Source organism: Myxine glutinosa, chromosome 10 (assembly GCF_964187855.1).
Source record: "Myxine glutinosa chromosome 10, kmMyxGlut1.1, whole genome shotgun sequence".
NCBI classification, from domain to species: Eukaryota; Metazoa; Chordata; class Myxini; order Myxiniformes; family Myxinidae; genus Myxine; species Myxine glutinosa.
This window is the reverse complement of record NC_136270.1, coordinates 130,310,472-130,382,560: the sequence shown is the minus strand read 5'-3', so window position 1 is coordinate 130,382,560 and position 72,089 is coordinate 130,310,472. Positions and strand designations below refer to the sequence as shown.

Here is a 72,089-nt window from a genome sequence, read left to right as displayed (position 1 = left end):
TGGAGGCTTTGAGGGAATTGAAAGGGGATCTATCTTATGTAATTAAGTGCAATGGAGTATTATGTTAATGGAAGACAAGGCCTTACCCTAATACACATAATAAGGAAATAACTGTCAACAAAGATATATGGTGTCCTTCGTGTATGCTTTATGGAATTAACTACGGGAACGCCCTTTGACCTTTATACAACAACAAATGCAGGAAGGAGGGTGACATTTTACCACAATTCATTACACAACAATAAAAAAAAAAAACATTCTCATATCCACAACAATATATATATATATATATATATATATATATATATATATATATATATATATATATTATATATATATATATATATATATATATATATACTGTATATATATATATAGATATGTTGTTACGGTTCGCGGTTAAGGATGTTATGTTTGCCGAGCGGAGGCCCCGCGACTTAACAGTTTCCCCGATTCACCCAACGTTGGCCGTATCGCGCCACAGATACTCAATAGGGGAAAAGACAAAGACGACACGGATGTGAAGAAGAAGAAGACGAAGGCCAAAAAAGGTTTGAAATACAATTACTATTTATTACTATTTACAGGCTCAAAGTAACCAAGGAGAAGGAAAGATAATAAAATAATATACAGAAGCTTTTAGAGACACAGTGCAAATTCCTTATACAAGCTTAATTAAATACCCAGGACAGAACAAACAAAACAAACTCACGTACACAAGAGGATGGAAAGGCAGGAATGGCTGGAAGGAGAGGAAAGTCCAATGGGTCCGGCAGCACGATCGGCGCGTTTAGCAGCCGCCGTTCCTTCGCGGCCCTGCTCAAAACCGCCGTCCAGGCCCCAAACGGCTGTCGAGTGTTGTTGCTGCTGTGGATGCTGCTGCTGGCGAGCAAGGCGACGAATAGCAGGCTTTGTGCTTCCCTGGATGATCTTCTCTTGGACCTCACAACTCAGCTCTTGTCATAGCTCATCTCTCATCTCAGTAAAAGCTCATTCCCTGGGGAACGTCCCGCGGCGGGTTATATAGGCCCCGCCCCTCAACCTTCGCGAACCTCCTTGATGTTTCTCTCCACACCCTCTCCAAGTCCAACCCCTTGTTCGTGGTTGGTTGAGTGGGGCTGATTCACTCCTCCCCTCTATGACGAGGTGGGGACCCGCCTTTCTTCCCCAACCCTACCTCGTGGCCAATGGCGGCAATTGTTGGTTGGCAATGCGAATGGCAATTGACGAAAGGGGAAATGGAGGTTTTTGGGAATGGGAATGAAGGGAATCTATCTTTTTCACTTGGTGCAATGGAGTGTCATGTTAATGGAAGACAAGGCCTTACCCTAAAACACATAATAAAGATATAAACTACTGAACAAGGGTTTTATCGTGTCCTTCAATGGATGCTTTATGGAATTAACTACCGGAACGCCCTTTTAACCTTGTTGCCACCATTGTTGTATGGTTCTTCTTGTGTGCTTTTAATATATTATTTGTTCGTTGACAACGATTGGTGTGCTTTCCTTATTGATTTGATTGTTTCATTTGTGATTGATTTTGACACTGAATAACTATTCTTTCTGCCGTGACTCCTCTCGGGGTTCGGTGGTATACCGAGACCAGAAGGTCGGGGAGGAACACGTAACACGAGCTAAAAGTATTAGAAGCTCCTATATTTAATTTCTGCATAAGTATAAGAAGCTGCTATATAATTTCAGGGACTTCTTGCAACTTTAGTTGTCTTTCCTACTTTTCTTTGTTTTTATCAATAGTAGAACAGTAGCCTGTCAATAGAATAGTTTTAGCCTGGCATTGGCTTAGCGGTTAGGGTGCCGGCTTGGGATCCTAGGATCCTGGGTTCGAATCCCGGTCGATCGCTGAATTAACGCCAGGGGGGTTGACTCAGCCTGTCATCCTTCCGAGGTCGGCAAATTGAGTACCAGCTTGCTGGGATGAATGATCACGGTGTGTACCCCGATTCAGAATAGGCACACTGTATCCCTGCGCATCGTAAGAGCGTGACGAAGGGTTGGCGTCAGGAAGGGCATCAGGCCATAAAAACATTGCCTCAAACAGGGAACCATGATTGTCATGGGGCCCGCAAGGGTAACCCCCGCTCTAGCGGGGAAAAATGGCCTTAAGACGATCGTTCATTATCAACTTAGAGTAACCAATCACAAATGCAGATAATTATAGAATGCTGTTATTGGAGATGTCCATGCAGTTTGTAAGAAGTTGATGATCATGTACTGATATTATAACATTGTACTTGGGCTGCTAATTTGTAGAGTCTCAGTATGTGGCTACACTACAGGAGTAATCAAGTACTGTTGTAACCAGTGGAGTGTTTGTAGAAGCTTGAAGCAATAAATGATGAAGTGTAAATGAGGCAGTGATGTCCAGATTGTTATGTTATGGCAATACTATTAGCTACTCTCTAAACCAGAGGTTCCCAACCTGTGGGTCCCGACCCTGCCAGGGGGTCGCGGAGGGTGGGCTGAGGGGTCGAGAAGCCTTGGGAGAACTTGGTAGCCTTGGGAGAAGGGAACATTACCAAAACTTTCATTTCGCTGATACCTAGAACACACAACATAATGTTGTGCTGGTGGAGTTGGCTATAGTTTTCGCTCGCTCTTTTCAATGTGTTGCCGATATGAGATGAACATAGTCTATTCCGGGTTTTTGTATTTACAGATCTGAAGCAATGGCTAAAAGGCACAAATACTCGTAAGACTACCTCAACATTGGCTTAACCACAGTACTCGCCAACAACGGCGTCGAGAAACCACAATGCGTCTTGTGCCATGTTGTCCTGAGTGCGGAGTCGATGAAACCTTCGAAACTCAAGCGTCACCTAGAGACGAAGCATCCGGAACACGCAGAGAAGGATTTGGAGTTCTTCAAACGCCATGAGCTTCTTCTCAAATGTCAAAAGCTCGATGCTAGTGGGTTTCAGCAACATAGTGCAGCAGCAGTGGGGGCCTCATATGAAGTTGCGTTAGAAATTGCCAAACACAAAAAGCCTCACACCATTGGAGACACTTATCAAACCCTGCATGTTGAAGATGGTGAAGCTCATTCTCGGGGAAGCCAGCGCGAAGAAGATGCAGCAAGTATCTTTCTCGAATAATACTCTTCAGAGGCGTATTTCTCATATGTCTATGGATGTCAAAGAGCAGGTTTTGGATGAAATCAAAGATTCTCCGTTGTTCTCCTTTCAACTCGACGAATCAACGGATGTGAGTTCATGGTCTCAGTTGCTTGTCTTCGTGAGGTACATTCATTCAGATGACATCAAAGAAGAAATCCTCTTCTGTAGTGCGCTTCCACTTGAAACCACTACAAAAGCTGTTGACGTCATGGAAAAGACCTCTACCTTTTTTCATACCGAAGGTCTGCAATGGGGAAACGTGTGCGGGGTTTGTACGGACGGAGCACCAGCTATGCTAGGATCGAAGTCAGGATTCCAGACAAGAGTGAAGGAGCTGGCTCCCCAAACTAAGGTGCATCCACTGCATGATCCACCGATATGCTCTCACCAGTAAGACGCTTCCTGCACTCTGCGGGAAGTGCTCGATTCTGTGATCAAAATTGTGAATTACGTGAAGGCACTCAACTCAACACTCAACACTCGTCTATTCAAATAACTCTGCAAAGACATGGATGCTGATCATGAGGTCCTTATCTTCTACACAGATGTACACTGGTTGTCGCGAGGGAACGTTGTGAATCGTTCGAGCTGAAAGACGAAATCAGGTTCTTTCTGGAAGTGCAAGAAAAGAGAGATCTTATGGCTCCCTTCGAGGATGAAACGTGGAATAAACGGGTTGCGTTCTTGCGTACTTGGCGGACATTTTCGACCAGCTGAACAAGCTGAATTTGAAATTTCAGGGAAAGGAAACACACGTTCTCCTATTTCAAGACAATCTACGGGCCTTCATATCCAAACTGCAGAACTGGCGTCGGAAAGTCAATCTTGGGAACATCGCCATGTTTGAAAAACTGCGGAGTGATGGATGAGTCTGAGGGCGAACTAGATCAGTTCCTGAAGGATGAGATTACCGGACACCTTGAGTCCCTAGAAAAGGAATTCCAGCGATACTTCCCTGAGCTCACAGGAGAAGAGGTGGCACTGGTAAGAAACCCTTTCTCTGCTACACTTGACGTATCCAGACTCCCCGACGAAGTCCAAGATGAATTATTGGATCTACGGAACGACTCTCCGGCACGTGACCTGTTCCAGGAGAAATCGGTGACTCAATTCTGGTGCGCTATGCATCAATCATATTCCAAAGTCAGCATGCTGGCCTTAGGTGTTCTTCTTCCATTTGCCTCCACCTACCCCTGCGAGGCCGGATTTTCTACCCTCGTCCACATCAAAACGAAGACCAGGAACAGATTGGATGTCGAGGATGACATGAGATTGGCTCTGACAAACACCCCGCCACGAATTCCAAGACTCGCTGCTCAGATGCAACCCCAACCATCCCACTAGCTAGGTTGGAGAGATGACATGTTAGTGAAGACGATCATGGATTGTGACGATGGATGGCAGTGAGAAAAAATGATGAGCTTGGTTTGACTAACGAACTAAAATTACCCGAATTTTATAATGTGCAAGGAATATTGGAGTAAAATTTGTAAAAAATTGATGAATTAATGATTGTTTTCTCTTTCTTCCCTTTTCCTTCTCAGAAAAATTTGTAAAACTGAAACAGCTGATGGCAGGGGGGTTGCGTGTGTTTCGGGGTTTTGAGAAAGGGGTCGCGAGTACAAAAAGGTTGGGAACCACTGCTCTAAAGCAACATCATCCCTATCTTGTTTAGGACCTATTTTAGACTGTAGTTTGTCATCCCTACATTGCCTTTTAAATTTAGCATAAATTTTTTTATTCACTTGTAAAGTAATAAAACATACAGCCAGATGGTGGACATGAAGAAATTGCTTGACCTCGCTTTTCACTTTGCGTGCGAGGTGTAGTAAACTTTCCTAACAGCGCACTCGGATTAACTTCGCTGTGCAAAGGGATGACGACTGACCCCACCGTCCGTATATAGTCTCGGTAGCACCACAGGACAGTTACCAGATGTGAGGACCAGCTCACGACTCACCCAAGTGTAACACTTGCGTGAGTTAGCACCACGCCCATGGGAACATCAATCCCCGACATGTCACAAACCCCTTGATGTCACAATACCCAAAGGTTATTTCATGGTTGATGGACAAGCCGGCAGTGGCTGTCGTCCATACTTGTACTTATTTGACAAGTAAAATGCAGCACTCAAAAACAGCAATGTGCATGTAATGCAAGCAAGTAATGACTCGCTCCTCTTCTCCCATTCCTCAACCCTTTCACTCTGGTTTCCCATTTATACTCGTATCTACAGTATACTGGTATGTTCAGAGAGAGAACATTAACAGTGATAACCCTCTGCTACAACAACAACAACGGGCATTTTAAGGCCATTTTCCCTGCTGGAGCGGGGGTTAGCCTTGCGGTCCCCATGACAATGTTCTCCATTTTGCCCTATTTTCTGCATCTCTCCTTGTTAACCCCCTTGCCCGCATTTCTTCTTCCACTATCTTTAGCCAAGTCGTTCTCGGTCTTCCCCGTCCTCTACTTCCTTCCACATTCATTTCCATCATTCTTCTCAACCAGTCACTTTCATCCTTCCTCAACACATGATCAAACCATCTCAACCTGTTTCTCTTCACAGCATCCATCACAGGCTCTATTCCCATCATCTTTCGCAATTCATCATTTGTCTTCCTCTCTCTCAACGATACTCCACACATCGACCAAACCTATGATAACCCTCTGCTAGATTAACATATATCCAGAGGCAACCAGAAATCTCCCAAATTCTGGCGCAATTACTAGACAGCTTAAAGCCTAACTAAACTTGATGGTATTCATAGAATTTCAGAATTCATCATTTCAGAATCATTGGAATCTCCCGCGATGACGCTATCTCCGAGGGCCTTTCACTTACTCGCCGCAGGCAGGTTGGTGGTCTTTCCGTCTTCTACCGACTCCTCTATGGCCTTGCTCCCCCAGCTCTCTCTGGGCTCTGTCCCACAAATATTCCTACAGGTCGCACAAGATCTGCCTGCAACCCTCTTATGGTTAAACTGCCAAAATCAAGACTCTCTGCTCACCTTCACTCCTTCATTCCTCTTTTCTCCCACCTCTGGACCAAACTCCCTCAACAACAACAACATGCATTTTAAAGGCCATTTTCCCTGCTTGAGCGGGGGTTAGCCTTGCGGTCACCATGACAATCTTCTCCATTTTGCCCTATTTTCTGCATCTCTCCTTGTTAACCCCCTTGCCCGCATTTCTTCTTCCACCATCTTTAGCCAAGTCTTTCTCGGTCTTCCCCGTCTTCTACTTCCTTCAACATTCATTTCCATCACTCTTCTCAACCAGTCACTTTCATCCTTCCTCAACACATGACCAAACCATCTCAACCTGTTCCTCTTCACAGCATCAATCACAGGCTCTATTCCCATCATCTTTCGCAATTCATCATTTGTCTTCCTCTCTCTCAACGATACTCCGCACATCCGTCGAACCATTCGCATTTCCACCCTTTCCAACCTTCGTTGCTGCTCTACGTTCATTACCCATGTCTCGCTCCCATAAATCATAAAACTTCTCACACATGCAGCATACACCTTTCCCTTCAGCTTCAACGACACTCCCCTCATCATCAGCACGCCACTCAATTCCCGAAACTTCTTCCATGCACATCTCACTCGAGCAACCGTTGCCGAGTCTGATCCACCTTCTCCATTCAGCATGTCTCCGAGGTAGCAAAATGTTTTCACACCTTCCAGCTTCACACCGTCTCCAAGATCCAACTCAACATTTCCTCCATCTGCAGCTCCCTCTGTGCACACCTTACATTTGAATGTAGCTGCCACACTGGTTAATGACCCTCTCAGACCACTACATTTTTGATGAACCCACTCAGCGCACATTGTACACTGAATGGAGTTCACTCCGACACCCTTCCTACACACAGCACAGGGCCACTTCCCAGTTCTTTCCACCTCACCACATGCTTTACCACTTGCCATCACCTTCGTCTTTCCGATATTCACCTTCAGACCTTTTGTCTCCATACATTCCTTCCACGTGTTCATCTTTTCCTTCAGTCCATCCATACTTTCCGCAATCAACACCAGATCATCTGCATACAACAACTCCCACGGTAAACCCTCCTTTACGTTCTGAGCCAGCACCTCCATCACAGCTACAAATAGTAGTGGACTTAGTACCGACCCCTGATGCACTCCCACCTTCACCTCAAACTCACCACTGTTCCCGTCCTTCGTCCTTACAGCTGTGCGCGCTCTTTTGTACATTGCCATCACTACTCTGATCAACCATTCCTCCACTCCTAACTTCCTCAATGCCCATGTCAATACTTTGCGTGGAACCCGATCGAATGCTTTCTCCAGATCAACAAACCCAAGAAACAACTTCTTCCGGAAACTTCTGGAACAAACTCCCTCGCTCTCTTCAATCCCACTCCTCCCTCCAGGTCTTTAAAACGGCTGTTCACCACCATCTCTTATCTTCCCCAATCCAAAACCTTGATCTTTTCTACCCCTGCTAATTTCACCCCAAATCCACTTTTTGAGGTGCCGACTTCTTTCCTGGAAGTTATTGGTGTCCTTGCGTTTACCTATCCTGCCCCACCCCCCCCCCCCCAGGCCCTCTCCCTCCCACACATCTCCCGATGTCCCTGCTCTCAAATGTTGTGTTTGTGTGCTTCCTCCCCTTCTCTCCCCATCTTGTCGACCGCTCCCCTTTTTATATACTTTGTTTGCTTGTTTGTTTGATTTGTTTGTTTGATAAATGTTAGCTCTTTCACGAGCCTCGACTCTGTATTTATATAAAAAAAAACAAAAAAAAACAACAACTTACCCTGCACAGTCTTGAGAAGGCCTTGGTGCAAGCCAACTCTTCTGTTTTTTAAGGTTTTTTTTATTTATCCAATATGGATGCCAGACCAGTGACTGATGTCACTTTTATCAAACTATATTTCCAATGGGTAGTTGATCAATTAGTTAAAGATTTGCATTGATCGGTTAAGGAGTTTAAGAGGAGAATATTTTCAAAGATTTTTGCTGAGACCCATTATGGCTGCCAGACCACGTGACATATGATGTCATTTTTATCAACTTTTATTTCGGCTGTGACAGGAAATTTATCCTTCAGTTGATAGTCTTGACTGTGATGCAGACTATATAGGTAGGGAAACAGGTTGCAACATGATATCTTACACAAAAAATAATGATGTCATTGGTCACGTGTTTCGGCCGCCATCTTTGTTTTGACACAAAGCCTTAAAAAACACAAACACATTCTGGTGAGGATCAGCGATCTCTGATTGCTCTTTCTTGTTTTCCATGTAGAGGTTTCGGAGATATAGAGGTGCAAAGTTTTTCGTTTTTTCCAAGATGACACCGATACGACGTGACCTATACCACCGTTTACAGGCCATTTTTCCCCGCAAAGCGGGGGTTGGCCTTTTTCGGGAACCGTGGTTGTTGTTGTTTTTTGGTCCCCTTTTTGAAGCAATGTTTTACGGACGGATGCCCTTCCTGACGCCAACCCTTTTTGCCGCCAACCCTTTTTGCCGCCTTTAACGACAAACAGGGAATTACCAGTGAACTGGTACTCAATTAGCCGACCTCGGAAGGATGACAGGCTGAGTCAACCCCCCTGGCGTTAATTCAGCGATCGACCGAGATTCGAACCCAGGATCCTAGGATCCTAAGCCGGCACCCGAGCCGCTAGCCCAACACCAGGGACGTGACCTATGATGTCATAATTATCATTAAAAAATATATACGGGAGGAGGCGCTCCTATGGTGAAGATTTAGTGTCCATTGGACCAACAGTTGCTAAGAAAAATAAATAAATCGTTACTTATCGAATCAGTTGTTGTACTTGTCGAATTATGACGTCATAATGAAGGCACCGATGACCTTTTTTTTTTTTTTTTTGTATACAGAGTCCAGGCTCGTGAAAGAGCTAACATTTATCAAACAAACAATCAAGCAAACAAAGTATATAAAAAGGGGAGCGGTCGACAAGATGGGGAGAGAAGGGGAAGCACACAAACATAACATTTGAGAGCAGGGACATCGGGAGATGTGTGGGAGGGAAAGGGGAAAGGGCCTGGGTGGGGGTAGGGGGGGGCAGGATAGGTATAAAACGCAAGGACACCAAGGACTTCCAAGAAAGAAGTCGGCACCTCAAAAAGTGGATTTGGGGTGAAATTAGCGGGGGTAGAAAAGATCAAGGTTTTGGATTGGGGAAGATAAGAGATGGTGGTGAACAGCCGTTTTAAAGACCTGGAGGGAGGAGTGGGATTGAAGAGAGTGAGGGAGTTTGTTCCAGAGGCGGGAGAAAAGAGGAATGAAGGAGTGAAGGTGAGCAGAGAGTCTTGATTTTGGCAGTTTAACCATAAGAGGGTTGCAGGCAGATCTTGTGCGACCTGTAGGAATATTTGGGGGACAGAGCCCAGAGAGAGAGCTGGGGGAGCAAGGCCGGAGAGGAGTCGGTAGAAGACGGAAAGATCACCAACCTGCCTGCGGTGAGTAAGTGAAAGGCCCTCGGAGATAGCGTCATCGCGGGAGATTCCAATGATTCTGAAATGATGAATTCTGAAATTCTATGAATACCATCAAGTTTAGTTAGGCTTTAAGCTGTCTAGTAATTGCGCCAGAATTTGGGAGATTTCTGGTTGCCTCTGGATATATGTTAATCTAGCAGAGGGTTATCATAGGTTTGGTCGATGTGTGGAGTATCGTTGAGAGAGAGGAAGACAAATGATGAATTGCGAAAGATGATGGGAATAGAGCCTGTGATGGATGCTGTGAAGAGAAACAGGTTGAGATGGTTTGATCATGTGTTGAGGAAGGATGAAAGTGACTGGTTGAGAAGAATGATGGAAATGAATGTGGAAGGAAGTAGAGGACGGGGAAGACCGAGAACGACTTGGCTAAAGATAGTGGAAGAAGAAATGCGGGCATGGGGGTTAACAAGGAGAGATGCAGAAAATAGGGCAAAATGGAGAACATTGTCATGGGGACCGCAAGGCTAACCCCCGCTCCAGCAGGGAAAATGGCCTTAAAATGCCTGTTGTTGTTGTTGTAGCAGAGGGTTATCACTGTTAATGTTCTCTCTCTGAACATACCAGTATACTGTAGATACGAGTATAAATGGGAAACCAGAGTGAAAGGGTTGAGGAATGGGAGAAGAGGAGCGAGTCATTACTTGCTTGCATTACATGCACATTGCTGTTTTTGAGTGCTGCATTTTACTTGTCAAATAAGTACAAGTATGGACGACAGCCACTGCCGGCTTGTCCATCAACCATGAAATAACCTTTGGGTATTGTGACATCAAGGGGTTTGTGACATGTCGGGGATTGATGTTCCCATGGGCGTGGTGCTAACTCACGCAAGTGTTACACTTGGGTGAGTCGTGAGCTGGTCCTCACATCTGGTAACTGTCCTGTGGTGCTACCGAGACTATATACGGACGGTGGGGTCAGTCGTCATCCCTTTGCACAGCGAAGTTAATCCGAGTTTGCCCAGTCTGTGATTTTGTCCAGGTCTGCAGAGAGTGAGGAGGCTGCAGACTGCCGATCTGAGGGATGAGGAATGGAGCGGCAGAGAGTGGAGTCATCAGCAAAGCGATAGAGAGGATTTTCAAGAGAGTCAGAGAGATCATTGATGAAGACCAGAAAAAGCACAGGGCCCAGAACACTGCCTTGGGGAGCTCCAGCCTGAACAGGAAGAGGAGATGAGAGAAATCCATTCAGGGCCACACGTTGACTACGACTAGAGAGGAAGTCCACCAGCCATGCGTGGAGATTTCCATGGATACCAAAGGAGGAGAGTTTGGTGAGCAGAGCGGGGTGCCAGACCGTATCGAAGGCACGTGATATGTCAAGGGAGACAGCTATAATTTCCTGTTTGGCATTGAGGACCTCCATCCGTTGTTGAGACAGCAGAAGCAGCATGTCCATAGTAGAGTGACCTGGTCTGAAACCAAATTGATGATCAGAGATCAAACCATTGGAGAAGAGGAAAGATTTAATATCTGAAGCAATGATGGATTCCATGACTTTGCTGATAATTGGGAGAAGGCTGATTGGTCTGTAGTTGCTAGGATCTGTTTTTGCACCTTTTTGTGGTGATGTTGGCTGATTTCCAAGCAGATGGCAGTTGACCTTGAGCAAAAGAGGGTGAAGAGAACAGAGAGAGGGAGTGAAAGAGCAGAATAACAGGATTTTAGGACCCGTGGGCTGATGCCGTCAGGTCCAGTTGCAGAATCAGAGTCGAGGGTTGACAGAAACTTTTCCACCTTGTCAGGAGGAAAGGACACGGAGTCCAGGAGCAGCTGGGTACGGTGGGTACAGAGAGGGATGGGTTTGGGACACACGATTTAGAGGCAAACACAGAGTTGAGGCATTCAGCTTTTTCACGTGCGGAGTCAGCTGTGTAGCCGTTTGAGGTAAGGGAGGGGATGGAGGGGGAACAAACACCAGAAACAGATTTGACCTGACGCCACCAGGATTTGGAAGAGGGAGACAGATAAGAGAGTTCAGTCTTGAGAATGGAGAGATATTGTTTCCTGGCTCTCCTGAGGATGGACACACACTTGTTTCGGGCTTTGTGAAAGGAAATGAGATTTCCTTCCGTTGGATTTGCTTTCCAGGAGATGAAGGCAAGTTGTTTCTGGGCAACAGCCTCACCACAAGATTCCGTGTACCATGGACGGGAGGAAGGGTATGACAACTGAAGACGAGATGGGATAAATCTGTGCATGAGAGAGAGCAATTTACTTTGGAAGAATTCCCAGGATGAGTTGATGTCAGAGGTGGTAGAGATGGGAGACCAGTCCAGATGATTGATGGCTGCTTGAAGGCCGTGCCAGTTGGCCTGAGTGAAATGCCAGACTCGTCGACGCTGAGCAGGCTCCCTGAGAATGGTCAGAGAGATGTCCACTTTAACAAGCACATGATCAGATGAGCTGATTGGAGCAGACATAATCATTAACATATCTTATTCCCCATGGAGAGTACTTGACAATGAGCCATATTTCAATTTTTTCCATGGAGTGGTTTTGGAGATATAGAGGTGCAACTTTTTTCGATTTTTCCAAGATGGCGCCTGTACCACGTGACCAATGACGTCATAAATACCATTAGAACAATTCTACAGGAGGAGCCGCTCATATTCTGAAAATTTCGTGTTCATCAGACTAACACTTGCAGAGGATTTTTTATTTTTCATACTGATCAGATCAAGCATTGTACTTGTCGACTTATGACGTCATAATGGAGGCACCTATGACATCATCATTAACATATCTTATTCCCCATGGGGTGTATTGACAATGGGCCATGGTTCAATTTTTTCCATTAGGTGGTTTGGGGGATATAGAGGTGTAACGTTTTTCCAAGATGGCGTCCGTACCACGTGACTTGTGACGGCATAATTATCAGCAAAAAAAATTTCAGGCAGACGCGCTCCTACGATAAAATTTCATGTGAATCGGACCAAAGGTTGCCGAGAGATTTTTTTAAATGCAGACATGGGGACGGCACACGCATTTACCCGATTGGTTAACCCCGCTTTTCGCTTCGTGAACGCAGGGTAACCAAAACGGCATTCTGTCGAGCGCATACCTCCACCAGGTGCAGTGGCGTGTCGAGGAAAATAAACACTCAGGGCGAGATGTCAAATTGCTGCCCCCATTAACTCACATGCTGAAGAGACGTTATCCACCGACACATGCTGAGAGCCCCATGTGAGTCAGACGACGTAGTTGGAAACTCGCCGAGTGGCACCAACTTTGGTGGTCTGCAGCACCCCCGTGGAGGATCCCATGTACCCGCAAATGGGGGACGTCGTACGAGTAGATACCTCTGCGGTCTACGTGACCGTACTGAGAGGCCCAGGTGAGGCGATGTCAGCCGGCAGACTTTACAAACCCGTCGACCCTTTACAAAATGCAAATTCTTGCGTCCAAATGCCACACCTGTAACTTGGAACTGATGGCCGCGCCGTCGCTCGTAATGGTCCCAAAACAAAGTATGTCCCTCACGGGCCTCCGGAATGAATACCTTCTGTGACTGGTCTGGTCCATCTGCGACGTCTGAAACTGCCGCTGGTTCTCCGGACTGTCATGGCATCTCCCAGGACCGGAAAAACGCTCTGTGGTACAGAAACTCTTATGTGGTACAGAAACTCCTATGTGGTACAGAAACTCTTATGTGGTAGAAACTCCTATGTGGTATAGAAACTCCTATGTGGTATAGAAACTCCTCTGTGGTATAGAAACTCCTATGTGGTACAGAAACTCCGATGTGGTAGAAACTCCTATGTGGTATAGAAACTCCGATGTGGTACAGAAACTCCTATGTGGTACAGAAACTCCGATGTGGTATAGAAACTCATATGTGGTACAGAAACTCCTATGTGGTACAGAAACTCCTATGTGGTATAGAAACTCCTATGTGGTACAGAAACTCCGATGTGGTACAGAAACTCTTATGTGGTAGAAACTCCTATGTGGTATAGAAACTCCTATGTGGTACAGAAACTCCGATGTGGTACAGAAACTCCGATGTGGTATAGAAACTCCTATGTGGTAGAAACTCCTATGTGCTACAGAAACTCCTATGTGGTACAGAAACTCCTATGTGGTATAGAAACTCCTATGTGGTACAGAAACTCCTATGTGGTAGAAACTCCTATGTGGTACAGAAACTCCTATGTGGTATAGAAACTCCTATGTGGTACAGAAACTCCTATGTGGTATAGAAACTCCTATGTGGTACAGAAACTCCTATGTGGTATAGAAACTCCTATGTGGTACAGAAACTCCTATGTGGTAGAAACTCTATGTGGTACAGAAGCTCCTATGTGGTATAGAAACTCCTATGTGGTACAGAAACTCCTATGTGGTAGAAACTCCTATGTGGTACAGAAGCTCCTCTGTGGTATAGAAACTCCTATGTGGTATAGAAACTCCTATGTGGTATAGAAACTCCTATGTGGTATAGAAACTCCTATGTGGTATAGAAACTCCTATGTGGTACAGAAACTCCTATGTGGTACAGAAACTCCTATGTGGTAGAAACTCCTATGTGGTACAGAAGCTCCTATGTGGTATAGAAACTCCTATGTGGTACAGAAACTCCTATGTGGTCGAAACTCCTATGTGGTACAGAAGCTCCTCTGTGGTATAGAAACTCCTATGTGGTATATAAACTCCTATGTGGTATATAAACTCCTATGTGGTATAGAAACTCCTATGTGGTATAGAAACTCCTATGTGGTATAGAAACTCCTATGTGGTATAGAAACTCCTATGTGGTATAGAAACTCCTATGTGGTATAGAAACTCCTATGTGGTATAGAAACTCCTATGTGGTATAGAAACTCCTATGTGGTATAGAAACTCCTATGTGGTATAGAAACTCCTATGTGGTATAGAAACTCCTATGTGGTATAGAAACTCCTATGTGGTATAGAAACTCCTATGTGGTATAGAAACTCCTATGTGGTATAGAAACTCCTATGTGGTATAGAAACTCCTATGTGGTATAGAAACTCCTATGTGGTATAGAAACTCCTATGTGGTATAGAAACTCCTAAGTGGTATAGAAACTCCTATGTGGTATAGAAACTCCTATGTGGTATAGAAACTCCTATGTGGTATAGAAACTCCTATGTGGTATAGAAACTCCTATGTGGTATAGAAACTCCTATGTGGTATAGAAACTCCTATGTGGTATAGAAACTCGTTTGTGGTATAGAAACTCCTATGTGGTATTGAAACTCCTATGTGGTATAGAAACTCCTATGTGGTATAGAAACTCCTATGTGGTATAGAAACTCCTATGTGGTATTGAAACTCCTATGTGGTATAGAAACTCCTATGTGGTACAGAAACTCCTATGTGGTATAGAAACTCCTATGTGGTATAGAAACTCCTATGTGGTATTGAAACTCCTATGTGGTATAGAAACTCCTATGTGGTATAGAAACTCCTATGTGGTATAGAAACTCCTATGTGGTATAGAAACTCCTATGTGGTATAGAAACTCCTATGTGGTATAGAAACTCCTATGTGGTATAGAAACTCCTATGTGGTATAGAAACTCCTATGTGGTATAGAAACTCCTATGTGGTATAGAAACTCCTATGTGGTATAGAAACTCCTATGTGGTATAGAAACTCCTATGTGGTATAGAAACTCCTAAGTGGTATAGAAACTCCTATGTGGTATAGAAACTCCTATGTGGTATAGAAACTCCTATGTGGTATAGAAACTCCTATGTGGTATAGAAACTCCTATGTGGTATAGAAACTCCTATGTGGTATAGAAACTCGTTTGTGGTATAGAAACTCCTATGTGGTATTGAAACTCCTATGTGGTATAGAAACTCCTATGTGGTATAGAAACTCCTATGTGGTATAGAAACTCCTATGTGGTATTGAAACTCCTATGTGGTATAGAAACTCCTATGTGGTATAGAAACTCCTATGTGGTATAGAAACTCCTATGTGGTATAGAAACTCCTATGTGGTATTGAAACTCCGATGTGGTATAGAAACTCCTATGTGGTATAGAAACTCCTATGTGGTATAGAAACTCCTATGTGGTATGGAAACTCCTATGTGGTATTGAAACTCCTATGTGGTATAGAAACTCCTATGTGGTATAGAAACTCCTATGTGGTATAGAAACTCCTATGTGGTATAGAAACTCCTATGTGGTATAGAAACTCCTCTGTGGTATAGAAACTCCTATGTGGTATAGAAACTCCTATGTGGTATAGAAACTCCTATGTGGTATAGAAACTCCTAAGTGGTATAGAAACTCCTATGTGGTATAGAAACTCCTATGTGGTATAGAAACTCCTATGTGGTATAGAAACTCCTATGTGGTATAGAAACTCCTAAGTGGTATAGAAACTCCTATGTGGTATAGAAACTCCTATGTGGTATAGAAATTCCTATGTGGTATAGAAACTCCTATGTGGTATAGAAACTCCTATGTGATATGGAAACTCATATGTGGTATTGAAACTCCTATGTGGTATAGAAACTCCTATGTGGTATAGAAACTCCTATGTGGTATAGAAACTCCTATGTGGTACAGAAACTCATATGTGGTATAGAAACTCCTATGTGGTACGGAAACTCCTATGTGGTATAGAAACTCCTATGTGGTATAGAAACTCCTATGTGGTATTGAAACTCCTATGTGGTATAGAAACTCCTATGTGGTATAGAAACTCCTATGTGGTACGGAAACTCCGATGTGGTACAGAAACTCTTATGTGGTATAGAAACTCCTATGTGGTATAGAAACTCCTATGTGGTATGGAAACTCCTATGTGGTATAGAAACTCCTATGTGGTACAGAAACTCCTATGTGGTATAGAAACTCCTATGTGGTATAGAAACTCCTATGTGGTACAGAAACTCCTATGTGGTATAGAAACTCCTATGTGGTATTGAAACTCCTATGTGGTACAGAAACTCCTATGTGGTATAGAAACTCCTATGTGGTACAGAAACTCCTATGTGGTATAGAAACTCCTATGTGGTATTGAAACTCCTATGTGGTATTGAAACTCCTATGTGGTATAGAAACTCCTATGTGGTATAGAAACTCCTATGTGGTATAGAAACTCCTATGTGGTATTGAAACTCCTATGTGGTATAGAAACTCCTATGTGGTATAGAAACTCCTATGTGGTATAGAAACTCCTATGTGGTATAGAAACTCCTATGTGGTACAGAAACTCCTATGTGGTATAGAAACTCCTATGTGGTATAGAAACTCCTATGTGGTACAGAAACTCCTATGTGGTATAGAAACTCCTATGTGGTATTGAAACTCCTATGTGGTATTGAAACTCCTATGTGGTATAGAAACTCCTATGTGGTATAGAAACTCATATGTGGTATTGAAACTCATATGTGGTACAGAAACTCATATGTGGTATTGAAACTCCTATGTGGTATAGAAACTCATATGTGGTACAGAAACTCATATGTGGTATTGAAACTCATATGTGGTATTGAAACTCATATGTGGTATTGAAACTCATATGTGGTATAGAAACTCATATGTGGTACAGAAACTCATATGTGGTATTGAAACTCCTATGTGGTACAGAAACTCATATGTGGTACAGAAACTCATATGTGGTATAGAAACTCCTATGTGGTACAGAAACTCCTATGTGGTACAGAAACTCCTATGTGGTATAGAAACTCCTATGTGGTATAGAAACTCCTATGTGGTATAGAAACTCCTATGTGGTATAGAAACTCCTATGTGGTATAGAAACTCCTATGTGGTATAGAAACTCCTATGTGGTATAGAAACTCCTATGTGGTATAGAAACTCCTATGTGGTATAGAAACTCCTATGTGGTATAGAAACTCCTATGTGGTATAGAAACTCCTATGTGGTATAGAAACTCCTATGTGGTATAGAAACTCCTATGTGGTATAGAAACTCCTATGTGGTATAGAAACTCCTATGTGGTATAGAAACTCCTATGTGGTATAGAAACTCCTATGTGGTATAGAAACTCCTATGTGGTATAGAAACTCCTATGTGGTATAGAAACTCCTATGTGGTATAGAAACTCCTATGTGGTATAGAAACTCCTATGTGGTATAGAAACTCCTATGTGGTATAGAAACTCCTATGTGGTATAGAAACTCCTATGTGGTATAGAAACTCCTATGTGGTATAGAAACTCCTATGTGGTATAGAAACTCCTATGTGGTATAGAAACTCCTATGTGGTATAGAAACTCCTATGTGGTATAGAAACTCCTATGTGGTATAGAAACATTTTTTTTGATCAGATCCAAGATATGCACGTCCAAGATATGCAATATGCACGTCATTTTTTTCAAGATCAGATCCAAGATGGCCGACTGGCGGCCATTTTGTTACTTAAACGTGTCCCCAACCCTTTCTCGACATACAAGGACCGGTTTGTTCAAACTTGGCACAAAGACAATACATGAGAGTACACATATGCAGAAGATTTTGTTTCGTAATCCGACCAAACATGGCCGCCCGGTGGCCTTTAACTCCGTACATCAAAATTACTAAAATCATGGCGGGGGCTGTGACATTTTATGTCTTTTTCCCCTTGTCCTTTATCAAAAACAACATTTCATTGAATTGCAACAGAAGAGCTTTATTGAATTTTTGCAAATCACATCAGAGAACCATCAATTGTTATCCCAGTAATGCCAAGCACAGCAAAGAGGCAAGGAGAGTAAATCATTGGCTATGTAATGAAAATCAAACAAAGAAAGGCAGCATAACCCCCAACATTCTCAGATCGGACAATAACACCTGGTCTGAGACCTTGTAGGATTCATCATATTATTTATGTAATGTATTGGGTTGAAGTATTTGTCGAAACAACTTCTCCATCCACCATCTCAAACACCTGTGTGGTGATTTTCTTGGTGACGACAGGCTCTATTTTCTCGGTGATGACCTCTTTGGTGGTTGTAGAACTGGTCTGTGTCACTTCACCTGTGCTGGAACTACTCTGCTGTGTCAGACTGCTCTGGCTTCCAGCACCTGCACAAATAAATACCAAGAGGCATTGTGAATAATGACTAAAAACATATTTTCAAGAATCCAAACCTGGTAATCATCAGCAATGCATGAAAGTGGTTTATTCATTTTGTCAAGTTATGTTTGGGTATTTTGTGTCAAATAGAACCCCCAGGTCCCGACCATGGGCTGCTGCTGAGATGGGAAAGCATTCTCGGACAAATCATGTAGGGAATAGGTCTGTACAACTCCTCTACCTAAATGCAGGTGTTGGCATTTCAGAATGCTAAAATGAAATTCCCAAATTGCTACCTATCCAGAGATGGACTTGAGATCTCTTTGTATAGTCTGGGCCTCCGATGAGTTTTACATCATCGGCAAAGACCAGGCATTAGCTGACAAGGTGATCGGGCAGGTCATTCATATAGATCATGGAATAGGAGGGGACCAATGACAGAGCCTTGAAGGACACCACTTGATGCAGGAACCCTATCAGAGAGGACACTATCAATACGGACCCTAAACTACTGCCAAGATTAGAGCAACGTTGCCATCCACTCCTTGAAATTTCCTCTGATTCCGAAGCAAGGAAGTTTCTTGAGAAGGCAATGGTTGACCGAGTCAAAGGCTTTGCTGATGTCTAGATAACATACAGTCCATTCAGAAAGTATTGTTACGTTTATGGGGGTAGGTAAGTGAATATAGTAGGAAAGGTAGAAGTGTATAGAAATAGTATGGATCGTGTGATGCATAGGAGCATTTGAATGTACATAAGTAGGGAAAATGTCACTTTAGGTTCTGTTTAAATGTTCATCATACGAGGGATGATGGCATGTTAATTAGCAATAGGATTTAAGGCTAATTTCCCCTGTGCGTCAAACCCTCTATTGCCATTTGGTGTTAGCCCACGTGTGATGTGGATGTTGACCAATTCCTTACTGATCAGTGTTTTGTCATTTAATTTGATTTCCTGGTACAGTTATCTTAATGTGTGGAATAAGTCACAATTGAGAACGGTCATTACATTGGCATTTAAAGCTGTAAGTGGGCCTTCAACCAGTCTGGAGTCTCTATACTTGCGGGCATTGAAAAGGAAGGTGGTGCAGGTGTGTACCGATGAAAGTCATTTTTTGAACCGACTTTTTGAAAAACTGCCATCAGGGAGACGCTTTCGTGTAAGGATGAAGAAGAACATTTTCAAAAAGTCATTTGTACCATGTGCAATACAAATGCTAAATTCAAATTCCTAGACATTTTGCTGTTTAGTCAATCTTCCATATTTTATATTTCATATTTATTTTATATTTTATATCTTTTTATTTCGTTTTCTTATTCCCTTTGTTTTTCATGTTTTCATGATGGTTACACTTACGGTGTCACCAAATAATAATTTCCGTGAATATGGGACAATAAAGATTTATTGTTATTCCGAACGTCTGTACAGTGCGGCCGGCCAAGTATGACACAGCAGGCCATTAAGCCCGCTCCTATGGACACGATACAGTAAAGATCTTCCCAGGAGAGGCGGAGCTGTCGGTGGTACAGTAGGGAGGAGGAACAAGGCCGACAACCGCCCCTCACCCCTCCCCCGGCTGGATGACGTGGGCGAACTCAAAGAAAAGCTTGGCGATTGGATCGGTGAGGGAGAATACGGGCGGCAGCAAGAAGCTTCGCGATTGGCTCTCGCTGATGAATAGGAAGAGCGCGCTTGGTTTTTGCTCCGACAAGAAGGCTTGGCCATTTTGGTACATCGGGGGGGAGAGTGTTTTCTGCGGCGATCATGAGGTTTTTCTTACTTTTCCCCCTGTTCGTGCTTTGTGAGTCAGTGTGTCGAGGTACCCCAGTTAGGAAGTTATTTACCTCAGTTTTATTTTTGTGTTTCATTCCGTGCTTTATTTTGGTACCAATCATTATTGTTGCATTTACTTGTCTTCTTGTTGGTTTGGGTTTCGAATTAAACCCGTGTTTTGTGTTTCGTGTTTCTCCCGGTGTGTACCCCGGTTTAGTATAGGTACACCGTATCCCTGCACATCGTAAGAGGTGACCAAGGGTTGGTCAGGAAGGGCATCCGGCCATAAAAACATTGCCTCAAACAGGGAACCATGATTGTCATGGTGCCCGCAAGGCTAACCCCCGCTCTAGCGGGGAAAATGGCCTTAAAACGATCATTCATTCATTCATATTCGTGTACTCAATTGTCTTGTGTCATTACTGATCTACACATAATACCCCAGAATTTCAGTGTTATTTTTGTTTTAGAATTTTTTTACAAAATCATTAAAAATTAAAAGCTGAAATGTCTTGAGTCAAAAAGTATTCACCCCTTTTGCTATGACACTCCAAATTGAACTTGGGTGCATCCAATTTCCTTTGATCATCCTTGAGACGTCTCTACAACTTGATTGGAGTCCACCTGTGGCCAATTCAATTGATTGGACTTGATCTATAAATAAACACACCTTTGTATATAAAAGGTGCCACAGTTGAGAGTGCATGTCAGAGCAGAAAGTCTTACATGAAATCCAAGGAACTGTCCGCAGAACTCCAAGATAGAATTGTGAGGAGGCATAGATCTGAGGAAGGGTATAAAATAATTTCTAGAGTGTTGAAAGTACCCAAGAGTACAGTGAGCTCAATCATTAGGAAATTGAAAGAATATGAAACTACCTGCACTCTTCCTGGAGCTGGCTATTTGAGCAACTAGGCAAGAAGGACCTTGGTGAGGGATGTGACCAAGAACCCAATGACCGCTCTGACAGAACTACAGAGTTCCTTTTCTGAGATGGGAGAACCTGCCAGAGGGACAACAGGCTCTGCAACACTTCACAAATCGAAGCTTTATGGGAGAGTGGCCAGACGGAAGTCACTCCTGAGAAAATGGCACATGACAGAATGCCTGGTGATTGCAAAAATGCTCTGAGCATGAGGAAAAATATTCTGTGGTCTGATGAGACAAAAATTGAACTTTTGCAAAGCTCTACATCTGGCGTAAACTGAGCATAGCTCATCACACATCTAACATCGTCCCTACTGTGAAGCGTGGTGGTGGCAGCATCATGATATGGGGATGCTTTTCAGCAGCAGGGATTAGGAGACTTGTAAGGATAGAGGGAACATGAATGGAGCCAAATATAGGCAAATCCTTGAAGAGAACCTGTTTCAGAGTGCAAAAGACCTCAAACTGCAGCAAAGATTTACATACCAACAGAAGAACGACCGCAAGCATTCAGCCAAAGCAATACTGGAATGGCTTCAGAACAAGAACGTAAAAGTCTTTGACTGGCCTAGCCAAACCCAGACTTGAATCCCATTGAGAATCTGTGGAACGACTTGAACATTTCTGTTCACCAACGCTCCCCATCCAACTTGACAGAGCTTGAGCAAATATGCAAGGAAGAATGGGAGAACCTCGCCAAATCCAGATGTGCAAAGCTGATACAGACATACCCAAGAAGTCTCGAAGCTGTAATTGCTGCTTCTACGAAGTATTGGCTCAGGGCGTAAAATACTTATGTAAATTAGATATTTCTGTATTGCATTTTTAATTATTTTGTAAGAATTTCTTTAAAAAAAAAAAACCCACTTTTACATTATAGGTATTATGTGTCAATCAGTAACAGAAAAAGGTTCAATTTAATACATTTTTAATTCGGGCTGTAACACAAGTCCAAAAGGTCAAGGGATGAATACATTTCTGAAGACACTGGATGTCAACTGATGACTGCTCATCTAGCATACGGGTTACTATCTCCACAGTGGTGAGGAGGTTGTTTCTTACAAATATCCAGTTTTTCCTTCCTGAGAGTTTGCTTCTGTATCCATCTTGTCCACCCCATACATCCTTCCCAAGCCCTCATTCTTCCCCACATCCTTTATTTGTCCAAGTCTCCCTCTATTTTGTTCCTCAACCCTGCTGTTTGTGTCCTCCCTCCCCCCACCCCGTTTCTTTTTGTTCTGTTATGTGGTGATCCATTCTATGTTCTAGTTAATCCACAAGCCTCAACTTTGTATTCAAAAAATGGACTGAATGAACAGGAAAAGAAGATATAAGGGAGGTGAGGAAGCACTGAAACTAGCAAGTAAAATGGTTTTGGTTAGGTACGGTTTATGAGGGTTTAGGTAAGGTTTATGAGGGTAATAAAGATCATGGGGCAGAATTGAGGATGGCAGGAGACCAGATGCACTGCTTACTTGAAATCCTGGAGAGAAGAGTGTGAAAAACAGCCTTTGGAATGTGGTTCCATGGATGGGAGAAGAGGGGAATAAGAGTTGAGATTTGTGGAAAACCTTTATTTTGGAACTTTAACCAGGAGGGGTTCTGGAAGGACATGTGTGTCCTGGAGTTGTCGTGGTTGGTTGGAGAAACAGATATCAGATGGCGCAATGTTGGCAAATAGAAGGTAGAAAACAGAGACTACCGACCTGCCTGTGATGTGAGAGCAACATACCTTGTGCTTTGACCTCATCAGGGGAGAGTGCAGCAATTTTATAAGCTTGATATGCCACAGAATTCAGGAGAGATAGATGTGATGCTGAGACACCAGCCCACAGTGGAGAAAAGGACGCCATTAAGCTACGATCTAATTTCCCAAGGAAATAGTTGGATCGACAGAGTATGTCCTGGCTGTGGCTGGCTTTGTAGGGCAGCTTTGCGATGTGGTTGGCCCAGGAAAGATTATGGCTGGTGGTGATGCCTCGAAGAGGTTGAAACTCTTCCAGTAGATGACCAAGGGAATAGATAGGAGGCTTTGTTTGATGATCCTTCCGGAGCCATACGGTGATGCTGTGGGATTTTCAAGGATTGAAGGACATATTCTATTTATCAGACCAGAGTCTAATAATTTCCAGATCCACAGAGAAAGACCCATCTGGTATCAACATTACCACCGATTCATGTCTTTTTATACTGTTTTAGTGTTTCCACAAACGTTTTGGATTGTGTCGTCTAATGTCCGGTGATAGAAGACAAGTACTTATTGTTTTGTGCTTTTCCCCCCGAGTCTGGTCCAGCTGAGGACGTTGATGTTCACAAATTCCGGTGAAATTGATTGCTTTGGGTAAGAATACAAATAACATCAAATATTCTACCTTAAATTATATGAACATGATTTGCACAGAACAAATACATTTCATCAACATTCACATTTCATGATTGCGTTTTATTGAGTGCTATGGTTTGTGTAAGTTGGAGACTATGGGACTCACTGCTGGAATGGGAATGTTGTCCTGTTAGCACTTGTCCTGTTTGCACTTGTCCTGTTTGCACTTGTCCTGTTAGCACTTGTCCTGTACTGCCAGTACTTGAGGTGCTGTATTGTTTTAAGGTGCTGGATTGAATGGAACCACTAGAGCTCATGTCCATTGTTGTCACACTGGGGAAAAGAAACACATGGTCATTTTTTTTCTGCAAGCATGATGTCTAATGAATTGTGAATCGAAGACAACACATACTTGAAAACACTTGATTAGTATCCTCGACGTACAACTATAGCGATCCATTTTGGAGGAAACCATCCTTCACAAAGACTCAAGCATATTCTTTAGGTGTAGATGATTGCTGGTGTTCGCTATTCGTGCCTTACCAGGCTTCATTCCGATAAATTACAATCCTACAAGATATGCAGAAAAAATAATAATAATAAACAAGCCGTTTGGAAAAACCTTCCTGCACAGCATTGTTGGTTGTGTCCAGTTCCTGATGTACGTTTCGGTCTGTAGGATCGATTCTTTCATTACAGGCCAGACATGAACATGTTTCACCATATCACTCACTTTGAGCCACTTCTTAGTTTGAGTGATATTGTCTGTGCTCTGCCACACATTATTTATGGGTGGCTGTTACACGGTGCATTGCTTTAGTGTGACGTTAACGCTTACGGTATGTACTTGACTCGACATGGAACAAATTATTTCGTATAAATGACTCTGCAATGCTTGTCGAAGCGAAACGTTTGTTCTAAAAGAGGAGTCGAGGAAAAAGGTGCCGACTTGTAATATTACCGTTCGACATTGAAGTGTGTGGAAAGATCACCAGAGTTTGTGAAATGTGCAATTACTTCCAGATATCGAACATCCCATCATTGCAAGTAGTTTGTAGAGTGGTGTGCTTTCACGAGAGTTCTTGCTTCGATCACACACAGATGGTAAAGCAGAGTGAAAGACGTTAGAGAAGTTGAGAAGAAAAGCCACTCGTCATTTGCTACGCTGTGTTCAGCGCCGTGTGTATTGGTCGGGCTTTATCACTTGCATAACTAGAACGATACTCTTCGATGTCATCCGTCGACCGATATGCCTCCGCCCACATTATTACATCTATCTATAATTCCATTAATCTCTGTGTGTATGTGTGTGTGTATGTATGCGACAACGATTTCTCGACAACTACCGGTCCGATATACTTGAAACTTGCCAGGTATATTGCTGGGGACCCGAGGATGTGCCTTTTCAAGGTTTGAAATTAATCGGACAAGTACTTACCGAGCTATGGCGATTTAGCCGTTCGCCGTTCGCTTTGGCGTTGCGAATGGACCAAACCATTGCATGTAAATAGAGGGGGGGGGGTTCTGTGGTCGTTGCGAATGGACCAAACCATTCATGTAAATAGAGGGGGGGGATTGTCACTGTACTCGCAAGCCGTTCGCCGTTCGCTTTGGCGTTGCGAATGGACCAAAACATTTCATGTAAATAGAGGGGGGGGGATATAATTTTAGATAGATATATAGTACGGGCATGCCCTAGTCATTATAATACTTGTACCAAGTTTGCTTTAAATCCATACAGCTGTTCTCAAGTTATCATATTTTTACCTGACAACCTTTGACGTCTTGACCCCAAACTTTAATCAGTTAATGTTTACATCATTATACATATCTGCACCACGTTTTAATTTAAATCCCTTCAGCTGCTCACAAGTTATCACATTTTTACCTAACATGACCTCTGACCTTTGACCTCGGGACCCCAAAATCTAATCAGTTAATCTTTACATCATTCTACATAAGTGAACCAAGTTTGGTCAGAATCCCATCACTGGTTCACAAGTTATCACGGTAACAGGTTTTTACCTAACATGACCTCTGACCTTTGGCCTTTGACCTCGTGACCCCAAAATGTAATGAGTTAATCTTTACATCATTCTACATACAACAACAACAACATGCATTGTAAGGCCATTTTCCCTGCTAGAGTGGGGGTTAGCCTTGCGGTCCCCATGACAATCTTCTCCATTTTGCCCTATTTTCTGCATCTCTCCTTGTTAACCCCCTTGCCCGCATTTCTTCTTCCACCATCTTTAGCCAAGTCTTTCTCGGTCTTCCCCGTCCTCTACTTCCTTCTACATTCATTTCCATCACTCTTCTCAACCAGTTACTTTCATCCTTCCTCAACACATGACCAAACCATCTCAACCTGTTCCTCTTCACAGCATCAATCACAGGCTCTGTTCCCATCATCTTTCGCAATTCATCATTTGTCTTCCTCTCTCTCAACGATACTCCGCACATCCACCGAACCATTCGCATTTCCACCCTTTCCAGCCATCGTTGCTGCTCTACATTAATGACCCATGTCTCACTCCCATAAATCATAACACTTCTCACACATACAGCATACACCTTTCCCTTCAGCTTCAACAACACTCCCCTCCTCATCAGCACGCCACTCAGTTCCCGAAACTTCTTCCATGCATATCTCACTCGAGCAACCGTTGCCGAGTCTGATCCACCTTCTCCATTCAGCATGTCTCCGAGGTAGCAAAATGTTTTCACACCTTCCAACTTCACGCCGTCTCCGAGATCCAACTCAACATTTCCTCCATCTGCAGCTCCCTCTGTGCACACCTTACATTTGAATGTAGCTGCCACACTGGTTAATGACCCTCTCAGACCACTACATTTTTGATGAACCCACTCAGCGCACATTGTACATTGAATGGAGTTCACTCCGACACCCTTCCTGCACACAGCACATGGCCACTTCCCAGTTCTTTCCACCTCACCACATGCTTTACCACTTGCCATCACCTTCGTCTTTCCTATATTCACCTTCAGACCTTTTGTCTCCATACATTCCTTCCACTTGTTCATCTTTTCCTTCAGTCCATCCATACTTTCCGCAATCAACACCAGATCATCTGCATACAACAACTCCCACGGTAAACCCTCCTTTACGTTCTGAGCCAGCACCTCCATCACAGCTACAAATAGTCGTGGACTTAGTACCGACCCCTGATGCACTCCCACCGTCACCTCAAACTCACCACTGTTCCCGTCCTTCGTCCTTACAGCTGTGCGCGCTCTTTTGTACATTGCCATCACTACTCTGATCAACCATTCCTCCACTCCTAACTTCCTCAATGCCCATGTCAATACTTCACGTGGAACCCTATCGAATGCTTTCTCCAGATCAACAAACCCAAGAAACAACTTCTTCGTCTTCTCCATGTACTTCTCCTGCAACTGCCTCACAATGAATAGCGCGTCTGTCGTTCCTCTTCCTGGCATTAATCCAAACTGCATTTCGTCGATCCTCACCTTCTTCCTTATCCTCCTCTCCAACACCCTTTCCAATACCTTCATTCCATGCTCCAATAACTTTATCGCTCGGTACGAGCCACACTCCAGAGGGCCACCTTTCCCCTTGTATAGAGGGACGAGGGTACTCAGTTCCCAAACCACTGGAATGCGGCCTTCTTTCACCGCCACATTACAGATCTCTGTCATTCTCTTCACACCCCAACTTCCTGCTGCCTTCAACATATCTCCCACAACTCCCGTTGGCCCTCCCCCTTTTCTACTCTTCATTGCTTTTATCGCTTCCTCAACTTCCTTCTCAGTTATCTTCTCTGCCGGTCCTAAAACTGGGTTACTCTCTATGTTGCCATCCCATTCATTCTCTGTATTCAACAGCATTTCCATATGTCTTTTCCATCTTCCTTTAATTCCATCTGGGTCCACAACGATTTGTCCCACTTCATCCTTCAAGCAACTAACCCCCATCACATCACACCTCTCTTTCGCTATCTGCTTTGCAATCCTGAAACCGGTCTCTGACCGTCTTCCGAATCCAAGCGTTCTCCGAACATTTTCCTACATGCCTCCTGCACTTTTGCTACCTCTTTCTTTGCAGCCTTCTTGGCTGCCTTATAACTTTCATGCTCTGCTTTTTCTGCTCCCGTACCCTTCGCCTTCTGCCACTCTTTGAACTTCTTCCTCTTCTCGTCAATCCTCTTTCCAACCTCATCATCCCACCACCATGTTTCCGAGTGCCTCGGTGGTCCTTTTGTCCATCCACATACCTCACCAAAGGCTCACAACAGACTATCTTTCATTGACATCCAACCACGTTCAAGCTCAACCACATCATCCTCCACCATACTCAGCCTCTCTTTTAATGCCTCCCTTACTGTCACCTCTTTCAACCTCCACACCTTCATTCTCGGTTGATACTTCACCCGCCGAGCTCTCCTCGCACCTTTCACCCTTATGTCGCAGACAACCAAGTGGTGCTGTGAAACAGCCTCCTCCCCCGGGATCACCTTCGTGTCCCGGAGATGCCCCCTATCTCGCCTACGCACCATCAGGTAGTCAACGGTTGTCGTCGACCCACCTGACGTGTATGTAACAAGCTTATTATCCCCTTTCTGGAACTGAGTATTACAAATCAGCTCCATCAGCAAACTCCAAAATCCTTTCACCTTCTCCATTTCTCACACCATATCCGTAACCCCCATGAACTCCCTCAAAACCGTCCATACTCCTTCCCACATGTCCATTTAGGTCTCCTCCTACGACAACAACTTTCTCATCTTTCACGTTTTCCATCAGCTTCTCTATCGCACACCAGAACTTGTCGTTCTCTTCATCGCTCCGACCAACCTGCAGAGCATATCCCGAGATGACGTTCACCAAGAGCTTTCCAATCATCATTTTCACCATCATCAACCTAACACTCACTCTAGTCACACTCACCACACTGTCTACAAACTGCTCAGAAAACAGGACACCAACACCATTCACGCCCTCCAGGCACCCTTGCCACACAAACTTTTATTTCTGTCCCTGCCTACCCTTCACCATTCTCACACCACTTCCCTTCCATCTCGTCTCTTGCACACAACATATGTCCACTCTTCTTCTAACCAATACTTCCACCACTTCTCTTGATCTCCCTGTTATTGTCCCTACATTCCATGTCCCAAACCTCAGAAACCGATCTCCACTTCGGGCTGTACCCTGCCCATATGTAGTTGTAATTGTCATGGTTCTCTTTTTGAGGCAATGTTTTTATGGCCGGATGCCCTTCCTGACGCCAACCCTCTTAGTCACCTCTTACGACACGCAGGGATATGGTGTACCTATTTTAACCAGGGTACACACCGGTACATAATTGTACCAAATTTGGTCAGAAATCCATCACTGGTTCATAAGTTATCACGGTAACGGGAGTTTTACGTAATATGACCTCTGACCTTTGGCCTTTGACCTCGTGACCCCAAAATCTAATGAGTTAATCTTTACCTCACTATACATACCTGCACGAAGTTTGACTAAGATCCCTTTAGCCGTTCTCTAGTTATCGCGGTAACGAAAACCTGTCACGGACGGACGGACGGACGCACAACCTGAAAACATAATGCCTCCGGCGACTTCGTCAACGGAGGCATAAAAAGGAAGTTTGGAGGACACCCGCCTGCTGTTTGGACACCAATCAATCAAAGAACTCTGCAGGTTGATTTGAATGACATCACTGTATGTTTTAAAAAAAATGAGGTTGTTAAACTGCAGGTTGGTTAATCTGTTTTAGCAGGATTAATCGAATTGCATGGTTTCAAAAATGTCAAACTATCTTTTGGCGATGTGCTGAGGCAAGTGGTCTTTTTATGTCAAACATATTGTGTCCCAAGTATGTTGTAAAAGCTTTGTGTTGTGCCATCACTTAGAGTTGAAATTGGAACGATATATTTTCCCTAATTTACCTGTCTGATCTACTATTCGATGGTGAATTCCAGTGTTTAAAACACATATGAAAGTCCAACAGCACTCCGAAGAGAACACGCATCCGCCAGGCTGAACAGTTTACGTATTCTATCCCACTGATAGGCGAGATCTACGTAGATCCCGATCTTCACCAAAATGTAATCAATTTGTGAATGTCACACACCCATCCTGTCCACCAAGTTTCATCCAAATCGGTCCATAACTTTTTGGGATATCGTGCTCACAGACAAACAGGGGTGAAAACATGTCCTCCATGCACTTTCGGTGGTAGAGGTAACAAACTTACCCGAGAGATACGCCCTCTAAAATCTTCCTATAAGTGGCTATTTCTTGATCGAGAGCAATCTTGATGTCCATCAGTGTCCTGAAGGCCACCAGCTGTTTCTGTAGCTCTGCTCTGTGATGCTCAATTGAGGACTCGTACTCCATCGATTGGCTCTGCAGTGAACTGATCTGTGTTTGGAATTGTCCTTCAAGCTCCATCAGCATTTGCTGCAGTGAGTTGTGCTGTGTGAGAGGGTCCATCAAGAACGGTATTGGTCACGTGTTTGTCACTCACTCCATCCCACCAACATCATGAGAGTTCGTTTATAAACCTGTGTTCTGTATCAAACACTCAGCATGGTGAATGCTGTGATGAGAGTACTGAGAGGTCCATTCATGCCAAACAGGTAAAGATATCCAAACAAGTTTAGGAGAAATTATATCTCCAGAATGATTGCGATTTTCAAAACACTTTGGTGATCCTTATTGAAGAAGGTTTTTTTTTTTCATCCGTTTCACCAATCGAGCTCACACATTGACATTCCCAGAGCTTTATAACCCTGTCGGCATGCCAATTGATCCGAAATGAAGGGGATGAGAAAACAATTTGGGGAAGAGATTTACAGACATGTTTGATAATTATTAGATCTGAATTGTTCATGTTGACATCTTTTAAATGATCACAAGATCTATGGAAGAGTGATCCAGTGTTTGGAACCAATGCTGTGGAGATACTCGTACCCGCATGTGCAAACTCTGGAGCTGCATTTGCATCTCCTGGACGGTCTTGGTGATCTCCATCGTTTCTGTGCTTGTTGTTGTTACTACTGCTGCCACTTCCCTGCTTTCATTTTCGAAGCGCTGTATCTGAAAATTGAGTTTGCCATTAATTTATGATCACGATTTACAAACAAAGAAGAAAGAAAATATCTTATATAATTATATAACAAGCTCAACTGACTCGATCACTTAGAGATGGCACACTGTCCTTCCAGTTGTCTGTTGAGGAAAGGTGATCAAATTAACTTGCAACTCAAGTGGAGTTTAGCCGGTCGAGTGTTCAATATGAATAATACATCATTTTAATCACTCCATTGCAGAGAGGACAGCCAGCTTAAGTTCCATCCTGGGGGGAATGTGCTCATTATGTGATGCCTGCTGCTGACAATAATTAATTTTGAACAAAGGAATGAAGGATCGAACCCCACAGAACTCAATGGTTTGGATATGATGTATCTTATTATAATAGAGCAAACGTATATGGTTATGTTTGTTTATATGTGACCAAAACGTCGTCTTCTTCTTCAAATAAAATGAACACTCAAAACACAGTCCGTGAACTCTTAAATACGTTTAGACTGCTGAGAACCCTCAGACCTTTGACGTTCCTTTAAGTCCTCTCAGACCACCAAGACCCCTGAAGACCCAAAATACTACAAAGACCGAAAATACCCTTAAAGGCCCTGAGGCTCCAAAAGACCCAAAACACCCGAAGACCCAAAACACCCCAAAGACCCAAAACACCCCGAAGACTCAAAACAACCCGAAGACCCAAAATAACACGAACACCCCGAAGACTCAAAACACCCTGAAGACCCAAAATACCCTCCTGTCCATGCTGGGATCGCCATTACCTGCTCGTGTTGGGGACTGCCATTTGCCGGCCTGGTGTTCGTTGGTGAGCTCAAGACAAATGGCGTCGTGAGGAGAGGCATCTGGAACATCGGGGCCTTTGTGCTAACAGGTTTCCAACATTCGTTTTCCCCTCCCCCCTCCACCGTGAATGTGTGCTGGGCCCATGTAGTGTTTATTTGTTGTAATCGTAATAAGGTAAGGTGATGTCTCTTTTTAGCCGCGTCGCAGACGCTGCTAATAGAGTGCCCTCTGCTGTTGTTGTTGTTGTTCTTCTTGTTCTTGTTCTTGCAGAGAAGACAAAACCTCAAAGCTCCACCCATTCTGGGAACCATAGCTCCACCCATTGTGGGAGAGGTTTCATATAAACAAATATCCACCATTTTATTAACTCGCATAGCTTTGAGGCCTGTTTTGTGGGCCCGTGTTGTCTTCCTCTCTCACACAGTTTTATTTCAAATCAAATTCGATATATCATTTCATTTTTCACAGTCGCTAACATAGTTTTAGACTCGGTTAAAAAAAAACGGGAAGAAAATCCGATGAAAGTTGCCCTTTATAGAACGAAATGAATTCTCAAAGGCCTGTAACTTCAAGTCCATTGAGCTATTTTTTTTTTAAATCGCGGCATGGTCAGTCATACACCTCCCGAAATAACAGACGGGAAAATGCCGAGATATATATATATTTTGTTTAAATCGCGGCATGGTCAGTCATACAACGCCCGAAATAACAGACGGGAAAATGCCGAGATATATTAAAAATTCGTCGCCACACACGGGAAATTGCCGAGATATATTTTCACTTTGCACAAAAATAACATCAAGTAATCGAATCAATAGGAATGTCCTGTGCCTATAACATCGACGTTATAGGCACAGCTGCATCTAGGCATTGTGTAACATCGACGCGGCTTTTGTTTTCATTAAAACTTTTTGTACTTGTTCAAGACAAGAGGCAAGGCTGCCTCTTGTCCCTTTTTCTTTCCCATCGATAAGTTGCACTGTAAACATTTGTAAATCAATCAAATCATTAAACGTTTCCTTTCTCTCTGTCCGTGAATGTCTTTTCTTCCATTGGTCCGCCATTGCTCGCACCCAGAGTAGCAATCGGCCATAACAAAATTGGCATTCGCCCGGCGGGTACCAACGGCCTCGGCCGTCTAAATTTCCATCCAGGAACAAAAGAAAGTGGTACACCGCCGTAGGGAAGGTACGTAGGTATGTTCCCCGATCGGGACCGTCACATGGTACAGGTAAGCTATCGCGCTACGGACCAATTGGCGTTCGTAGTTGCTGGTTCACAACCTGCCGAAGTACGAAGCTATTCGTGCGCGGCAGGTCCAGTAAGTTCGGGAGGGAACAGAGGCTAACCCCCTCATAGTAGACTCGAACCCTGGGCCGTAACAATATATGCACACACACACACACACACACACACACACACACACACACACACACACACACACACATATATAGGTGTGTGTGTGGAGGTGGATTAAATAGCAATTGTCATTCCTGTCCAATCAGGGAACTAGGAGACAGGGAGCCTTATGGGTAAACTAATCATGTGGGTAGAAGGGTTTCATTATGGGAACATTGAGTAATGCTGTGCTTGCCTGAGTCCTTGTGGGTTTCCTGTTTACGCTTTAATGATTGGCCAAAGGGTGGATTGAATAGCAAGCCTGTTATGTTGCTGGGGGGAAATTCAAGGCAAGGCTGACCATCTGGTTGGTGCACGCTACATATTACCTTTTGGCTTGTTGCTTGTGTGCGCTGGTTGAGTAACCTTGAGGGGGAAGTGGAGACTGTGTGGGCAGAACCACTGTGATGAAATATGAAGAAGAAGATTCGGTAGTGGGATGATACTTGAGGATTTGATATATAATGGAATGTAATGTAGGAAGGAGGGGAGTTTGCTTCATTTCCGTATTCTGTGAGCGGACACTTGAGTAAGGTATGATGGGTAATGTTAATGGTCACTTGCTTGCTTATAGATGAGTTGGGAATTCTATTTCGTCCTTTTTTTGTAGTTATAATGTTATTCATTTATTTTGTGTTATCCTGGTGTTGGGCTAGCGGCTAGGGTGCCAGCTTAGGATCCTAGGATCCTGGGTTCGAATCCCGGTCGATCGCTGAATTAACACCAGGGGGGTTGACTCAGCCTGTCATCCTTCCAAGGTCGGCAAATTGAGTACCAGTTCACTGGTAATTCCCTGTTTGTCGTAAAAAGGCGACAAAAAGGGTTGGCGGCAGGAAGGGCATCCGGCCGTAAAACATTGTTTCAAAAAAGGGGACCAAAAAAAAAAACAACAACCACGGTCCCCGAAAAAGGCCAACCCCCGCTTGCGGGGAAAAAATGGCCTCTAAAGGTGGTTTTTATAGGGTATGTGGAGATAGATTTCAATAACGCCTCATATCTGGAAACGAGGTCTCGACTTGATTTCATAACAACCACACTCTTATCTTTTGAATTAACCTTGCTGCGCTGTTCCTGCCAGCACATTTTGCTTTGTTTAAATACTGCTGATGTAGAGCCATTTCTTTAGAGATCTGCAAGGGTGACGTATATGCTATTTTCTTACGTAGATGCTTATCTCTCCATGTACATGTACTCTAGTAAATTCCTCTTGAACAGTCTGAAGTTGTTGGTGATCCATTCCAGTATGAGCGGCCTCTACAATAATACATGCACACACACACACACACACACACACACACACACACACACACACACACACACACACACACACACACATATATATATATATATGTATATTGTTGCGGATATGAGGATTGTATTTTTTTTATTGTGTGTTTTATTAATATTGCTTTATTCTGGACCCTCCTGCCTCCAGTGTTGTGTAAAGGTCAAAGGGCGTCCCATAATTAGTCCATAAAGCATACACGTCAGCCAATCATAGATTTCCCCCTGGTTGATAGTTACATCTTTATTATGTGTATTAGGGTAAGGCCTTGTCTCCCATTAAGATGACACTCTATTGCACCAAGTGAAATAAGACAGATTCCCTTCATTCATCATTCCCATTCCCAAAACCTCCATTTCCCCTTTCGTCATTGCCAAGCCTCGATTGCCAATTACATCCCCTCCAAAACCACCATTGAACATGTGCTCGGGTCGGGGAAGAAAGGCGTGCCCGCCCATCGTCATCAAGGGCGGAGCTAGAGGGCCGTGCCAACCAATCAGGGCCGAGGTGAGCACACCGATGGGCGTGTCCTAAAGGCCGGCGGCTTGATCGCCGGAGGCGCTATAAAAAGCGCGCGCGCAAGGTCCTGAGAGAGAAGGGAGATCATCTAGCAGCGATTCTTGTCCAAGGGAGATCATCCAGCAGCGATTCTTGTCCAAAAGAGATCATCCAGCAGCGATTCTTGTCCAAAGGAGATCATCCAGAAGATCGTCCAGGGAAGCACAAAGCTTGCTATTCGTCGCCTTGCTCGCCAAAGTTGGACCAAGCAAGAGAGTTGGGCAAGAAGCAAGCACGTTGCTCAGTGGTGTGGTTGGACCAGACGAGTCCTGGCAAAGCACGCGACGTCCGCAGAGCAGCCGCAGCCACAGCAGCAACGACAGCAGCGTGGGGCCTTGACGGCAGTTCCGGAGCAGGGCCGCAAAGGAACGGCGGCGGTCAAATGCGCCGATCGTGCTGCAGTACCGGTGGACCTTCCTCTCCCTCCAGCCATCCACCTCCCGCCAGTCCTATCATCATTCCCCGCGTGAGTGAGGCTGTCCTTGTTTGTTCTGTCCTTGGGTTAATTAAGTTTGTATAAGCTAGCGTTGCACTGTGTCTAATATCTTCTGTAAATTATTTTCTTATCTTTCCTTCTTCCTTGGTTATTTTGAGCCTGTAAATAGCAAATAAATTAGATTCGTATTTCCAACCTTTTTGTCTTCTTCTTCTTCACATTCGTGTCGCCTTAGTCTTTTCCCTATTGAATATCTGTGGCGCGATCCGGCCAACGTTCGGGAATCGGGTTAGTCGGGGTAACTGTTAGGGCCGCGGGGCCTCCGCTCGGCAAAACGAACATCTTATCCGCGGTCCGTAACAATTGGTGTCGGGAGCGGGGTCGGACCCGAAGCGCGCTTAACGCGCTCAAAATTACGAGCTACTGAAATTTGTTTTGTTTTACAAAACCCGAATTTTGAAATCGCGCCATGGCTGGTCAAGGCGACGGGATGTCGGTGGGAGAGATAGACGGGGTAGAATCGACCAAGGACCTGGGTGAAATGTATGTGGAGGAGGACAATGAGGAGGTGGTTGAGGAGGTTTCAGGCGCGCAAAATGGCGCTCTCGCGCACGAGGTTAGGGGCGCGCAAAATGGCGCCTTTGCGCACGCGGTTACAGCGGCACCAAATTTGGCGGCGCCCGTGACCGTAGCAGCACCGGTGAATTTGGACCTCTTTATGATACAAATAAGGGCGCTCATGGTCCAGACAAGTGAAGACCTGAGGAATGACTTGGGAAACCAAATTGTAGGAATGGGAAACCAACTTGTGGGATTGAGGGCTGATAGTGAGCGATTGGGGGGTGAAATGGGGGGCAAAATGGGAGAAATGGGGGAGCGGCTAGAAGCTAAATTTGAGGGGTTAGACAAGAAATTTGAAGGGTTAGACAACAATTTAAAGGGGTTAGACAAGAAATTTGAGGGGTTAGACAAGAAATTTGAGGGGTTAGACAATAAATTTGAGGGGTTAGACAATGGGATAGAAGGGGTGAAACATGGGTTAACGGGGGTGGAAAATAGAATGGCTGCCCAGGAGAATCAGATAGAGGGGGTGAAAAATGGGTTAAGGGGGTTAGAAAACACAATGGACGACAAATTTCGGGAAGTAGGGGAGCAATCCGCCTGGGAAATCAAACGGATGGGGAACCAGATAGAGGAGGTGAAAATCGGGTTAGAAGGTAAATTGGATGCTCAGAGGGATGAATTGGGACAGATGAGGGTGGCATCTACAAAAGAGATGGAGGAGATGAAGGAGGAGATACGACGAGGTGTAAGTGAGGAGGTCTCGGGGGTAAAGCGAGGTGAAAAGCGTATGGAGAAAGAGGTGAGGAATAATACGGCGAGGTTACAAGGGGGAATAGAGGGTCTGACGAGGGGAGTAGAACAGCTGACAGTGGGACAAAAGGAACTCGTAGACCAAGTGGAAAAGAACACTGCAATAATCGGGGGGTTAAAAGCGACACAAAAAGACATAAAAAATGAATTAATAGCGACACAGAAGGAATGTCAGATGGTACATGAGGGGTTGACGAAGAAGTTGGAAGTGGTGACAGAAGTAATGGAGACGAAGGACCGAGAGGTGAGGACGCACATAGAAACGGTTAAAGTGGCGTTAGAGGAAGAGATAGAGGGGGCGCACCGGGAGATGAAGGAGGTAAAGGAAAAATTAGAGGAGGTGGAAGAAGGGGTGAGTGAAATTAAGAAGAGACGAAGGGAAACTAAAAAGGAGATAAAGGAGGAGGTAATGGAATTGGTACAAGGTCTGTGCTCGAATCGTGATGATGTGCTCACTAACCAAATAAAGAGTTTGCAGGTGGCAGAGGAGGTGCGGAGACGAGGTGCCAAGGTGAGTGGCGATATATTCGGAAATGCATATGATGTGAGGGGAGCTTCAGTCGGCTTGGGGGTTGATTTGGATCCGGGTGTTCATGAGGGACCAATGGTGAGATGTATGACTGGTCCGGAGTGTATGGACAGAGGAGGTGTGCAAGGAGGTCTGGCTATGGGGAGTGACGGGGGTGCTGGTGAGCAAGGGTGTGCGGGTATGGAGTGGGTAGCGGGTTGCGGAAGGGCGGCCCAGGCATCGACACCAGGAGGGGTAGTGTTTGGAGGGACGGGGGATGCGCGGGAGCCCCCCGGGAATAGCGTACTGTGGGAGCCCGAAAGGTTTGGTCCCGCGTTGATCCCGCAAGGAGTGACGTGCGGGGTCCGACCTTCGGGCGCCCACAAGGTCCCACTCGCGCCGTATGACGGCAAGAGTGATTTGAGGGCGTACCTGGCGCAGTTTGAGTCCGTGTGTAAAGGGAACGGTTGGAATCCGGACGAAGGTGGAGTACACCTGGTAGGGGCATTGCGCAGTGCGGCGGCGGAGGTGCTGACAGCTTTACCACCGGGTGCTCTCACCTTGTCAGCTCTCCGTGCAGCTTTAATTAATCGTTTTGGTATCGAGCAGCAAAGCGAGCTTGTTGAAGCTCAACTTGCGCAGCGTAAACGCAAGCCCCAGGAGACCATCGGGGAACTTGCTCACGATATTCGCCGCGCGGTAGGGATTGCACACGCGGACATGGCAGCGAGTTCCCAGGAAAGCCTGGCGCTGGATCACTTTATCCAGGCCCTCCCGGATCTGGAGCTCCGACAACAGCTCGCCATGTGGCGCCCGCAGACCATGAGTCAGGCGGCCGACGCTGCAGCCCGTTGGGAAGCAGCGAGGCCCCTGGCCCGGGGAGGCGAGCGCCACGCAGTGGCGGTGCGTCAGGTAGGGCCCGTGATGGGGGTCGCCCCCCCCGGGGGGCCGGCCTCCGACGGGGGCCCTGACCTGGAGAGCATGGTTCGGAGGCTGGTGGACCGGCGTCTAGCGGGACCTGGACCATGGCAGGCGGCTCCAGTGGTGGCACCCGGTAGTCCCCGACAGAGTACCCCAATTCGGACATACAGGGGGGGGAATTTGGAATACCGGAGGCAAGCACCTTACCAGGTGAGGTGCTATAATTGTGCTCGGATGGGTCACCGTGCGTGGGAGTGTCGAGCTCCGCGCCGGGACGTTCCCCGTCAGACGATGCCCTCAACTCCGCCCCGTATCGATCGGCCTAGCCGACCACAGACACCCCCCCGCCAGGGCCCGGGAAACTAGAACGTGCCGGGCATGCAGGGCGGTGTTCGGCAGTAGGGGATGGAGAGAAGCCCTCGTTGACGCGACAGGTCATTCATTGTGGCCAAATTGGAACAGGTAGCTTAACAATTCGGTGCAAAATTGCCGGCGTGGGGGTAGACGCCGTTGTGGACACGGGAGCCAGCGCCACGATCATCAGCCCCGTGATCCTTAATTCGAGTGCAGACGGCTGGGGTAAAATCCAGCGTCTGGAAAATCATAGTTTGCAGTTGGCTACCGGGGTAACGGCCCCGATCATAGGGCGTGGTTTTGTAACCCTGAAGTTGGGGTCGGTAAAAAGAGAGATAGAGGTTTGGGTGGCGGAGGTGTGCGACCCGTGCTTAATAGGGTTGGATTTGTTGACTGCCAGCGGTTGTAAAATCGACTTGAGCCGGGGGATCCTGCAATGGGGGGTGGAAGAGCTACCATTGGAGGGGGTGAGCACGGCCGAGAGGGTGGAGCTGGAGGCTCCTGAGGCCGTGACCATCCCTCCGGGGGCCGAGGCCATAGTGCCGGCCCGATGGTCAGCTCGCCCCACATGGCAGGAGTCCTGCGGCCTGGTCGAACCGGTGGCAGCGCGATCCATACCTGGTTTAATCGTGGGCCGCACCCTCGTAAAAACGGACGGGCCGGTGGTGGCCGGCCGAGTAATTAACATTAGTACAGAACCACGCACTATAGTAAGGGGCACGAAGATAGCTGGCTGCACCCCAGTTAGAGAAGTCGCGTCAGTGAGGGGCGAGAACGTCCAGCCGAGCCGGCCCCAGGGGGAGCCTTCAAGAAATACTAGGAATTGGCCCGATCCCATTTGCGAGATGGTAAATCGTAGTAGTGTAGAGTTGGGAGGTACCCAGAGGGAGGCCTTACACAAACTGGTTGGGTCCCATTTGGACCTCTTCTCCTTGTCCACCGAGGATATTGGACGTACGGGCCCGGTGAAACATCAGATGCACACCGGTGAGGCCCGGCCTATTCGTCAGGCCGCCCGACGGCTCCCTTGGAGCAAGAGGGCGGAAGCTGACGAGCAGGTTGAAAAAATGCTCGACGCAGGCGTGATCGAGCCCTCGGGAAGTCCTTGGATGTCACCTGTTGTGCTGGTCAAAAAGAAGGATGGGACCACGCGGTTCTGCGTGGACTATCGCCAGCTAAACAACGTGACACTCAAAGACTCATATCCCCTGCCAAGGATTGATGACACCCTCGATGCCGTTGCGGGCTCAAATTGGTTCACAACTTTGGACCTCAAGAGTGGGTATTGGCAGGTGGAGATGGATCGGACAGGGAAGGAGAAAACGGCATTTTCCACAGGTAAGGGGCTGTATCAGTTCACTGTGATGCCGTTTGGTTTGTGTAACGCCCCCGCCACCTTTGAGCGATTAATGGAACATGTACTAGGCGGCATGCCATGGCAATCATGCCTGGTATACCTGGATGACGTCCTAGTACATGCCAAGACCTTCCCCCAGGCGTTAGCTAATTTGGATCAGGTGTTTGGGTGCCTCAGACAGGCAGGGTTAAAGCTGAACCCGAGTAAGTGCACTTTGTTTGCAAGAGAGGTGGCCTATCTAGGTCACGTGATCGGCTGCGAGGGGGTAAAAACGGACCCAGACAAAATTAAAGCGGTAGAGGAGTGGCCCGCACCACGTACCATCAAGGAGGTGCGGGGATTTTTGGGACTCTGCTCCTACTACCGGCGCTTTGTGGCGAAATTTGCGGAGTTGGCCCGTTCCCTCCACCGGCTTACGGAGAAGGGGACGCGATTTAATTGGACACGGGAGTGGCACGAGGCCTTCCAAAAATTGAAGGGGTGTCTAACATCCGCACCCCTTCTTGCTTACCCCACTAGCGACGGGACATTTACCCTGGACATGGATGCGAGCCAGGAAGGATTGGGCGCAGTTTTGTCTCAGACACAGGAGGGCGTGGAGAGAGTGATTGGTTATTATAGTCGGGCCTTAAGTAGGCCCGAGCGAAATTATTGTGTCACTCGTAAAGAGTTATTGGCTATGCTGGCTGCCATGAACCATTTCCACCCGTACCTGTACGGGCGGAAATTTTCGGTTCGAACTGACCATTCCTCCTTGCAATGGCTCCTTAGCTTCGGTTCAAGGAACCGGAGGGCCAAATTGCAAGGTGGTTGGAAAAGTTGCAGCAGTACGATTTTGATGTGACCCATAGGGCCGGGAAGGCCCATGGTAATGCAGACGCACTCTCTCGGCGTCCTTGTCTGGGGGAAAACTGTAAATTTTGTGCGAGACACGAGGAGAGGGAGCAATTGGGCGATTCTGCCCCGATTCTCGTCGTCCGGGCAACCCGGGTGAGAGGGCCAATTTTGCCACTAACCGCGGACGAGGAATTTGGAGAGTTGGCTTGGAGCACGGCCCAGCAGGAGGATCCTGTTCTGGGGCCGGTGTTCCAATGGGTCAAATTGGGGCAAAGACCAAAGGGGGAAGAGGTCACCCCCCTCGGGGCACAAACAATGGCGTATTGGGCTCAGTGGCAGACCCTGGAGTTGAAAGGCAACATCTTATATCGCAAGTGGGTGGAGGTTCCCTCTGAAAGAACTTCCTGGCTGGTGATAGTCCCTGACAAATTTAAGAACGTCATATTGCAACAGGTGCATGGTACCCGCTCCGGCGGCCATTTGGGCAGGACAAAGACAATATCTCGGGTCCGCCGGAGGTTCTATTGGGTGAATATGGGGCATGACATACAGGACTGGTGTCGGAGATGCGACGCCTGTTCTGCCAAAAAGGGACCAGCACGGAGGATGAGGGCCCCCCTTCAATTACACCAGGTGGGGGCCCCCCTTGAGCGGGTGGCTATGGATATTCTAGGACCGCTGCCCCGCACCCGCCAAGGTAATAAGTATATCCTCGTTGTAATGGACTATTTCACCAAGTGGCCGGAGGCCTACGCCCTCCCCAACCAAGATGCCGGGGTTGTGGCGCAGGCCTTCGTAGAAGGATTTGTATGTCGGCACGGGATTCCACAGGAGCTGCACACCGATCAGGGTCGAAATTTTGAAAGTCAATTGCTAAAAGATGTGTGCAGACTCCTGTCAATTCGGAAAACCAGGACCACGCCCTTGCGGCCACAATCTGACGGGATGGTGGAACGGTTCAACAGAACATTGGTACAACAACTGGCATTGTTCACCACCACCCGTCAGGATGACTGGGATGAACATCTCCCGTACCTGTTAATGGCCTACCGAACTAGCCAGCACGGGGCCACCGCATGCAGTCCAGCGTTGCTTATGTATGGGCGGGAGTTACGGGCTCCCGCCGACTTGCTATGCGGTCCCGTGCCAGACACCACGGATACACCGCCGAGGGAGGGTTACGCACGTCACCTGGAGGAAGGCATGGAGCGGGTCCATGCCTTCGCCCGCCGCCAGCTCCATCTGGCGGGGGCCAAGTTGAAGCGCAGGTACGACGACCGGAGCCAGGGGAGTCAGTATGCTCCGGGGATGAAGATTTGGTTCTTTAATCCCCGGAGGCGGAAGGGTAGGTGCCCAAAACTCACCTCCCCCTGGCAAGGCCCAGGAGTCGTCCTGTCGCAAATCTGTGACGTGGTCATTAAGATCAAAATGGGGCCACGGGCCCCCCCCCTCGGATCATCCATGCCGACCGGATAAGACCTTATGCCGGCAAGCAGGCGCCCTCATGGATCGCCTCAGCTCTAGATGCCGAGGCAGGACCCAGTACCTCTTGCGACGGGGGCTCGTAGCGTCAGAGGACTGGGGGGGGGGGGGGTAGTTTGAGATACCCGATGTGATGGGATGGCAACTCTGCCATCTCTCACAGCGGGGGCAAAGGAGCACTAGACTTATGGGGTATGGCGGTGAAAACTAGCCCGGGAGGGTTAGGATATAATGTGTAGGGACCTAGAAGATGACCTTAGGTAACGTTAAGATTAGGTAGTGACAATGATACCGGTAGTGGGGACGCAGGTAGATTAGAGTGGATGATAATGACGTGGTATGTGCTTAGTTTAAAGGGAAGACGGGGAGCACTAAGTTAGCAGGGCAACAGGTAGTTTAAATGATGCCGTGTGAGTGTTGGAGGTGTATTTAGAAGTGTATTGTGAAAAGTGTGTGAGGAACAGGTGTGATTGCACAGGTGTGCAACTGAACAGGTGTATGGAGCAGTGTTTGAGTGAGTGATGGTGATGAGTATTGTGTTGACCAAATGGTCCAGGAAGGAAGGAGGGTGCAGGTGGCACCAGGTGTGATTGCACAGGTGTGCAACAACAGGTGAATGGAGAATGTGTTACGTGGTCCCCTCGGTGAATACCTGGTCTCGGTGACCCCCGGACCGTGAGAGGAACTTCGCCAGAAAGCTGTATTATATATGCGCTTTCGCCACGCAATCCATATGAATTTCACCCAAGAGACAACTGATGTTCAAGGATATATTTCAATGGTAATGATACCATACAATTTCAATGATACAACCGCGGAGATTTTCCCCGAGCAATCAACAATACACAACCATCAACAATTCCCAATCCACAATCAATTCCCTATGATTAAGATGGCCATCTTATATATGTGTGTCCCGGTGAGTACTCACGACCCCCTTTTGGTCTCGGTCCCGCACAATGTCTCTGGGCCCCTCCTGACCAAGATGATGGTCGGCGTCGCCGCACTCGGGCGGTTGAACGAACCCCGGGTGGACGTGTTTCCACCGGGCAGGTATCGTACCAGGCACCCCGGCTACAGCCCCTCGTGGCCACGCGAAGCGGGTACGGGAAAGCAAGCCAAAAGCCCCACGCCGCTTGCCAGGCGTGTTAGGCCCCAACGGGCGACCCGTACGCGTCTTTTTAGACGGTGTCGCGAACGGCGCCAAACGCTGGGTCGGTGCACGGCCACACGACAGTTTGACGTCCACCGGGCAGGTATCCGTCCCGGTAACTCCTCTCGCCAGACAGGCTCGGGAACGCCGCTTTTCCACACGGCTCAATCAATTCCACCTTTCGTCGGAGCCGGGCGAGGAAGAAGAATCCTCGTCCTTTTTTCCTCGTGTCTTTTCCTCTTCCGTTTCCGGTCACTTCCGTTTCCGGCCACTTTTTCAGAAGGGCTCCTGACCCTCCAACCACAACAACTACACAACAACTACAACCACAACAACTTAATATACTACACACGGATAAGCAAAGACCTGAATGGTAATTCACATACATTCACCTAAATATGTAACACTCCCCCCCTTCAAGAAAGAAAGTTTGAACCCAGCGAAAACTTTCTTTGCCGGCCAATTTGGAGAAACAAACCAGATAACTCAACCCCCCCACATTATCAGTTCCCCCCGGGCACAGTTATCACTTAAAAATAAAGCAACCAACCTTTCACCACACCCCCTCCAGATTACTCCCTCTGGACTAAGCACCAGCAACGACATTGTCCCTGCCAAATCAAACTCCATCTCATGACCCTCTGACTTTGACCGTCAGTTTCTTGTGAATGAAGGTTAAGGGGTTGATCAAAGATCCAAAGTTAAGCAACTCGATAGCACTTTTTCCGGGAGGGCAAGCCGAGTATTCACTACATGGATGCCTTTAGGAACGTGGAGTTCACGGTTAGTCCGTGCAGGAAAGTTCTCTACATGGGCGCCTTGAGGAACGTGGAGTTCACGGTTAGTCCGTGCATGAAAGTTCACTACATGGACGCCTTTAGGAACGGCGTTCACGGTTACTCCGTGTAGGAATCTTGGCTCGGCGGCTCCGCCGCATTCAGTGCTTCAACTTCTCAGAACTTCCCTAATACTTAGGGTGGGACCACTTGTCCCTGTAGTCCCATGAATAGCGGTCTCCTTCTCGGCCACTACTTTGCCAATCCTTCCTTCGGGAGCGGCCGTAACTCAGGGAGCCTCCATAATAATATTGATTGCGGCCACCACCAAAACTACCGCCCAGTTGTCCTCTCCTGTAGACCTCTCGACGCCTACGAAATGCCTTCCCTACTGTTATGGTCCGACCCTCCAAATCCTTGCCATTCCAATTCTTCTCTGCCTCTCTGGCGTCTTTTGTGCTGGCAAACGTGACAAAGCCGAACCCTCTTGACTGTTGCGTTTCCCAGTCTCTTACCAACCGCACTTCCACCAGCGGCCCATATCTGTTGAAGACAGAGGTCAGAACTTCTTCCTCTGTTTTGAAGTTCAGTCCCCCTACAAATAACTTGGCACTTTTGTCGCCATCCCGAGCTGGTGTGGCGTTATTTTCCCTGCTGGGCTCTTTACCAACCCTCAGGTTACCATAAACTTGACCCCCGGCCAAATCATTCCCGATAACCACAGATACACCCTCTACAGGAAGCGTGGCTTGTAAACCGACGGTGACCGGTCCTGACACCAAATCGGACTCCAAATGGATGACATGAAGGGGAGCACTAACACCGCCCCCGATCCCCTGTAAACGAACACTATCCCCCGTTGACGTCTCCTCGGACCATGGCAAAATGCCTTCAAGCATTAAAGATTGATGTGCCCCTGTGTCCCTCAATATCCTAACCGGTTTCCGGTTAGTCGAGGCTCCATCCCGTGACACAAACCCCTCTGAAATAAATGGTTGGTAACCCTTTTGATGGCGATTTCTCACAATGGCCATTGCGTTTGGAGTCGTAGTAGTCGGACTCCGCTCTGGGTCTTCGCTTTTCATGCGGTAACAACTGGACATCAAGTGTCCAGGTTTCTTGCAAAAAGCGCAAGTAGGCCCGGAGGAAAAACTCGTGGTCTGCCTCGGGCCCCCCGAACTATAAGTTTGTCTTGGGCCCGCATCCCTCTGATTACGAACAGGTGGGGTATCATAGTTGTCCCCATAATTATCTCGAGGCCGCCGCCATGTATGGTCGTTCTCCGCACCTGCTGTTCCCCACCTCCCCTGCGGAGATCTAGGTGAGGAGTTAGGTTCGTGGACCCCTATTCGGTGGGTTAAGGCATAATCATCTGCCATGGTGGCTGCGTCCCACAACTTTGGTACTTTCTTTTCCTGCAGGTACACTTTGATGTCCTCGTGGACACACTGCTGGAATTCCTCCACCAGGATCAAGTCCCGCAATGTTTCGAAGTCTTTCCCGACTCCTTTTGACTCACACCACCGATCAAACATGTTTTCTTTCACTCTGGCAAACTCCACATGGGTCTCACTCTCCCTCTTCCTGGCATTCCTGAATTTTTGCCTGTAAGCTTCCGGAACCAACTCATACGCTTTGAGGATGTGCGTCTTCAGTACCTCATAATCTGCACATTGGTCCATTGGTAGCGCCGAATAAATTTCCTGAGCTTTCCCCACCAGCACACTTTGCACGAGTATGGTCCAGGCCTCCTCCGGCCAGTTTAATTGTCGAGCCACTTTCTCAAAGTGTGGAAAAAATTTCGCGACTTCTTTTTCACTGAACGGTGGAACCAGCCTCACATGTCTGCCCACATCCCAGGTTTTCTGGTTAGGTGTCGACCCCGTCAGCAAGGGTGGTGCCTCTCCCCGTTCTCTCATTAACTCCAGCTCCTTGAATTTGATTTCTTGCTGAAGCTCCATGTCACGTTCCTTTAATTCCCTTTCCGCTTTTCTCTCCTCTGCTTCGAGGTCCCTTGCAGCTCTCCTCTCCTCCGCTTTTCTCCCTTCTAACCTTTCCTGGAGTTCTCGTTCCACTCTCCTTTCCTCTGCTTCTGCTTTCCTTTCTTCTTCTTTTAACCTTTCCTGGAGTTCTCGTTCCACACTCCTTTCCTCTGCTTGCTTCTCTTCTCTCCTCTCTTCTGCTTTCCTTTCCTCTTCTGCTCTTTCCTTTTCTGCTTTCCTTTCTTCTTCTGCTCTTTCCTTTTCTGCTTTCCTTTCTTCTTCTTTAATCCGTTCCTGGCTCCGTAATTGCAACTCCAGTTTCCGGAGCTCAACATCTTCTGGTTCTTCTGGTAGCCACTCCCAGGCTAACTCGTCCCATGTTCCTAATCCCACCATAGATTGTATCACCGTGGCCTGCAACTCTGCCTTCCTCAAATTAGTTCGGACCTCCAAGTTAAAATGTTTGGCCAATTTCAAGAGGTCCGACTTTAGCAACGCTCGGAACTGTGCCTCACTCGGGGTTACCACAAAGTTCTGTGCCACAAACGCCATGGTGCCTATCGTTAACACCTGTTAACCTTCACCCAAGACTTTACCCCAATTTCTCAAAAAAATTTACCAATTAATAATTTTATTAATAAATTTTAATTAATAAAAAATTATTATTTTATTATGTTATACAATTTTAAATCCCGGACGAGCCCCCAATTCTGTTACGTGGTCCCCTCGGTGAATACCTGGTCTCGGTGACCCCCGGACCGTGAGAGGAACTTTGCCAGAAAGCTGTATTATATATGCGCTTTCGCCACGCAATCCATATGAATTTCACCCAAGAGACAACTGATGTTCAAGGATATATTTCAATGGTAATGATACCATACAATTTCAATGATACAACCGCGGAGATTTTCCCCGAGCAATCAACAATACACAACCATCAACAATTCCCAATCCACAATCAATTCCCTATGATTAAGATGGCCATCTTATATATGTGTGTCCCGGTGAGTACTCACGACCCCCTTTTGGTCTCGATCCCGCACAATGTCTCTGGGCCCCTCCTGACCAAGATGATGGTCGGCGTCGCCGCACTCGGGCGGTTGAACGAACCCCGGGTGGACGTGTTTCCACCGGGCAGGTATCGTACCAGGCACCCCGGCTACAGCCCCTCGTGGCCACGCGAAGCGGGTACGGGAAAGCAAGCCAAAAGCCCCACGCCGCTTGCCAGGCGTGTTAGGCCCCAACGGGCGACCCGTACGCGTCTTTTTAGACGGTGTCGCGAACGGCGCCAAACGCTGGGTCGGTGCACGGCCACACGACAGTTTGACGTCCACCGGGCAGGTATCCGTCCCGGTAACTCCTCTCGCCAGACAGGCTCGGGAACGCCGCTTTTCCACACGGCTCAATCAATTCCACCTTTCATCGGAGCCGGGCGAGGAAGAAGAATCCTCGTCCTTTTTTCCTCGTGTCTTTTCCTCTTCCGTTTCCGGTCACTTCCGTTTCCGGCCACTTTTTCAGAAGGGCTCCTGACCCTCCAACCACAACAACTACACAACAACTACAACCACAACAACTTAATATACTACACACGGATAAGCAAAGACCTGAATGGTAATTCACATACATTCACCTAAATATGTAACAAATGGTAGTATGGAATAAATGGTCTGGAGTATATGGAGTATTGGAATGGATGGTCGTGGAGTGAGTATGGTGGAAACTATGGAGTGGAGTGGATGGTGCGAAGGTGTGAATGGGGGAAGAGTGGACCCCCATCACGAATACCCGGGGCGGGTAGTGTAAGTGTTAGGTAGAGGGTACAGGTAAATTGTGGTTGGATATTGGCATCTGTGGTGCGGGTGAAAGAATGGTATTTGGATGGGTGCATTAGTGTTGTGGAAATGGCTGGGCGTGTAGCCTGTTAGTGTGTGTAGTTGGTTTGGGCACTCCACCACTGTGAGGATGTCGGCCAGGTGAGGCCGCAGGTGGGCTCTGGGAGCCGGTAGAGTTGTTGTGGATGGGGCCCGAGGATCCGGAGGACGGACCCGGGTAGCCCAGTGCCAGAGGGCACCGAGTGGGGTGACAGAGCCATGAGGGGCCTTCCCCAGTTAGATAGGTTAGGTAAGGAGCAGGTAAGCTCGGAGGCAACTACAGTGGTGGAGGTGTGCAGGTGGGTAGACCTGCTGGGAGAGCTGCACGACCCAGCCCAGAAATTGTGCAAGGGCACCGGGAGATGAATCGGGGGAGTGAGACCCCAAATTGAGAAGCACCACAGTTTGGTCAATGGGAATTGGTTTTTAGAACCCATAGTGTAAGTTGGCCAATGGATTGGCAGGGAAAGACCCCGGGTAGTGTAAAGTGTGTTAAAATCATTTAGAGGATAGTTAGGATTGAAGTCTCCTCGCACCATCTGCATCCACTCACCTGGGATGACGTACCTCCACACCATGCCAGGTTGTTTTATTATTTTTGATGCAAATGTTTGGATTGTGAGACGCATCATGACGTGGGTGTGACATTGTGCTTGTTGTTCCATCTCTCCCTCCTTATGAGGATTGATGATGAATTGGTGATGGCAAATTTTGAAGTAGAGGGAGTGAAGACGAATTTGGTATAGGGGGAAGATGTGACGGTAGCGACGGATTTGTAAATGTGTAGATTGTTGTAAATATGGGGTAAGGGCAAGGGTAGTGGAGGTGACAGGGGGGGGTGACGTACGGTAGGGACGAGCTTTCTCACTTCGCTCTCCGTACGCACTTCGCCTTGCATTGCCTTGATTGATGTGTACCCTTGTGACCTTACCCCTCGCTCATCTGTCTGTCCCCCCTTTTGTCTCCCACATGAGGACCTGTGCGCCACTGGACGCCGAGGGGAGCGTGCATGAGTCCGCCATTGTGCGCCCAGAACTCCCAGAACCAGCTGTCTGCATCGATGCACCACATTATGGACCACATGTCTGTGGCTGAGCACCACTGATGGACCCCATGGGTTGGGGCATGGCCCCTCTGCTGGAACCGGCCATGAGGGCCCGAAATCTTGCTGGCGGACCTTGGCCACAGGGCACCGATGCCCCACAGGTGAACCATACATAGTCGGCCCATGTGGGCCATAAATAAAAAGAAATGGACACGTTGGGTGCATTTTATTTTGATACAAATAGGCCGCCAGCAAAGAAGATGACATCAGGAAAATAGCAAATAGCCAGCAGAGGGAGCCGAAGAGCAAGAGACCACCTGCAGGGTTAGGGGTTGTTGTTTTTATTTTTATTCATTGAACAATGATGACTGTGCACCGATTGGTGCTTGAGGGTGTATTGGTGTGTTTTGGGAGCTTTCATGGTGCGTCGATGCAGAGCAGACTGTCTCCCCCCCAGAAAGAACAATCACAGGTCCTGGGTTAGTTTTGTAAATAAAAGCAGAGCCATTGTAAATAATGCTCCCCACCGTCAGTGTATAGTTTGAAGACCATTCCGCAATTCGGTTAGCTGTGGGTGTGAGTCTGTCAGGCAGGGTGCAATGGAGCAGCGGGACATATTTATTTATGTTTTAAAACTGTCGCACTCAGGGACAGGTTAAAAGTAGAGGGAACTACACCTACGTGTCACACTAAATTAAAGTTATAGGCCCGGGACGTGGCTAAGAGGAGGAGGGTGCAGTGTTGCGGATATGAGGATTGTATTTTTTTATTGTGTGTTTTGTTAATATTGCTTTATTCTGGACCCTCCTGCCTCCAGTGTTGTGTAAAGGTCAAAGGGCGTCCCATAATTAGTCCATAAAGCATACACGTCAGCCAATCATAGATTTCCCCCTGGTTGATAGTTATATCTTTATTATGTGTATTAGGGTAAGGCCTTGTCTCCCATTAAGATGACACTCCATTGCACCAAGTGAAATAAGACAGATTCCCTTCATTCATCATTCCCATTCCCAAAACCTCCATTTCCCCTTTCGTCATTGCCAAGCCTCGATTGCCAATTACATCCTCTCCAAAACCACCATTGAACATGTGCTCGGGTCGGGGAAGAAAGGCGTGCCCGCCCATCGTCATCAAGGGCGGAGCTAGAGGGCCGTGCCGACCAATCAGGGCCGAGGTGAGCACACCGATGGGCGTGTCCTAAAGGCCGGCGGCTTGATCGCCGGAGGCGCGATAAAAAGCGCGCGCGCAAGGTCCTGAGAGAGAAGGGAGATCATCCAGCAGCGATTCTTGTCCAAAAGAGATCATCCAGCAGCGATTCTTGTCCAAAGGAGATCATCCAGAAGATCGTCCAGGGAAGCACAAAGCCTGCTATTCGTCACCTTGCTCGCCAAAGTTGGACCAAGCAAGAGAGTTGGGCAAGAAGCAAGCACGTTGCTCAGTGGTGTGGTTGGACCAGACGAGTCCTGGCAAAGCACGCGACGTCCCCAGAGCAGCCGCAGCCACAGCAACGACAGCAGCGTGGGGCCTTGACGGCAGTTCCGGAGCAGGGCCGCGAAGGAACGGCGGCGGTCAAACGCGCCGATCGTGCTGCAGTACCGGTGGACCTTCCTCTCCCTCCAGCCATCCACCTCCCGCCAGTCCTATCATCATTCCCCGCGTGAGTCTGTCCTTGTTTGTTCTGTCCTTGGGTTAATTAAGTTTGTATAAGCTAGCGTTGCACTGTGTCTAATATCTTCTGTAAATTATTTTCTTATCTTTCCTTCTTCCTTGGTTATTTTGAGCCTGTAAATAGCAAATAAATAAGATTCGTATTTCCAACCTTTTTGTCTTCTTCTTCTTCACATTCGTGTCGCCTTAGTCTTTTCCCTATTGAATATCTATGGCGCGATCCGGCCAACGTTCGGGAATCGGGTGAGTCGGGGTAACTGTTAGGGCCTCGGGGCCTCCGCTCGGCAAAACGAACATCTTATCCGTGGTCCGTAACAATATATATACACAGACTTGGCATTTAATATGGAATATTTTTTTTGTGGGGGTGAACTTACTTTTCAAGATGACTTAGAAGCAAAAGTTCATTGGAATTATGTTGAAATTATTCTAGATTTTGTTAGTGTAACCTTTAAAAGAAACAGAAACCACATTTGACATTTCGAAGCAAATACATTGATCCTTGAAAGTGATGTAAACTGATATCGAACTCAATTCGCGGACAGTAGTATGTTAAACTTCTGTACGTTTTCCAGAAGTATCTCTTTATTTTGCACATTAGCCAAATTTTTTTTCAACAAAGACAAAAGCTAAATTATGACTGGGATTACGGACAGTAAAATTACAGTTCAGTATTTCGTGTAACCCCCACAAGCATTCAGGAGAGCTAGTACACGTCGAGGCATGCTGTTCACGAGATTTGCCAAGGTTTGGACAGGAATCGCTTGCCATGCAGTGACAATAGTCTGCTGCAATTCATGCACAAAGGTAGGCTGCTGGTCCAAGTTGTCGATTTGACGCGTTAATTCTGCCCACAAGTTCTCGATCGGATTCATATCCGGGGACATGGCAGGCCACTCCATATGCTCTACACCACGGTCAGCAAGAAAGTGTTGGATCATGCGAGCACGATGGGGCCGTGCATTGTCATCTTGGAAGACAAAGTTTCCTCGAAAGGCGTTTCAGGAGTGCCAGGAAGCACTATCTCTCCACACTCAAGATTGAACTCTCAAACCTGTCTCCTTCCTCCAAATCCTGGTTGCGTCTGGTCAAATCCGTTTCTGGTGTTTGTTCCCCCTCCATCCCCTCCCTTACCTCAAATGGCGACACAGTTGACACCGCACGTGACAAAGCCGAATGCCTCAACTCTGTGTTTGCCTCAAAATCTTGTGTCCCAAACCCATCTCTCTCTGTTCCCACCTTTCCCAGTCGAACCCAACTGCTCCTGGACTCTGTGTCCTTCTCTCCTGACAAGGTGGAGAAATTTTTATCAAACCTCGACTCTGATTCTGCAACTGGACCAGATGGCATCAGCCCTCGGGTCCTAAAATCCTGCTCTGCCGCTCTATCTCACCCTCTCTCTGTTCTTTTCACCCTCTCTTTTGCTCAAGGTCATCTGCCAGCATCTTGGAAATCAGCAAACATTACCGCTTTACACAAAAAAGGTGCAAAAACAGATCCTTGCAGCTACAGACCAATCAGCCTGCTCCCAATTATCAGCAAAGTCATGGAATCCATCATTGCTTTGGATATCAAATCCTTCCTCTTCTCCAATGGCTTGATCTCTGATCATCAATTTGGATTCAGACCAGGTCATTCTACTCTGGACATGTTGCTTCTGCTGTCTCAACAATGGATGGAGGTCCTCAATGCCAAACAGGAAATCAGAGCTGTCTCACTTGACATATCACATGCCTTCGATACGGTCTGGCACCCAGCTCTGCTCACCAAACTCACCTCCTATGGTATTCAGGGAAATCTCCACTCATGGCTTGCGGATTTCCTCTCTGGTCGTAGGCAACGTGTGGCCCTGAATGGATTTCTCTCATCTTCCCTGCCTGTTCTGGCTGGAGTTCCCCAAGGTAGTGTTCTGGGCCCTGTGCTATTTCTGGTCTTCATCAATGATCTCTCCGACTCTCTTGAAAATCCTCTCTATCTCTTTGCTGACGACTCTACTCTGTCGCTCCATTTCTCATCCCTCAGATCGGCAGTCTGCAGCCTCCTCACTCTCTGCAGACCTGGACAAAATCACAGACTGGTCAAACAAGTGGAACATGTCTTTCAATCCTGACAAATCTCACACTCTTACAATGTCTCTCCGAAAGGACCGACTGGACAACCCTCCCATCTACTTTCTCAACCATCCTCTCCAAGAAGTTCTGTCGCTCAAGCTTTTGGGTCTCACTATCTGCCATGATCTTTCTTGGGAAAACCACATTTCCAAGCTGGCCTCCAAAGGCAGTCGCCGACTGGGCATCCTCCGTCGTGCGAAGTCCTTCCTTGGCACACCTGAGCTCCTCACCACATACAAGGCTTTCATCCGCAGCTCAATGGAATACTGTTCCTCCCTCTGGGCTGGTGCTCCTGCCTCACACCTTGCTCGGCTTCACGCTGTTGAGGCCAAAGCTTTCAGAATCATTGGAATCTCCTGCGATGTAGTCAACTCCGAGGGCCTTTCACTCACTCACCGCAGGCAGGTTGGTGGTCTTTCTGTCTTCTACCGACTCCTCTCCGGCCTTGCTCCCCCAGCTCTGTCTGTGCTCTGTCCCCCCAATATTCCTTCAGGTCGCACAAGATCTGCCTGCAACCCTCTTATGGTTAAACTGCCAAAGTCTAGGCTCTCTGCTCACCTTCACTCTTTCATTCCCCTTTTCTCCCGCCTCTGGAACAAACTCCCCCACTCCCTTCAATCCCACTCCTCCCTCCAGGTCTTTAAAACAGCTGTTCACCACCATCTCTTATCTTCCCCCATCGAAAACCTTGATCTTTTCTACCCCCGGTAATTCACCCCAGAGTCCTTGCAGTGTTCATATGTTTTATTCCTCTCCCACCTCCCCCCAAGTCCTCCCGATGTCCCTGCTCTCAAATATTGTGTTTGTGTCCTTCCCCCTCTCTCCCCATCTTGTCTGCCGCTCCCCTTGTTTTTTGTGTTTTGTGTGTCGGTTTGTCTTTTTGTGTGATTAATGTTAGCTCTTTCACGAGCCTCGATCTTGTATACAAAAAAAAAAAAAAGGCTGCACGAGCAAATGGAAGCAATGTTTCTTCCAGAATGACCCTGTACTTGAACTGGTTCAGGTTTCCATTCAGAACAACCAGGTCAGTTTTGCCCCCTGCATGAAAAGCAGCCCAAACGGTCACCCCACCACCTCCAGCTTGGACTCTTGGCACTATACAATCTTCGTTGTGGGCTTCATGCACTTGTCTTCGCACTCGGACGCGGCCATTTTGACGATAGACCAGAAATCTAGACTCGTCACGGAAGGTCACGTGATTCCAGTGTCCTGGCTGCCATTGACGGTGCTCTCTGGCCCACTGCAATCGGCGCTGGCTGTGTTGTCTGGTCAGACATGGCTTTCTCAAGGGACGCCTGGCACGATAGCCTACTTGAACCAGTCGTTGGTTGACTAGCCTTCTGGATACAGGCACATTTGTCAGTTGCTGCCACTCAGCCCTAAGCCGATTAGCTGACTTGGTACGGCCATTGCAGACTAACCGGTGCAGCTGGCGATCATCTCTCCTTGTGGTTCTGCGTGGACGTCCTGGCCTCGGTATTGGAGTAGGGACACCCCTTTGAGCATTTCGTTTCAGGATCTTTTTCAGCTGACCTTGAGTGATGCCATACTGCCGAGCAATAGCACGCTGTTTCATGCCAGAATTTCGTAAAGCCACCACTCCATGACAAACAGCATTGTCAAGTTGACAGACCATCTCCAGAGGAAGCGGCAATAACTTTTGTAGACGTGCAGCAGTTGTTTTCCACTAATACAGAACGCAACAACCCTTATATGCCCGTTTGTGAAGCCAATCGTCAAATGTACCTGTCCTTACATTTTGTCACGCCACCTGTGATATAATCCTGTTATTGACTTCTTGCTGCGAAAGACAATCAGTGACATGGTTCTTTCAACAAAGACATCACCGAAGGGTAAAAGAAACTCACCAGATTGATATACTGAGTTCAGAAATTAAACCCGTCAAGAAAAAAAAAAATATTCCATATTAAATGCCAAGTCTGTATATATATATTTATATATATATTTATATATTCATATATTTATATATATATATATATATATATATATATGTATGTATGTATGTATGTATGTATGTATGTATGTATGTATATATATATATATAGTAATACCCCGGCCTACGTCATTAATTGGTTCCATAAATAATATATATACAGTGCGTATCGAAAAAAAGGTAATCCGAATTCAAGGGGTTAATATGCAACGGTTATTTAGTTTGACAATTTACATGTGGTTTACAAATTGTGAGATCCTCAGCTTTCCATTGATGCCTTTCATGCATCATTGCTGTCACACATGACCGAGTACATGTTCATTGAAAATGACAAGTTTAAATAGCATTTTTGCAAGTTTGGCTAATCGGTGCAAGACAGTTTTAAATGGACGCATTACTTGTCGACTGCCAAGTTGATTATGTAAAATTGTTAAGCTGGTCTGTTAATCGTCGGTTGCGGCATCCTTTGTTTAAGATGGGTATTTAAGATGGGCCTACAGTGTATGGGTTTAGAGACAGTCTGAGTCATTGAAAAGATGGTTCAACTTACGACTGAACAGCGGACCTTCGTGGTTACAGCCTTTCACCAAACTGGAAGTTTGCAGCGAACTCGTGATGCGTTCAGGGAACATTTCCCAGAACGGGAGCCTCCAGCAGCCAAAACCATCTGGGTGAATGTTAGGAAATACCAAGAGCATGGCACTAGCCTCAACCGCAACAAGGAGAATTCTGGTAGGAGGCACACTGGGCGATCGGAAAATGAACATTGCAGCAGTAAGGCAGCAAGTTTTGGAGCATCCTAGGGATACCAGTGCAAGACGAAATGGGACGGGATTGCCTTCGGCAATATTCAACCGAATCACAAGACTGGACCTCCACCAACATCCATATCGGATTCACATCCGGCATCAACTTACACCAGGGGATTTTGCCAGGAGGCTGGTGCTTGCCAGATGGTTGATAGCACGTTGTGAAGCAGATGTCAATTTCCTGCGGTATCTCGTTATCGGTGACAAAGCTGCTTTGGCCATGGACGGCAAGGTCAATACCCATAATGTTCTTGAATATGCACCGACAGGACAACCCCCGGAATTTAATTTTGACACCAACATAAATCGACAAAAGTTGACTGGTTGGGACTTTGTGGAAGTGGTCAGGTGATCGGACCATTTTTCTTTCAAAGGAATGTCAATGGTAACAGGTATCTGCAGTTGATCAATGATGAAGTTTTACCGCAGCTGGGGGAGAACTTTGAGCGACAGGTTCGTGGTGTCTTCAGATATCTCTGGTGGGCCCAAGACGGTGCCCCAGCACATCGTCTTATCGCTGTCCGAGATCGACTGAGGGAACTCTTTGGAGACCGAGTCATCACCCTCAACCATGCAGTGGAATGGCCGCCAAGATCAACTGACCTCACACCATGTGATTATTTCCTTTGGGGACATTTAAAGAACAAGGTGTTCATAACTCCTCCCCGTGATCTTGACGAATTGCAGGGCCGTATTCGACATGAAGTGGATGCTTTGCGCAATGACCCGGCTATGGTGAAACGAACAGTTCAGGGCATGCTCTGCCGCTGTGAGCTTTGTGTTGAAAGGGGAGGTGGACATGTTGAAGGTGTGGGTGCATAAAGGCCAATCATTCCTGAGAAAAGTTCACATCTTTTTTATATACTTTGTTTACTTGTTTGTTTGATTTGTTTGTTTGATAAATGTTAGCTCTTTCACGAGCCTCGACTCTGTATACAAAAAATAAAAAATAAAAATCTGACGTTCATTTTGCACCAATTATCCTGACTTGCATCGATTAGCCAAACTTGTAAAAATGCGATTTGAACTTGTCATTTTCAATGAAAATGTACTCGGTCACGTGTGACAGCTATGATGCATGGAAGGTATCAATGGAAAGCTGAGGATCTCCTCTTAATTAGTAAACCACATGTAAATTGTCAAATTAAATAACCTTTGCATATTAACCCCTTGAATTCGGATTACCTTTTTTTTGATACGCACTGTATATACACACACACACATATATTGTTGCGGGTCTCTTTGCCGGCCTTCTCCCCTTACCAAGGGGGGGATTAGTCCCCTTGTCTTTGACTGGCCTGGCGGGACCCGGGACCTATGACGTCCTTCCCGGACAGCGCGAAATAGGGTATTAGGACTAGAGTTCACTATTACCTAATTACTCGCGCTGCCCTGAAACGAGGAAATAATCCCTGCACGAACCACAAGTGTTGAGACGCCGAGCGGTGCGTACACGCGATCCGTGCCGTTTAGATGGTGACCCCGGTTCTGGCGATCTTATTCGTGCCACGCTTAGTCAATGGATAAATCACAAAAGCGGTCAAATTGGAAAAAGGAATAACAGGTTTTATTTACACTATTCACAATAGTTCAGAGAAAAAGAGGACACAGTGCAGCCTTAAAAAAGTCTTAACTTAATACCCAGGACAAACGGGCCCGTCACACACACTCACACGGGGCTTGCAGCTGCAGGGTGATGGTCCGCGTCCAAGGATGGCTCTCGTGCAGCTCCCTCCGGTCTCCGGCTCGTCCCGTGCATATGGTAAGTAGAGAAGGCAGGAGCTCTCCGCGTGTCGTTTGGCGCACAAGGGTTAATACGGAGCGAACGGTAGGGTGTGGGCTCTGGCGGTTAATCACTGGCAGGTATTACCGCGTTTACTCGCGTGGCTGAAATAGGTGCTATTCGCCACCGGCGCGTCTGGCTGCAGGCGTGTACTCAACGCCTCTTCTTCCTCTCCTCTGGCGCGTACGTTATACTGTGCGAGTTACAGTACAATGCCTCCAAACGCTTATCGCACAAAGTTCTCTTCACACAAGTCCTTTCACCAAGCCGTGTGCACGCGAGTCCTGACCAAGTCCTGTCTCTCCTCTGCGAGTCCTCTTCAAGGGCTCTGTGCAGTGACTTTTATAGGCATGCCCCACGAACCTTCTAGAACTCACCAGACGCGTCTCTCCACGCCCTCATGCTATGCCGTTAGAGCCCTGGTTGGCTGGTGGCTCTTACCGTCCTCGCCTCTGATGCTCCGCCTTGACGCCGCCCCCACCCCGACCCTGCGCTCCTCCTTCTCAGGCCTACCTCGTGTTACTCGACTAGTGAGCGAGGAAAGGGCAGCAAATGCTGCGGGCAGCCAAAGCGTAACAACTGAGCGGGTCAGCCAAAGTGTAACAAACCGAGTGGGTCAGCCAAATGGGGCGTGGGATCAATTATGCCCATTGAGGTGGAAGTTAGGAGTGGAGGAATGGTTGATCAGAGTAGTGATGGCAATGTACAAAAGAGCGCGCACAGCTGTAAGGATGAAGGACGGGAACAGTGGTGAGTTTGAGGTGAAGGTGGGAGTGCATCAGGGGTCGGTACTAAGTCCACTACTATTTGTAGCTGTGATGGAGGTGCTGGCTCAGAACGTAAAGGAGGGTTTACCGTGGGAGTTGTTGTATGCAGATGATCTGGTGTTGATTGCAGAAAGTATGGATGGACTGAAGGAAAAGATGAACAAGTGGAAGGAATGTATGGAGACAAAAGGTCTGAAGGTGAATATCGGAAAGACGAAGGTGATGGCAAGTGGTAAAGCATGTGGTGAGGTGGAAAGAACTGGGAAGTGGCCGTGTGCTGTGTGCAGGAAGGGTGTCGGAGTGAACTCCATTCAATGTACAATGTGTGCTGAGTGGGTTCATCAAAAATGTAGTGGTCTGAGAGGGTCATTTACCAGTGTGGCAGCTACATTCAAATGTAAGGTGTGCACAGAGGGAGCTGCAGATGGAGGAAATGTTGAGTTGGATCTTGGAGACGGCGTGAAGCTGGAAGGTGTGAAAACATTTTGCTACCTCGGAGACATGCTGAATGGAGAAGGTGGATCAGACTCGGCAACGGTTGCTCGAGTGAGATGTGCATGGAAGAAGTTTCGGGAACTGTGTGGCGTGCTGATGAGGAGGAGAGTGTCGCTGAAGCTGAAGGGAAAGGTGTATGCTGCATGTGTGAGAAGTGTTATTATTTATGGGAGCGAGACATGGGTAATGAACGTAGAGCAGCAACTAAGGCTGGAAAGGGTGGAAATGCGAATGGTTCGATGGATGTGCGGAGTATCGTTGAGAGAGAGGAAGACAAATGATGAATTGCGAAAGATGATGGGAATATTGCCTGTGATTGATGCTGTGAAGAGGAACAGGTTGAGATGGTTTGGTCATGTATTGAGGAAGGATGAAAGTGACTGGTTGAGAAGAGTGATGGAAGTTAATGTAGAAGGAAGTAGAGGACGGGGAAGACCGAGAAAGACTTGGCTAAAGATGGTGGAAGAAGAAATGCGGGCAAGGGGGTTAACAAGGAGAGATGCAGAAAATAGGGCAAAATGGAGAAGATTGTCATGGGGACCGCAAGGCTAACCCCCGCTCTAGCAGGGAAAATGGCCTTAAAATGCATGTTGTTGTAAAATGCATGTTGAGGTGGAATTGGAGGGTGGACGCAAAATGAGCGGGACCTAAACTCATGCCTTTACACAACGCAGATATTACTAGGGGAAATGGCCTATACTTACACATACTATGACATAACTAATACTACAGGTGGCCTACGTGTTGCTCGTGGAACTAACTATGGGGGGCAACCCTTTAACCTTTAATGATCAATATGTGCAATTCTCAAAACCGTAGCAATATATATATATATTGTCAAGTCTGCGGCCGATGAAAACCAGCTTTGGACGGATAGCTGTTCGGTCTTTACTCCGAGGCTAGCAAGCCGAAAATTGGCGGTACGTTTTGGCGCACGGGGGACGGGGTCAAAGTGCTTACCTGCACGGACGAAAGCCACGGGGGTTTATCCGAAACCCAACACCATGCAAACAAGACATGACAAATGAAATGCAACAATAAGAATGGTTTAATAAAAATTAATCATGGAATGAAAATGAAAGGTGAGGTAAATCTAATATCCTAATTGGGGTACCTCCACATGCAGACTCAAAAACAGACAGGGGGAATGATTAAAGAAAATAAAATAATGTTTTAAGCCCGCTGGTACTCCAGCACAGGAGAGAAGACGACTGAAAGGGACCCAAGGGGCATGCTGTACTTTTTTCTCCTTTCTCCAAAGTGCACACGCTCCAAGACCCAGCCGAACAAACAATGGCTAGCGTGTCCCGTTCAAGCCCACGAGCCAAATCGCATCAGCACGAACAAAGGAAAATGGCGCCCTTCTGCGTGCCAAGAGACCAAGAGAGAGATTCTTCCTCCTCCGTTGTCCAAGTCTCTCGATGACGTCAGTCCAGCCAATCATGCACTTCGTGGGCGGGGCCCCACGACCCTCTTGACCGCCCATCGATTCTCCTGGGCAGGGCCTTTTTCCTTAGTCGGTTGGTGGGGTGGGGTTAATTGTCCATTGCGATTCCTTGGAGGTGGGGTTTATTTGTAGATCGTAATGTTCGGATCCTGTCGGCTGTGGTTGGGCAGGGTTTAGCCCGATCAGGAATGTTCTAATGCTAACAGACAAGACACCCAGTTTAACATCTACCAGATAATACTAGCAGACAAGACACTCAGTTTAACATCTACCATTTAATGCTAGTAGACAAAACACCCAGTTTAACATCCACCAGCTAATGCTATTAGACAAGACACCCAGTTTAACATCCACCAGCTAATACTAGCAGACAAGACACCCAGTTTAACATCTACCATTTAATGCTAGCAGACAAAACACCCAGTTTAACATCCAGCAGCTAATACTAGCAGACAAGACACCCAGTTTAACATCCACCATTTAATGCTAGCAGACAAGACACCCAGTTTAACATCCACCATTTAATACTAGCAGACAAGACACACAGTTTAACATCCACCAGCTCATGCTAGCAGACAAGACACCCAGTTTATCATCCACCATTTAATGCTAGCAGACAAGACACCCAGTTTAACATCCACCAGCTCATGCTAGCAGACAAGACACCCAGTTTAACATCCACCAGCTAATGCTAGCAGACAAGACATCCAGTTTAACATCCACCAGCTAATGCTAGCAGACAAGACACCCAGTTTAACATCCACCAGCTAATGCTAGCAGACAAGACATCCAGTTTAACATCCACCAGCTAATGCTAGCAGACAAGACACCCAGTTTAACATCTACCATTTAATGCTAGCAGACAAGACACCCAGTTTAACATCCACCAGCTCATGCTAGCAGACAAGACACCCAGTTTAACATCCACCAGCTAATGCTAGCTGACAAGACATCCAGTTTAACATCCACCAGCTAATGCTAGCAGACAAGACACCCAGTTTAACATCCACCAGCTAATGCTAGTAGACAAAACACCCAGTTTAACATCCACCAGCTAATGCTAGCAGACAAGACACCCAGTTTATCATCCACCAGCTAATGCTAGCAGACAAAACACCGAGTTTAACATCCACCAGCTAATACTAGCAGACAAGACACCCAGTTTAACATCCACCAGCTAATACTAGCAGACAAAACACCCAGTTTAACATCCACCAGCTAATAATAGCAGACAAGACACCCAGTTTAACATCCACCAGCTAATGCTAGTAGACAAAACACCCAGTTTAACATCCACCAGCTTATAATAGCAGACAAGACACCCAGTTTAACATCCACCAGCTCATGCTAGCAGACAAGACACCCAGTTTAACATCTACCATCTAATGCCAGCAGACGGGACGCTCAATTACATGGCCATCTAAGGGACACCACACTTGTTGACGTGGTAAAGCACAAGGGCACAACTTTACAGATGGGTTGGGATTTGAACCCAGTCTAGACACCTGAGAGTCGAGTGTGCGTACCTGTGGGCTATCTTGCCAGTCCATATTAAACAATGTGGATTGGAAGGAATGAGATGCGGAGAATAATCATGATCTGCAGGTGTTGACCTTACCTGGGTTTTGTAGTAGGCCTCTGCCTCTTCGGTGTTCTTTTCGCTGATGGCATTGTACTCTTCACGGATGGCACACAAGATGTTGGCCATATTCACCGAGCGGTTGTCCACCTCGATTGAACTCGAATCGACACTGGTTGACTTGATTCCAAGCTTGGCCAATTCCTGTTGAAGGAAATTAATGTGAAACTGAATAAATTAATCGATAATTACATTTGGTAAATGAAGTCTAACACGTGGAAGGATTGCAGGAAGTTGATTGTAATGTGAGGAGGAATTCTGTGCACCATGAGAATAAAGTGAAATGTACTGTAAGTGAGGGTTTTCCATGTGCTGGATACATTTCCATTTGAGAACAGATTCGTATCTGGTTCTATTATTAGTATTAAATTATCCCTCAAAATGTCTTGTGTTCATTTGTGTTCCTTACTTCTTCCTGTGTTTGCTTCAGGTACGCGATCTCCTCGGTAAGCATGTGGTACTTGTTTTCGAGGTCCATTTTGATTTCCATGGCAGATTCATGGTCCTGAGGGATAAGGTGAAGTTTCAAAGTCAAGTTCTTAAATAGTTCACAGTTTCTATATTACACACCTTTGGTATTCCATGTTTTACCCTCCTGGTGGTTTCCATTGGGGTTTGTTGTTTTACTTTTTTTTTCCAACAGTGAAACTGTTATTTTTGTTTTATTTCAGGTGTGATGAATTCATCAAGAAACTTCTGTTGACTTTAAATATTACTTCGACAATGCAATGAATTTGTATCCAATGAAGGAATCGGGAATTTCATGAGCTCAACCCCCACATTCGGCTTGTACTATTAAATGGAGTCCTCAGGTGGTTTGTAAACAGAATATTTTGTGAAATGAAGTTTAAAAGTTCGTGATAACATGAGCCATGACTGCAGGTTCAGCTCGCACTGTGAAACGGGCGTACCTGGCGCATGCTGACAATGTCAGATTCAAGCTGGCATTTCACTCCGATTTCAAAGTCATACCTGCGGCACAAAGATGAGTTTGTTTCAATTGGTGTTAAAAGATAATGTTTGGAATGAAGCAGAATATCAATCAATTTCTGGTTATGTCTTTTGGACACTGCAACCCAATTCTTTGGGAAATGTTCACTATAACAGATCAAACATGAATGTCACCGAAACTCCAATAGCGCCACCTCTGGTGGTAGCCGGGATGACAAATAATTTTCCTTTATCTTGTGATATGTTGTGATCAATGAACTTTCTTTCACAAATGACAAAAATTATACAGTTTATTTTCAATATCCACTGTAGCACATTGCCCGCAGAATGTGGCCCGAGATGGGTACGATCGCCCGGAGGGCGGTGGTGCCCACGCGTGGTGGGTAATTGCGGAGAAGGTACGTGTGCCACAGCTACCCTCGCTCACGTGACATGGTTTGATAATCCTGACTCGCGATGGATGACGACTTCCAATGTCATGAATAAATAGAAATAGTCCTTTTCTTTGACATCTGCATGGAATGATGTGATTAATTATTGCAGTTTTTACTCGATACAATCTGGAGGAACTCAATCACAGACAAATGATTTTAAATCGACGACTGCAATGACAAGAGGATTATTTAATTTCAAGATCACTGCTTAAAAAAGGTAATATTTGTACCGGTTATCTGAAAATACAATCCCGTATTATGGTGCGTCGTGTGTGTTAAATAACCAGGAGGTCATCGCTTGTCGAAATGGTGTGCAAAAGCCAGTCATTGATCGAGTTTAAATAAATCTTGGTCTGTTTGTGATGCAGTTTTTACTTGATGGGAGATGAACCAGGAAATCCTTACTTTGCCTTCAATTCTCCAGCCATGGTCCGAACATTGTCGAGCTCGATTTCAAAGCGGACGTTTTGGACTGTGAGTTGATCCAAAGTGGTCCGAAGTTCCAGGAAACGGGCGCTTGCATCCACCGGGGCCTCGGTTTCGATGGAGATGGTCTGGCTCCCGGTGAGAGTCTGCAGCTGTGCCTCCAACATGGCATTCTCCTGTGTCAGGCTTTGCACCTTCTCCATATACACCATAAAGCTGTGACACACACACACACACACACACACACACACACACACACACACACACACACACACACTTCATTATGGTTCCACACAATCCTTGTGGACATCATCACAAAGAGAAATCCATACAAGTATATAAATAATGAAAAGGGTAAGTAACGTAGACTCACCGTTGATTGAGAGCACGTAGAATCTGCTGCTCACCATCTCGTGTGAGCATGGGCGGTAAGGATTGTATGCCCATGCTGCCGGATATGGCGCGCATGCCTCCCACGGCCACACTGCGGCCTACCTGGAAGGATGGATTGCTGGAAAACCCCATGCTGGATGCAAAGCCACCACCGCCAAGAGTCAAAGGCTGCACATTACCTCCACCCATTCCAAAACCACCGGTCATATTCGAACCCATGCTCGTCCCCCCTGAACACATTCCTCCCACAGCCATAGACGACCTTCCACCAATCGAGGCGCCACTACTACTGAGAGCATCTTTCCGTGATAACTGTGACATCGAAATGCTTTTTACAACAGGTGTTGAGGTTGCTGAAATGCGAGATGAGGACTCCGACAATTTCGACCCAGAGCATGCTGACATGCTACCTGACGACTTTTGAGAAAATGAACTTGATCCGGTACTCATGTTCTCAGCTGTTAACGACACACACGCTGAAAGGCAAAGAGATGTTGCGTGATAGTGAATACTCAGGTGTGTGCACGATATAGGAGCTCGTTTATATATCAATCCTCATCTCACATTTCACCACACCTTTGTGCTGTCACCTGGAGGGAAATATCAAAGAAAGCTGCGAGAATGAACGCCCACCTTATGATATTTTAAAGTCTTCTCATCACACATTGCCACCTCCAGCAAAGACACCTGTTTGTACCTGCAAGGACTGGACATGCTCCGGCAAAGCTAAGATTGCACTAGTTTTTGAAGGTCCACAGGTATTATTTGCACTTTTTAGTGGAGATAATGCTTTCATTTAACATTGTAAACTCACTGCTTGTATCCAGTTGATGCAAGATCATGATATATATACACACACACACACGCACACACACACACACACACACACACACACACACACACACACACAGTCACGTGAAAAGTAAGTACACCCCATGTAAAGTTTTGACTTTTTCAACATATTTCAACATACAGCTATTTTGTATACTGAATCGAGGCTCGTGAACTATTTGATCTTCATTTCAACAATATTGACAGATAAAGGTGATATAATATAACAAATATCATGAAACATTTACATTTTGTAGTCCATTGTATAATTTAAATACACATAAATGCAAATTTCGCATGTGGAAAAAGTAAGTACAGTCATAGTAAGTACAGTAATATATATACAGTCATACCCCGTTTTACGCCATTTCGACCTACGTCAAATCCGACTTTACGCCACTCTTCTAGAGTAAATTTCAGTTCAGCGAATGTCATTATGTGCGACTTTACGTCACTCCTACGGACGTGAAAAAAAAAAATTTCCTTAAAAATATATTTAAAATAAATAAAATGGTACATAAATTAACAATAAAAGAAGCTAAAAAACAATTTAAAATACAATAAAAAGCACATTAAAAATATATTAAAATGTACGTACAGTATACTGTACGTACGCGCAGCTGCTGGTTCTCATTCAAAACAGAGGCGACGTACAGTATTCCTTTACTGTGTCTGTGTTAGCCATGGGTCCTAAGAAGGATAATGCTAGTGTTTCCAAGCGTAATGTGGTTACGATGGAAGATAAGTTAAATCTGATTAAAAGGTATGAAAAAGGTGAAAAAGTGTCGGTGATAGCACCTAGACCTTATCGCGAATCGGAACCGCAATGCGTCATGGGATCGGAAAGGGGCAATAGTGCTGCCGGTGGTCGCTGTCACTTTGACAGACTGCTTGTTTACATTGACACACTACGTGATCCCTTACCACTTTAAACTACTTTTAGGACTTTTTTACTGTGACAAATTAACTGTGAACTGTGATCAGCTCATGAGCCAGTATTTGCAAGCCAAGGACACCGTCGCAAAACTGAAAGCCTCCATTGCAGTATGTAACAAGAAAGAAGCTTACTGTTTCGGAAATAGAAAACTGTGATGAACTTGTGAAACTTTATACAGGTTTACCTGGTTATGACCTGTTTAAGTGGTTATTAGCAGAAGTATCCCCTCACGCGCAGAACCTTCATTATTATAAGGGGAAATTATCAATGGAAGACAAGACCTGGCAAATAAACAATACTACAAAACTCGGAGTTAAGCGATCTCAATCTTTAGAGGATCAACTACTCATGACACTCATGAAGCTTCGGCTTAATCTTCGCGACGAGGACCTCCCATTTCGCTTTGGATTAGGACAAAGCACCGTCTCCCAAGTTTTGTTCGCAAGTGTACAGCCAATATGTCAAGACCTACTCTCAAGTGCCTTGTTGGTATTACACCTAGCGGAACAATTTCATACATTTCCAAACCTTCAGGAGGAAACACGTCGGACGAAAAAATTGTAAAGATGACGAACATTGTAGACAAGTTCCAGCCCGGCGATATTTGTATGGCCGATCGAGGTTTCAACATTCAGGAACTGTTCTTGCATAAGCAGGTTGTTTCTCTTCTCCAATGGGAACCCCCCTTTCCCTCAAATATTTCCTTAAATCGCTGGATTTTAATGCCAAAAAACGCTGAATTTCTTTCACATTAGCCATCTTCCTTTCCATAAACACAGCGTCGATCGTAGACAGACGCTTCCTCTTCTGGGTTCGTGTTTACCTTTGCCCCCTTTTCGATCCCATCATGCTTTGCGGTGGAGCGCCCTCTGTTGATATTTACCGATTCGCAATAAGGTCTATGCCTTAGGGCTGCCACGGTCGACGGTATCGACCATCATTCATGATGGGGAACGTATTCTCGCATACGTCACTGAAAAAGCGCCGCCGGATAAGACTGCTAAAATGTGTGTTTGTGTTCAGAAGAGACGCCATGTTTAAGGTGAATAACATGATCTTATTAATTTTATTTATTATTCTTTACAAATTCATTTCTTAATTGTGTTCATTACTCATTAAAAAATATGACTAAAATGTGTTTTTAGTGTTCTTTAAGGTTTAGCAATAGTTATATACTTTCGCGAGTTATTTACTCTAGTTTTACGGTGTTTGTCTTCATTTTAAGGCTTTTTTTTTTTTTTTTGTATACAAGATCGAGGCTCGTGAAAGAGCTAAACGGCATTACGCCCGGTTTACGTCAAAAACCGAGTTACGTCACGGCTTATGGAACCAATTAATGACGTAGGCCGGGGTATTACTGTATGTATATTGTATATATATATATATATATATATATATATATATATATATATATATATATATATATATATATAGATATATATAGATATATATATATATAGATATATATAGATATATATATATATAGATATATATATATATATGTTACCGACACGGCTAGGATGTTGTTTGCCAAGCGGATGGCCGCCGCGCCCGAACAGTTACCCCGACTAACCCGATTCCTGAACGTTGGCCAAAATCGCGCCACAGATATTCAATGGGGAGAAGACTAAAGCGAAGGATGTGAAGAAGAAGAAGACAGAAGTAGGGAATACGGATATAATTTATTTGCTATTTACAACCAAAAGAAACCAAGGAAGAAGGAAGGATAATAAAATAATTTACAGAAGAAATCAGAGACACAGTGAAAATCGCTAGCTTATCGATGCAGTCTTACTTAACCCAGGACAGAACTAACAAAACGGACTCACACGGGGAATTGCAGAGTGGATTGGCTGGAAGGAGGTGGGTGGCTGGAGGGGGAGGAAGGCACGGAGCTGGCTGGAGCTTGATCCCGCCCGGGACATCGGGCTGGACCTCGACGGCCGCCGATGCCATCGATCCTGTCGTGTGCGCGGGGTAACGGGTCGGAGCTGCTTGGTGGAGCCAACGCTGCTGGTGGGGGGTCTGGCGTGAGGTGTTCTCTCTCCCTCTCTCACAAACTCCAGGACTCTTTCTTTCTTTGCTTTGCTTCGCCCCTTCTCTCCTCTCTCTTTCTTAGTCCAACCCAGTCCAACAACTTCCTCTCTTGCTTAGTCCAACTCTTTAATCCAACTCTTCCTCTCTTGCTTAGTCCAACAACAACTTCCTCTCTTGCTTTCGCACGCGCTCTATATAGCGCCTCAGGCGATCAAGCCGCTGGTGTCCAGGACACGCGCATCGGTCAGCTCGCCTCGGCCCTGATTGGTCGGCACGGCCCTCTGGCTCCGCCCTTGATGACGATGGGCGGGCACGCCCAGGAGTCGGCAGCTCCTCCCCCTTCTTCTCCGAGCCGACCTCGTGGTGAATGGAGTCCGTTGTGGATATGAGGATTGTGTTTTTTTAGTTTTTTTATTGCTTTATTCTGGACCCTCCTGCCTCCAGTCTGTGTATAAAGGTCAAAGGGCGTTCCCGTAGTTAATTCCATAAAGCATACACGAAGGACACCATATATCCCTGTTCAATAGTTATATCCTTATTATGTGTATTAGTGTAAGGCTGTGTCTCCCATTAATTTAAATACTCCATTGCACCAAGTGAAATAAGAGTAGATCCCCTTTCATTCACATTCCCCTTCCAACAATTGCCAACTGTTCCCTCCGCGACTCCATTCGCCACGAGGTCGGCTTGGAGAAGAAGGGGGAGGAGCTGCCGACTCCTGGGCGTGTCCGCCCATCGTCATCAAGGGCGGAGCCAGAGGGCCGTGCCGACCAATCAGGGCCGAGGCGAGCTGACCGATGGGCGTGTCCTGGACAACAGCGGCTTGATCGCCTGAGGCGCTATATAGAGCGCGCGCGAAATCCTGGAAGTTGTTGTTGGACTAAGAGTTGGACTGAGTGGGACTAAGAGTTGGACTAAGCAAGAGAGGAAGTTGTTGGACTGGGTTGGACTAAGAAAGAGAGAGGAGAGAAGGGGCGAAGCGAAGCAAAGAGAGAAAGAGTCCTGGAGTTTGTGAGAGAGGGAGAGAGAACCCGTCACGCCAGACCCCCCCCCCCCCCCACCAGTAGCGTTGGCTCCACCAAGCAGCTCCGACCCGTTACCCCGCGCACACGACAGGATCGGTGGCATCGGTGGCCGTCGAGGTCCAGCCCGACGTCCCGTGCGGGATCAAGCTCCAGCCAGCTCCGTGCCTTCCTCCCCCTCCAGCCACCCACCTCCTGTCATTCCTGCCTGCAATTTCCCCATTCGTGTACGTGAGTTTGTTCTGTGTGTCTTGTCCCTGGGTTAATTAAGCCTGTTTAGATAAGCTAGCGATTTTCACTGTGTCTCTTTGATTTCTTCTGTAAATTATTTTATTATGCTTCCTTCTCGTTGGTTACTTTTGGTTGTAAATAGCAAATAAATTATATCCGTATTCCCTACTTCTGTCTTCTTCTTCTTCACATCCTTCGCTTTAGTCTTTTCCCCATTGAATATCTGTGGCGCGATTTTGGCCAACGTTCAGGAATCGGGTTAGTCGGGGTAACTGTTCGGGCGCGGCGGCCATCCGTTCGGCAAACAACATCCTAGCCGTGTCCGTAACAATATATATATATATAATGTCAGGTAGCTGATTTGTTACTGCATAAGCTCTGTTATAAATGTCGTTTGACTGATTTGTTACTGCATAAGCTCTGTTATAAATGCTGTTTAAAAATGTTATTTCATAGTTAATAAAAAGGTTTTCGCTTTGCCATAGTTTAAAATGAGAAAATACTCGCTTCATCTGTGCAGAACAGATGGCTTCGTTGTATACGTGCGTTCTTTACAGGCTAGATAGTCTAGCCGTAAACTCTCTCCTTGATCCGCAGACGGCGCCTCGAGCCGCGGGCAGGAAGGCGGATTATATATGTGTGGAATGTGAACCTTACGTAGGATGCGTGAATTGTAGACATAGACCTTCTTTGATAGACTGTTAAAACATTAACTAATACTTCGTATAATCAAAGTGACGCTTGAGTTACGATAAATATGCTCTGGATTTAAGTTTAAATGAGAAAGTGAGCTGAAAGGTACATTCAACACCTGGAACTCATCAGAACGCCCTCATACATTTTATGGCCTTATCAGAACCAGGAATGCAATCCCCCTTCAGTGAGTTATATTTTCTGTCACCTCGGAGCCTTGAAACCACATCTGGTCCGGATCCTAACGGTGCGTGCTTCACTCCTCCAAGACGAAAGGACGGATGACGGTGGGGGACTTGGCCCACTGGGGATGACGGTGGGAGGACCCTTTGCCAGTTCCTTTGTCCTCTCGGACTCTAGCGGAGATTCTCTGATAAAGCGTGTCCCTATATAAATGAACTGTGAATCGATGTGCAGTTAGGAGGGTTGACATGGCATGATGGTCCTTCGTGCTGTAGACGTCTTCGTTTTCCTCCAGATCTGTGTAATTGGTATTTAATAAAGTTCGTCATTCTCAATCTGTTGGTGGAATTCTGTTACGATCAAGGAGTCCTCCCCACATTTTATGGTGCCGTGACTCGGATTGCAGCAGCACGAGGACAAGAGGAGCGGACCCCGAACGACCGGAGGGAGGCTGCCTGAGGCCGGCGCCGGCACGCTGATTTGTTTTAAGGTGAGCATTGTCTTGTATTAAAGGGCTACTTTTCCAAATTCGAACCTCCCTCCCTCGAACGGGCTCGGTCCGCTCCCTTGTCATCTGCCCTGCCTGCTCTCCGAACGAAAATTGTAAGTAAAGGCTATTTTCAAGCCTCAGAATGACGAGCCTTTGTTAAATTCACCAGGATAACGCTAAGGATAGAATTTGCGCAGGATAACATTAAGAATAACGCTAAGGATAGAATTTGCGCAGGATAACATTAAGGATAACGTTACAGTTAGCAAGGAGGAGGGGGAAATGTGAGGTCGGACAGCCATAAGGCTGCGCCGGTGACCGAGAACTTTCCAGGAAGGATCAGCCCAGAGACAAGATGGGGTATGCCATTGCATGCCAGGGAAAGAAGGGCTGTGGCTAACGTAGAGGGCCAAAGGAACATGGCCAGGAATAGGGAAACGCGCAGGTACCAGACAAGCTGGACAAGAGGGTAGTGACGACTACTAGGTCAAGCCAGGAAGCTCTAGACAAAGTTCTAGACAGAAGGGCAGGAAAGGAGCTAAAACTTTAGGGACAGAGGAAATAAGCAGCAGAAATCCAGGTAGAAAGAACGGAAGTGGGTTTTGAAATATTGAAAATTGAAGCAGGAGCTGCATTGTAGGAATTTGAAGCTTCAGAGCCAAAGGAAGCAAGCAGACAAAGTTCAGGATAAAACAATCAGGGAGGTAGTTAAGCAAGCAAATAAGCGGCTGATGCCTCTGGTCCAAGATCCGGACCAAGACCCCCCACCCCCCCAAGACCTGAGCTCAGTCCCGGGGCTCTAGGCAACACCCCAACACCCCCCGCCCTGCCATACCCTTTCCACCTCAACCCACCCCGTCCAACCCGTCCCAAAAATCCTTTTTCCTTGAATGAGAGACGTAATATGAATGAACAAAGATTGTACATGGGAGTGGCTGGAGGAGGGGCATGATTTGAGTCGATCTGGTGTTCGCGCGACGTCTGGGAGACTCACTGGTATACGAATGAGGAATGAATGTATATTGGGATATTAATTGACGTGTGTATCTGGCCAATTTATTTGTCTGTATGACATATGCAAAGCAGAGGGTTTCGGTGTGAAGCTTTGTAAGTGGTCTGCTTGACGTGCGGGAAATCCAGGCCGGGAATGTCGATTTTAGCGTCTATCCGTGGGACCAGGTGAGGTCCTTGACTGAGTCCGGATTTTCATTTGTTTGGGAATGTTTGGGAGCGATTTGATATAAATCGGGTCAGGAGAGCACTCGGAGGAACGTTGATATGAAGCGGTTTCTTGGAGATGGTTACAAGATGGGCTGCCTTTGTCTTTCGAGCGGCAGTCGGGCAGAAATTTGGAATTTGTTGAATTAAATTCAGAATTTGAATTGAAATGTGTGTTTGACTTGAATTGAAGAGTTCATTCAATGACATATTGAAGAATTCAGTCAATTCAACTGAATTCAGAAGTTGAATTTAGAATACGGAGTTTGCTCGGAGTGCAGGTGATAACCTGCCTACTCAAAAAGGATGTGCCCCGCACGGTGGGAGGTCCGTGAATGGTTGGCAAAGGGTTTCTTGAATTGCCTGCAGGAATTATGCAATTAACGATTATATTGTGTATTGATGACTTGTGGATTGTATGAGTATATCCCTGAGGCCGAAGTGACCTTGGGAGTCAATGGGTCGTGTAACGAGAAAGATTACAGTTTTGCTGGTGTGAAATTATGTCATGGTGTGAAATGCGGTCAAAGGTGTGAAATACACACCCTTGATCTGGAGAGAGAGCGGAGGTTGTGGTTTCATTGCTGTGTCTGTCTGTGGAGTTATATTTCTGAGGCATGGATTTCAAGGAGGAGGTGTGTGCCCCGAGAAGATTGTGGGTCGCAGATTGGGCACTCTGGGTGGGC

The 72,089-nt window shown here is 46.3% G+C and overlaps 1 protein-coding gene across 2 annotated transcripts; it reads right to left on the bottom strand.

The window, feature by feature from the left end:
- Positions 1-18,243: 18,243 nt before the first annotated feature.
- Positions 18,244-64,346, bottom strand: LOC137433772 (thread biopolymer filament subunit gamma-like). 2 transcript variants are annotated; one of them, XM_068126071.2, is made up of 9 exons: positions 63,742-64,346; positions 63,348-63,584; positions 62,469-62,529; positions 61,967-62,062; positions 61,537-61,701; positions 30,633-30,758; positions 29,914-30,134; positions 23,836-24,002; positions 18,244-18,654 (listed from the first exon to the last, which is right to left on the bottom strand). In XM_068126071.2, exons 1-9 carry the CDS (start codon positions 64,209-64,211, stop codon positions 18,455-18,457), a joined length of 1,743 nt encoding a protein of 580 aa, XP_067982172.2. In that variant the 5' UTR covers positions 64,212-64,346; the 3' UTR covers positions 18,244-18,454. The 2 variants fall into 2 exon arrangements, with proteins under 2 accessions (XP_067982172.2, XP_067982174.2); XM_068126073.2 differs by lacking the exon at positions 23,836-24,002 and having other exon boundaries at positions 63,742-64,296.
- Between the last annotated feature and the right edge of the window lie 7,743 nt (positions 64,347-72,089).

Excerpts from the sequence above, each read along its gene's own strand:
- LOC137433772 (XM_068126071.2), bottom strand. The coding sequence starts at position 64,211 with ATGAGTACCGGATCAAGTTCATTTTCTCAAAAGTCGTCAGGTAGCATG. Across the intron at positions 30,759-61,536 it reads AGGCCTACTACAAAACCCAG|ATACAGCGCTTCGAAAATGA; the intron begins GTAAGGTCAACA and ends CTCAATTTTCAG. Across the intron at positions 18,655-23,835 it reads ACAACATTCCCATTCCAGCA|GTGCTGGAAGCCAGAGCAGT; the intron begins GTGAGTCCCATA and ends TTATTTGTGCAG.